This window comes from Prionailurus viverrinus, chromosome B1 (genome assembly GCF_022837055.1).
Source record: "Prionailurus viverrinus isolate Anna chromosome B1, UM_Priviv_1.0, whole genome shotgun sequence".
Lineage (NCBI taxonomy): Eukaryota > Metazoa > Chordata > Mammalia > Carnivora > Felidae > Prionailurus > Prionailurus viverrinus.
This window is the reverse complement of record NC_062564.1, coordinates 17,289,526-17,361,614: the sequence shown is the minus strand read 5'-3', so window position 1 is coordinate 17,361,614 and position 72,089 is coordinate 17,289,526. Positions and strand designations below refer to the sequence as shown.

General features: G+C 41.5%; 1 protein-coding gene across 1 annotated transcript; it reads left to right on the top strand.

Annotated features, from left to right (window-relative positions):
- The first annotated feature begins 15,801 nt into the window (after nt 1–15,801).
- On the top strand, nt 15,802–55,141 carry MTNR1A (melatonin receptor 1A). The gene is made up of 2 exons (XM_047855610.1): nt 15,802–16,068; nt 53,981–55,141. Exons 1-2 carry the CDS (start codon nt 15,843–15,845, stop codon nt 54,847–54,849), a joined length of 1,095 nt encoding a protein of 364 aa, XP_047711566.1. The 5' UTR covers nt 15,802–15,842; the 3' UTR covers nt 54,850–55,141.
- Nucleotides 55,142–72,089: the final 16,948 nt, after the last annotated feature.

Here is a 72,089-nt window from a genome sequence, read left to right as displayed (position 1 = left end):
AAGCGTGACCCTGGAAGAAGCCATGTTCTCAAATGATGCTAGACAGAAAACGTGTAATATTTGGACCAAATAGATCTTAGAGCTACGAGTGCAGGGTCTGTAGGAGGCAGGACACATAGGAACTCAGTGATTCTGAACCAGAGCTGTTATAAGAGACTCTTAAAAACTGAGAACAAACCGAGGGCTGATGGGGGGAGGGGGTGGGTGATGGGTATTGAAGAGGGCATCTTTGGGGATGAGCACTGGGTGTTGTATGGAAACCAATCTGACAATAAGTTTCATATATTAAAATAAAAAAAATACATCCTATACAATTAAAATAAAAACTAAACCAGAGCTGTTAGCCAGTTGCCTCAGGGGTAAAAAGAAATTCTCAGGGCACCTGGGTGATTCAGTCCTTTAGCGTCTGACTCTTGATTTCAGCTCAGGTTGTGAGATCGAGCCCCATCGGGCTTCGAGCTAGGCATGGAGCCTGCTTACGATTCTCTTTCTCCCTCTCCCCCCGACCCCCCATCTCTCTGCCTTCTCTCTCTCAAAAATAAATTCTCAAAATGTCTAACGATGATTGCTTCAGTTCATTTCAGTTCATTATTCAAAACCTAACAGTTTTCGGATAAGGGGACGGTACAGGAAGAGGCACAAATCGTCCACCCAGAGGGAGGGTCAACCTCCTCGTGCCTGTTAGGGCACAGCTCCACTTTCTTGCCAACTTGGGAATATTAGCCCACCTGCAAATGAGGACTGCAAAGGTTTTTCAGAGATGCTCTTGTGACTTCCGTTTTTAAATATTTACTTCAAATGAGTATTTTTCTCTCCTTTCAAGGGTAATTCTACTTTAAATAGATGCTTTAAGTTAGGGTGGAACAAAATAAAATTTCGTGCATAATTTCAATTAAGCCAAATGTTTACAATGCACAAAGGTTGAGGGCACCTGGGTGGCTCAGTGGATGAGAGCATCCGATTCTTGGTTTTGGCTCAGGTCCTGGTTTCACAGTTCATGGGATCGAGCCCCCTGTCAGGCTCTTCACCGACAGCACTGAGCCTGCTTGGGATTCTCTCCCTCTCTGCCCCTTCCCCACTCACGCTCTCTGGGTCTCTCTCAAACTTCTTTAAGAAACGCACAAAGTTTCTCCAACTAAAAAGCTCCTACCGGATTGAAATTGTTTTTAAGAATCATCTAAAAGGTTGCGTTTTCACTTCTAATGGGGAACTTCACAAATTTGAAAAATACCCTCAGGTCAGTGAAAACCATGGTCTTACCTTTAATTTCTGGGCCATAGTTTCGAGTCACGCCGTGGTTCTGGAGATGGCCTCGCGATGAATGACAGACCTAGGTTGGTTCTCTACTAGATTAACCACAGCAACGAACACTGGGGTCAGCGAGCCGTGCTTTGTCGTGTGACGTTTGGCTCCGTAATCCTTGGCAACCATCACGTCTGGGAGCGTCTCTTACCGGTGCCGTTGATGTCAGAGAAACAGACATTTGTCCATGACGACAAAGGGGGCAAGCGGTAAAGCCCCATTTGACCTTGGGGGGGGTCTGACACCAGAGTTTATCCTCATCACCAAGACCACTGGCCGCCACACCCGGCAGATGCCTGGCTTCCTCAGGTGGGGCCTCCGTGACTGCGCTGGCCGATAGTCCCCACCCCTGCCTAGAGAGCTGTTGGACCTTCAGGTGGAGTTGAACTCCGCTGACCGGAGGGCTCTTTTTTAAAGCCGTGGGCCCTCAGGGTACACTTGTAAATTCCCGTGCCTTCAGGCATCAGTGGGAGGTGGAGACTGCTGGCTTTTGACCCACAGACCTCAGGCGGAAAGTGTTCCCTGTCACTTACTAGCTGTATGACCTTAACCAACTGCTTAACTGAAAAGGAGGTGTGGCTAATAAGTACCCCCCAGGAATTACATGGAATGCACACTAACCGTCTGGACGAGGGTTCGTAGGAGAGCTCATTCCATGCCAAACATTCTGCAATTGGTAACTCCTCGAATCCGTCCAGGGACCCCCCCCTTATTATCGCCCCACTTTCCAGATCAGGAAACCCAGGCGTAACCTAACGTTCCGAATGTCACGCCAAAGATCAGGGTTGAGACTGAAATTCAAAGCCCTGACTCTGGTCTCCAAGCTGCTTCCCACAGACCTCCTTTCTGAACAGCGTGTCTGAGACGAACCAAATGGCAGACGGCAAAGCTCGGAACAAAGACGTTCACCAAATGCTTTCATTGCTGTTACTGTTTCCTCCCTCGCCGCCATCCCCGTTTTCAAATTGGCGTTTAACAGATGCCTTTTAAAACGTATCGTAGGCAAGTTTTCATTTTCTTGGTGCTACGATTCCAAGAAGCTTCCTGATCAGGTTGTCGTCACTGGACCAAGCTCCTTCAATCCAGGGCAGCTTTGGTCTTCGGATCTTGGTTGTTTTTGCTAAATGTGTTCCACACGGGAGGATGTGTGACGTGGGTGCAGCCGAGTCACAAGGTGCCGCTTCTGCTGTTCCTTTACCCAAAAGTTGTTTCTGAGAATCCACTCCAGTCCGCCAATGCCAGAAGCATCAGGTGTGGATGATGAACAAGATCAAGTCCCCAAGTCCCCCCCCCCCTCCCCCCCCCCCCCCCCCCCCCCGTCTTAGGAATGAGAGGAGAATGTTCAGGGTCAAGTTTACAGCTTCCTGTGTCTTGTTTTCCCACTTGCTGCATGTCACAAAAATATCGCGTTCACCTGGGGTCCAAATAGTAGTGCTTCCGGGGTCGGGTGCGTCTCTTCACTCACCACCCCTCGTCTCCATTCATCCATCTTTCCATCCAGCCGTTCGCTCATTCCTTCGTTTGTTCGTTCATTCACTCGGTTCAATTGATTTTCTCAGTTGCATTAATATTCGTTCAGTCCACCCTTTGCTGGCCCCTGGGCTCATAAAAGTGAGCAGAACTTGCTTGTGAGCAATCATGTGACCTTTGGGAAAAAACTTCCAGTGTGGTCGAGGCTTGTGTGCCGATGCAGCAACATATTATTTAATAAAAACTGAACTATGAGGTGCTGCGCTCTTTGTCCCAACTCCGAAAACGCTCTAGAACAGGTCCGTGGCTGAAAGAAGAGTTAACACGCGTGGGGTCACGGGAAAGCAAAATCAGAAACGCTTCCTAGTTACTTACGAGTTGTCTATACGTTAACTTGAAAATCCAGAGGCGTGATCTCTGTCCTGTTCGTCTGTAGAACCTCAGCAGTGACAGTAACTGGGGGCCCAGGGGATCGGTTGTCGGTCATGAGCAGTGAAGGACGTCGCAGCCAACACGGCTTCTCCCCGGCGGGTCGCTGATGCGCCAGTGCCTGGCGACAGGAACCGTGAGCGGCACGGCGGCCGGAGCCGGGTGGATGCGCCCCGACCCCGGCTGCAGATGTGAACGCGGCCACAGAGGTGGAAAGGGGAGCAACGGACCTGGGACACCGGGCTGTGTCACTGTGCCGTCACGAGTCACCCATGAAAGCATCTGCGTGCAGGGAGCTCCGCTGACCGAGTGCCCTTCCCCGGCAGGCGGCCCACGCCGCTCGCGGCCATTGCCAATGCTGTTTTGGTTCGTGCGCCGAACCCTCGTGGACACGATCGTGCTTTCTGGGTTATGCGTGTTCTGACTTCCTGACATTTCTCACACGTGCTCCGCAAATACTCGCTCGGAGGGTTCCGACTTAGACCAAGGAGGCGGAGGCCCCTAGGGCGGTGTTTACGCTGAGGTCCTGGCCCTGCCGAGAGAAGCTCCCATTCAGGGCCACCCCGAGTGCGCGCTGAGCCCATCACCACCTCCACAAAGACAACATTGTGTTCACCGGCAGGAAAATTCCTAATGACCACTGGCTACGGGGAATTTTGCTTGTGTCTGCTCGTTTACACCCATTTTATCTTCATTTTATTTGAGGATAGCGGGCAATATTCAAATATTTCCCCTTGACCGGAGCACCTTCTCCCTAGAGGACAACAAGTAACTAACAGGTGTTTTAAGGTCCTTAGCTCTTAGGTTCAGTAACTTTTTCAAAGCGTGGCAAGTAAGTTTGAGAGAAACAAACGGAGGCAGTTTCTCACCTTAGCTTGCAGAACAAATCCCTCTCCACCACTGTGCGCTGACAGACCCAGTTGCTGCTCTTCCGCATCAACCTCATTGCCTTCCCGGCACGTCTGATAATGGGCTCCCGCTCTTGTTCCAGGGGCACCTCACCCGTCTCTTCTGCCTAAGTCCTTACATATTCCTGCAATTTGGAGAAAAGTAGCCTCGATTTTTTATTTTTATTTTTTAAGTTGTATCTATATACTTCATCTACTAGAAATATTATAATACACACCTTGGAACTTGATCATGAATTCACCGGGATTTTTCTATGTCTTGCCCACCAAAGACCCCAGAAACAGCCTACGGTCCCCAGCCTGTATCCCCTGGGGTCAGCAGGTGAGGCCTCTGAGTCAGAAGTCAGATTTCCAGCAGAAATCACGGGGTCAAAAAACAAAAACAAGAACGCGGTGGTTATTTTATAACCACTACCGTGATAAATGTAATAGTCACGTTACTACTTTTGTCACGCATATTTATACACGCCGCCATGAAACTTTCGACTATTCCTAATATTTCTTATATATAATGAATATAATAAATATATGATAAACTATGTGCTTCTTGCCAGCAAAATTTCACCTGTGTTAGTATGAAAATGAGAACTTGCAAATTACACAAGTGGCAAAAAAATTATTTAATGGTATACTTAGCTCATGAAATTAGGATACACGTACATTTAGTGCAAGTATATATACACCCTAAATAAAATGTGAACTCTTCTGTTGTTTTACATCTTCCAGAACACCTGACCGTAATGGCCTTCTTATAGCAGGCAAGCAGATAAAATCCATATGAACTAATCTATTGAAACGCAACACAAAAATTCTTTGAGTGAAAAAATAACACTTCCTCCTTCTCGCCATTGACCGGAGAAATACAGAGAAAACGTCTCATGACTTGAGGGTGACAAATGCATTAAAAACCCATTAGTCTGACAAATAGCCATTTTTTTCTGATAAATTAGAAGTTTCCAAATGTGACGAAAGGCATAATTTCGTGGAAATTATGTTATCTTAAGGCCACCAGGCAATCACTGATTCACTGACTCTCTCATTTCATTCAACAAATAACTGGCGGTGGCTTCTGATCACCAGACACCGCGTGCGGTCCCGGGGTGCCACCAAGAACAAGCCACCAGCCTAGCTCCTCGGTCCTGCGGTGGGATTCCAGCAAGAAACCAGGTACGGTAGGGCTTGTGGTAACAGGACAGAGGAGACGCAGTGAACGGCGGGAGTGCAAAGGAGGAAAGCATAACCGACACGTGGGGACTAGCCTCACGGGAGGATCAGAGCGAGTCCCGAAGAGGGTGTAGAAGGGATGTTCCATTCAGAAGGCACACGTGGGAAACAGGGCGGAGGGGGTAACACGATGAGGAACTAGAGAAAGTTCATGGGCTGGAGAGTGGACCAGGTGTACTGGCTGAAAGGATGGTTAGGAAGGTCAAGGCCGGGAAGGCCAAGCGAGGGAAGCCTCGGAAAAAGTGGCTGGATTCCAAGGAGCGGTGGGCGTGATTGAAGGGTGGCCACTCCAGTCTGAGTTAGACCCTGACTCTGGGGCTGCTGTGAGTGTTCTCCTCATGGGTGTGGTTTCGGACACTGCTCGCTTTCTGACGACGGGGCAGTCAGGGTCTGAGGATCCCTGCTCTGGCTCATTCCTTTCAGAGATTTCTCATTCTGTGCCTATTCGTGGTTCCCCAGCTTCCCTTGCCTCATCCCCAGCCAGAAAGACTGGGGGGTTTTCCATATGCACCCCCACTATGTGGGAGAGAGACGGCCATCTGTGCCATTAGATTTATCTGTTCATTGCGTGAGTTCATGAGAGACCCAATTATAGGAGGTTTAGGTTTTCTTTTTTTATTAAAATGTTTATTTTTGAGAGAGCGTGTGCACACAAGTGGCGGGGGGCGGGGTGGTAGGCAGAGAGCGAGAGGGAGACAGAGAGCGAGTGGGGAAGGGGCAGAGGGAGAGAGGGAGACACAGAATCCGAAGCGGGCTTCGGGCTCTGAGCTGTCAGCACAGAGCCCGACGCGGGGCTCGAACCCACGAACCACGAGATCATGACCTCAACCGAATTCGGATACTTAGCTGACTGAGCCACTAAGGTGCCCTGAGGGTTAGGTTTTAAATACCACAAACAATGCTGGGACAAACAACCCCATGTCCATTCACATCTGAACATGTGTCCAATTATTTTCTAACAGTGCCATTACTGGGTCAAAGGGTATGCAGTTTTAAGACTTATAGGTAGTGCACAGGAATGCTTTTCCTCACATTTTAGTATTGTTTTGATCACACTTAGTACTAGTGATTTCTCGTACTGTTTTCAAAAGTGATAGCTGGAATGGTAACTGCCCATACTTCGGATTTTTGTTTTCTAAAACAGAGGTTGCAGGGCGCCTGGGTGGCTCAGTCGGTTAAGCGTCCGACTTCGACTCAGGTCACGATTTCACAGCCCGTGAGTTCGAGCCCCACGTCGGGCTCTGGGCTGATGGCTCGGAGCCTGGACCCTGCTTCCGATTCGGTGTCTCCCTCTCTCTCTCTGCCCCTCCCCCGTTCTTGCTCTGTCTCTCTCTGTCTCAAAAATAAATAAACGTTAAAAAAAAATTTAATAAAAAAAAAACAGAGGTTGCATATATATTTTTAGTTTTTAATTCTTTAATTATGTTCTTTAAATATATGTCTATCATTTTTCTTTTTTGAAAAAATTCTGTATATAATCAAGGCCATTAATACTTAGATATGTTGCAAACCATTTCCATGGTCTATCTAGCTTTTACTTATTTATGGCATTTTTTAAAATACAAGAACTTTTAACCTTCGTGCAGACAAATCTGTCATGACTGAGAAACACTACCGTAGCTCAGTAACGAGGGTCGATGCTTTGGAATCAAAGAGGGGAAAGTACAAATCCTGCTTCTGCCCCTTATTAGCTGCGTGCCTTTGGTGCTCCACTTGACCTTTCCGAGCCATTCGTGTATGTTTCTCATACATAAAATACTAGAAATGCCCCAGCTTTTAGGACCCCTAGCAGATTGTGGAAGGTAACGCACGGAGGATACTTTTACGAGAGCCCCCCGCATTGGGCTCTGTGCCAACAGCTCAGAGACCGGAGCCTGCTTCGGATTCTATGTTTCCCTCTCTCCCTGCCCCAACCCTGCTCATGATCTATCTGTCTCTCTCTCACTCTCTCTCTCAAAAATGAATAAATGTTTAAAAAATTAAAAACAAAAGAATTGATATGCTAAGAAAGGAGAAAATAGAGTCATATAAAACGTTCAACTAAAACAAAAGAGTGGATCACAAAGGTAGGAACATAGGAGAAATGCAAAAAATGGAAAACTATATTGAACGTGGTAGATATTAATCCGACTATATCAATAATCACCTTGAACATATACGGTCTAAATATGCCACTTAAAAGAGATTGCCAGAAGGGATCAAAAAATAATACCCAATTAATTTTAAGTTGTCTAAAACAATGCTCACATTAAATGTAAGGACAGAGATAGATCAAAATTAAAGGGAGGAAGAAAGATGTATCACGCTAACACTAATCAAAAGGGAACGGGAGTAGTTACATTAATTTTAGACAGAGTTGACTTCAGAGTTTGGAGGGATAGGGAGGGGCATTACATAACAATAGAGGGCTCATTTGTCCACGTATGCCCCTAACAACACAACCTCAAAATACATGAGGCATAAACTCATCAAACTAGAGAAATAGATGCATCTACTATTATAGGCAGATACTTTAACATGTTTTCTATCCGAAAGGGACAGATCCAGCAGGCAGAAAATCAGGACATGTTTGAAGTTCAGAGCATGATGAGTCAACGGGATGTAATTAACATCTATAGACATCCAACAAGAGCACGTTACATATTCTTCTCAAGGTCACAGGGAATGTTTACCTAGACAGACCACATTCTGGGTCATAAGACCACATTCTGGGTCATTAAATACACCTCAAGAAATTGAAAAGAATAGGAATCATGCAATATCTGTTTTCAGACCAGACATCAATGACAGAAAGATAGCTGGAAAATCTCCAAATACTTGGAGATTAAACAGATAAATAACACAGAAGCCAAAAAAGAAATCTCAAGAGCAATTGCAAAATAATTTTAAATGAAAACAAAAATACTTATCAAAATTCGTGGACTACATTGAAAGCAGTGCTTAGAGGGAAATTTATATGTGGGATAAATCCCACGTAGACAAGCCTGGTCCAACACGAGAAAATCAACATAATCTGACACTTCAATAAGCTAAAAAAGAAAAATCACACGGTCGTATCAGTAGATGCAGAAAAAGAATCTGACAAAATCCAATACCCATTAATGATAACAACAGTCTGTAAACTGTGAATAGAGGGAACTTGCTCTACTTGATAAAGAACATTTACCAAAAAGCTACAGCGAACGTTATACCTAAAGGTACGAAAGCAGAAGTTTTTCCACTATGATCACAAACAATACAAGGATGCGACCTCTTATTACTTCTTTTCATCATCCTACTGGAAATTCTAGTTAATTCAATTCAGACAAGAAAAGGAAATAAAAGGCATACGCATTGGGAAGGAAGACATGAAACTGTACAGATGACCCCATCGTCTATGTAGAAAACCCAAAAGAACACACACGAATGCCTGGAGCTAATAAGCAGTTATGGCAAGGTGGCAGAATATGAGGTTAATGTACAAAGTCAATTGCTTCCCTGTATACCAGTAGTGAACAAGCGAAGTTTGAAATAGCAACCCGCCCCATATAAACCCAGGAAACCTGGTTTATTTGATTGGAAGTCTAATACAGCAGGAGATTTAATCCCAAATGGAAGGGCCCTGCCAGGTCATATTGTGTACTCCCCCTGCAGTAAGATTAGGACATTCCTCATGGACTCCTCCATCAAGAATTCAACCTGTACCTCCCTCACAGGAAACCAATGAGCAAACTAATGTGCCTTTTTATTCCTGTGGTGAACCTGTGGTGTAGCCAGATTCTCGCACAGGGAGACAGGACGCCGAGGCTTTTTGTCCAGGAAGCAACTTTACTTGTGCCGGCATGGACTCAGTGGGCTAAGACACCCCCCCCCCCCCCAAAAAGGCTGAGCCCCGAGCAGAGCGGGGTGGAGCCTTTTAGGAAATTTCTACTTCTCTGTCTCCCATATTTGGTGATACATATAGCCTGATTGGACACAGTCCAAGCAAGTTACAGTGTCGGGTCAGAGCTGTGCATACGTGTCTAGGAGTTGACTGGGCCATGTTGCACGTCGCCTTCCTTTGTACTGAGAAGAATTCCACCAGATTCCTTAGGGAGGGGCTCCCCCACAGTGCAAGACCTTGAATTTCTCTTCAAATGACAATAAAGAACATGAGGAGGGGCGCCTGGGTGGCTCAGTTGGTTAAGTTGGTTAAGACTTCAGCTCAGGTCATGATCTCGCGGTTTGTGAGTTCGAGCCCCGCGTCGGACTCTGCGCTGACCACTCGGAGCCTGGAGCCTGCTTCTGATTCTGTGTCTTCCTCTCTCTCTCTGCCCCTCCCCCACTCACACTCTGTCTCAAAAATAAACGTTAAAAAAAACCACATTCATAAAGGACATGAGGAAAATTCTGATTAACTCTGAAAGATTGTCTATTTAGGCTTCTCTTTCTCATCATATTAACTTTATTTGGTTGTCTTTTCTGGTGTCCCCCTGCCTGTTGCCAAGACTCCTTCACCTCCATAACTTCTAGCTGACAGATGATCCTTTCTACTCAAGGAGGTTCACATATGTTGTCTACCTTTGACTGGCTGCCTCTGCCTGTGGTAACTCATACATATATATATAAATATATATATATAAAGTCCCCAATTGACCAATGTTGACCCATAGGTAGGGACATCTCTATGCCCCTATCTAGCAAGAAGAAGTTACAGAAGAGAAGACCTTCCACCCTCAGCAACCTTAAAGATTTAAGGGTCAAAATTGTTCAGGGGGAAATGACGTGGGAAACAAAGGCAGAAGGAAATGGCAGAGAAAATTAAATTTCCTTATAACCTGCAGCTCATTGACAAATACTTGAGGCAGGCAGAGTAAAACGTTTCTCCAGGAACTCCCTACTGTCTTAACATCAATGCTTTGCTAGAGGGAAAAACAACCTTAGCTTGACAAGAGCAAGGCCTCCAGTCTTCTTTAGCACCTGAAAATCCCTTTGGAAACTTCCCCTTGCCTTTACCTCCCACAACTCCCAAGTATATAATCAGTCTCTCCTCATGGTCCCAGGGTAGCTCTTCCTGCCCATAGGTCCCGTCCCCATGCTTTAATAAAACCACCTTTTTGCACCAAAACAACGACAACAAAAAACAAAGCCAACAAACAAAAACAAAACAAACATTACCATTCCATGATCACCCCTTAAAATGAAATACTTAGGTATAAATCTAACAAAATATGTACAAGATCTACATGAGAAAAATTGTAAAATTCTGATGAAAGCTCTCGAGGAGAACTCAAAAAATGGGAGACATAGCCTGTGTTCATACATTAGAAAACGTAATGTGGTCAAGATGTCAGTTTCCCACCTTTATCTCTAGATGAAATGCAATGTGAATCAAATTCCCAGGAAGCTTTTTTGGGTCTGTGGACACACCGATTCTAACATTTATATGGAGAGGCACAAAGAACAGCCAGCTGAGTATTAATAGAGAAGAACGAAGTCGGAAGAATGACACTACCTGCATTCAAGACTTACTATAGAGCTACGGTAATCAAGAGAGTATGGGATTGTGAAAGAGTAGACATAGATCAATGGAACAGAATAGAGATCCCACAAACAGACCCACAAATAGAGTCAACTGACCCTGAAAAAGAGCAAAGGCAGTACAGTTGATGGAAGTTTTGGGGTGATGGTGGGGTGGTTCGGAGCTGATGGCCAAGAAAGAATTCTTGAAGACGTCTTTGGTGCAAAAAGGTGATTTTATTAAAGCACGGGGACAGCTCTTCATGGGCAGGAAGAGGTGCACTGGGCTTGTGAAGACTGACTGGTTACATACTGTGGAATTGGGGAGGTAAAGACAAGAGCGAAGCCTCCAGAGGGACTTGGATATGCTAAAGAGGACTCTTAAGACACCTGAGGCCTTGCTTTTGTCAAGCTAAGGTTGCTTTCCCTCTAGAAAGACATTAACATCGGGACAGAAGGGGGTTCATGGAGAAACATTCTACTCTGGATTTGCCTCAAGTATTTGTCATGAGGCTGCAGGTTACAAGGAAATTTAATTTTACCCGCCATTTCCTTCTTGCCTTTGTTCCCCACATCACTATGGAGGGGAGGCTGATACTAGGGGCCCCAGGACACGGAGTCTGCAGGTTTTTAGAGGTTAGGCCTTTTCATCAGATGGCCTTTTTCTTGTCATTTACTGAGATATTTGTAAATATCTCTATCAGTTTAACCATTTGTTTTATGTCCTTTCCTGTGTCCTTGGGCAGCCAGGAGTGCCTGACGAATGTCACACATATCCCGCCTGTGGGGTGGGTAATGCCAGCTTGGGCTTGGCCCTCAGCTTGCCTCATGGCCCCTCATCATAGTGTCTTTTCAACAAACGGTCCGGAAACAACTGGACATCCATGTGCACATATACACGCAGACTTTCTGCCTTTCACAAAATTAACTCGGACGGGTCACAGACCAAATGTGAAATGCAAAACTCTAAAACTTCTGGAACACAATACTGAGAACACCTAACGATCTCGGATGTGGAGAAGACTTTTTGGATACAACACCAAAGACATAATCCATAAAAGAAACAAGTGGTCAGCTAGACTTCGTTAGAATTACAAACTTCTGCTTTGTGAACAACCGCATGAAGAGATAAGCCACAGGATGGAAGAAAATATTTACTTTTAATTCTGTTGCCTTTGGGGATGTGTCAAGTAAGAGATTGCTACGGCAAGGGAATTAAAAGCAAAAATGAACTACTGGGACCTTATGAAGATAAAAAGCTTCTGCACAGCAAAGAAAACAACCAACAAAACTAAAAGGCAACCAAGAGGATGGGAAAAGATATTTGCAAATGACATAGCGGACAAAGGGCTAGTATCCAAAATCTATAAAGAGCTCACCAAACTCCACACCCGAAAAACAAATAACCCAGTGAAGAAATGGGCAGAAAACATGAATAGACACTTCTCTAAAGAAGACATCCGGATGGCCAACAGGCACATGAAAAGGTGCTCAACGTCCCTCCTCATCAGGGAAATACAAATCAAAACCACACTCAGATATCACCTCACGCCAGTCAGAGTGGCCAAAATGCACAAATCAGGAGACTATAGATGCTGGCAAGGATGTGGAGCAACGGGAACCCTCTTGCACTGTTGGTGGGAATGCAAACTGGTGCAGCCTCTTTGGAAAACAGTGTGGAGGTTCCTCAAAAAATTAAAAATAGATCTACCCTATGACCCAGCAATAGCACTGCTAGGAATTTACCCAAGGGATACAGGAGTACTGATGCATAGGGGCACTTGTACCCCAATGTTTATAGCAGCACTCTCAACAATAGCCAAATTATGGAAAGAGCCTAAATGTCCATCAACTGATGAATGGATAAAGAAATTGTGGTTTATATACACAATGGAATATTACGTGGCAATGAGAAAAAATGAAATATGGCCTTTTGTAGCAACGTGGATGGAACTGGAGAGTGTGATGCTAAGTGAAATAAGCCATACAGAGAAAGACAGATACCATACGTTTTCACTCTTATGTGGATCCTGAGAAACTTAACAGAAACCCATGGGGGAGGGGAAGGAAAAAAAAAAAAAAGAGGTTAGAGTGGGAGAGAGCCAAAGCATAAGAGACTGTTAAAAACTGAGAACAAATTGAGGGTTGATGGGGGGTGGGAGGGAGGGGAGGGTGGGTGATGGGTATTGAGGAGGGCACCTTTTGGGATGAGCACTGGGTGCTGTATGGAAACCAATTTGACAATAAATTTCATATATTGGAAAAAAAATAAAAAAATAAAAAAGTCAAAAAAAAAAAGAAAAAAAATATTTACAAAAGACACATCAGATAAAGGGCTGTTATCTAAAATACAAGAAGAATACTGAAAACAGTGAGGGGCACCTGGGGGGCTCAGTAAGTTGAGCATCTGACTCTTGATTTTGGCTCAGGTCATGATCTCTTGGTTCGTGGGATCAAGCCCCACATTGGGCTCCATGCTGACAGTGTAAAGCCTGCTTGGGATTCTCTCTCGCTCTATCTCTGCTCCTATCCTGCTTTCTCTCTCTCAAAATAAATCAACTTAAAAAAAAAAAAAGATTTTGTTAAAAAAAAAAAAAAACAGGAAAACAATAATGCAATTTAAAAAACGGGCAAAAGACCTGAACAGACACCTCACCAAAGAAGACATTCAGATGAGGAAGCATATGAAAAGACTTCAACATCCTATGTCTCTAGGGAACTGCAATTAAAACGAGGAGATAACACTACAGACGTGCTAGGATGGTCCAAATCTGCAACACTGACGATACCAAATGCTGATGAGGATTTGGAGCAACAGGAACTCTCGCTCATTGCTGGCGGGGGCGGGGGGGGGGGGGGAATGTAAAATGGTCCAGCCACTTGGAAGACAATTTGGTGGACTGTTATAAAACTAAACATACTCTTAAGATACATACACTCCAGCAACGGTGCTCCTTGGCATTTACCCAAAGGAGCTAAAAACCTATGTCCACCCAAAAATCTGCACGTGGATGTTTATAGCAGCTTTATTCCCAACAGCCACAACTTGGGAAGCAATGGAGATGCCCTTTGTTAGGCGAATGGATACGTAAACTGTGGGACATCCAGACAATGGAATAGTATTCTGCACTAAAAAGGATGAGCTACTAAGCAATGAAAAGGCATTGAAGAAACCCAAAAGCAGATTACTGAGTGAACGAAGCCAACCAACCTGGCCAGGTGACACAACGTACGATACGAACTACGGGACATTCTCAAAGCGGCAAAACCTAAAGACACTAAAAAGCTCAGTGGTTTTGAGGGAAGAGAACAGGGAGCGAAAAAGAGGCCGAGCGCAGAGGATTCGTAGGCAGTGGACGCATAACAATGGTAGATGCGTGTCATTATCCAATTGTCCAAACCCACAAAACGTACACCACCGAGAATGAACCCTACTGTCAACTGTGACTTCGGACAACGATGAGTCAGTGTGGGCTCACAGATTGCAATAAATGTACCACGGTGATGTGGGCTGTAGCCAGTAGGGACGCTGTGCATCTGAGACGATGGGGGTATCTGGGAAATCTCTGTACTTTCAATTCTGCTGTATGTCGAAAACTGTTCTAAAAACTAACAGTTATTGGGATGCCTGTGGGGCTCAGCTGGTAGAGCATCTGACTCTTGATCTCAGGGTCGTGCGTTCAAGCCCCACATTTGACAAGGAGCCTACTTAAAAATTTAAATTAATTAAAAACCTCTATTACTCAACTTATTTAATGTACCTATTAATTTCTAAGTTCCTTCCTTAATGCTGCCCTTCCTGCATGTCACTTCTGTAGCTCACAAATGCCCCATAGCACACACACCTTGCCATCTGGAGGGTAAGGGCTGTGTTTTGAGCCAAGTCTGTGAATTACTTCCCGAACAAGTACATTCATGAATGCCATGGAATTGATTGGAACCTAGGACTTTGCAGATTGCCTGGACACCTTCAATGACCAAGTGAAGTTATTTGCTTTTAAGTCTTATTTATTTTTGCGAGAGACAGAGAGAGCCAGCGAGCACGCACAAACGGGGGAGGGCAGAGAGACAGGCGACAGAGAATCCCTAGCAGGCTTGGAGCTGTCATCACAGAGCCAGATGTGGGGCTTGAATTCACAAACCATGAGATCGTTGACCCGAGCGGATGTCGAGTCCACGCTTAACCAACTGAGCCACCCAGGCGCCCCAATGAAGCTCTTTTTAAAAGCTCGAGGGTGAGTATGTGCCAAACCTAATCTTGGACGTCTACAGGGAGAGAGCACACGGCTAGGATCGGTACCACTCCTGGAAGAAGTCAGCTGGAGAAAAAGCGGCTGCCGGAGCAAGACTGCGGCTACTCTGAAACCATTCAGTCCGCTGACGCTTGAAATCGAAACGAAATGTGCACAGTTGCTTTGAATCAGCCCTCCCGGTGGAATCTTCCCGCCATTTCAAGGGGCCATTTCCAGTGTCCGGATTCTCCACCGGGGGCAGCAACCAGAGGCACGCACAGAGGCTGAGGCTGAGAACTTGGAATTTTTAAATCGGAAACGTTATTTTTATTTTTAATTGAAGGAGACAGAGTTGACCTACTGAACCCTTACAGCGTTCAAGAAAGATCAAAATAAAAGTAGCTTTGTGGGGGGGAAGATTATGAAAATGCTGGCTTGCCTTTGCAGTACGGAGGGCGGAGGAGCTGGGGAAAATTTCTGTTCCATGAATGGTGCAACACTTGAGAAAGTTCCTTGACTTTTCCCACCTGTGGCTTCGCGGGGCGCGCTGCCAGGCTGGAGCTCGGGCGGCCCGGCGCAGGCAGCCCGCACGGGGGCGCTGTGGCCACGGGCTGAGCCCCGGGGGACCGAGGAGCCTCCGGGCGGCTGCCCTGTGTCCCCGGGCTGCAGGTGGCGGGGAAGCGGCGGAGCGGGCAGGGCGGCCGCGGGGGAGCGCTCGGGATGGGGCGTAGACGCGGGCAGGGCCCGGAGGAGCCCTGAGCCGCGGGCCGGGTGGCGCCGCGCTCTGAGGGCAGGCGCGATGGCAGGGTCGTGGGGCGCCCCGGGCGGGACCCTTAAGGGCAACGGCAGCGCGCTGCTCAACGCCTCGCAGCGGGCGCCCGGCGGCGGGGAGGGGGCGCGGCCGCGACCCTCCTGGCTGGCCTGCACGCTCGCCTTCACCCTCATCTTCACCATCGTGGTGGACGTCCTGGGCAACCTCCTGGTCATCCTGTCCGTGTATCGGAACAAGAAGCTGAGAAACGCAGGTAGGGGCTCCGCGGGGTGGGGGGGGGGGGGGTCGCCCCCCAACCTTCACCCGACGGCCGCCTCCCCTCCTTCCTGGCCTCTTTGCGGAACGCAGCCCCCGGCCCCAGCTGTCCATTAGCTTTTTCTAAAAAAGTGCGTTTTTCTTACAAACTGGGGGCTTAATTTTTCCCAAAGGGACAGAAGCCTGTCACTTTACTTTTCCTTTAACCTGCATGTGTAAGTTTTCTCTTTTCTCTCTCTCTCCCCTCCTCTCCAAGAAAACAGGGAGTCCGAAGTCCTCAAGGGGGTAGAAAACTCAACCAGAGTCAGATCCTCTTAATTTTAGGGGAAACCCCCACCATACGGTTTTCAGTTTCTGAGGTTTTACTGGATTGAGAGATTGCAGAAAGTTCCTCAAGAAGTGCTTGACAATCAGATCAATGAGCTTACCAATTGTTCCTCCCAACTTTGTTACAATAGGAGAAAATATAGAAGCTGGTGAAATGATAGTGCCATTATTTTGGTTTTGTTGTCAGGAGTAGTTTTCAGTTTTGGGCACGCAATTTACAAAGACTCATGAAGGCTCCTAAATGAGGTTATTACTCCTCCAAGTTAGAATGTAAACTTGTTGCCATTTTAAAAGAAATTGTTACAGAAAAGAATATATTTACATATAATCTACCACCTAAAGCTAATTTTGTGTTTGAGTTTAATTTGCTTTATCGTCCAAGCAATGAACTGAAATTGGTTTATCTTGGGTGGGAGACCAGGACAGGGGGTGTTCAGATCTTTAAGTGATGAGGTACTTAGCTCTTTAGATGGAGGCTGACTTTCTGGAGGTGGGGGTGGGGAGGGGAAAGAACCTTGCACTTACATGTTTGTCAAAAAGCAGTATTTTTTGTTCTAATAAGGTAGTAGGTCACACTCTAATTTTCTTTAGCTGCCCTCCGGGAGGGCCCCCTTTGTCTCTATAATGCTTGCGACAGGGAATGGTTTAAGCTCAGTCAGGGTAAGCATCCGACCCTTGATCTCAGCTCAGGTCATGATCTCCTGGTTTGTGAGTTCGAGCCCCACGTGGGGCTCTTTGCTGGCAGCACAGAACCTGCTTCAGATCCTCTGTCCCTCTTGCTTTCTACCTCCCACCCCCCGCCCTGCTCACATTCTCTGAAAAAAAAAAATCTTTTTTAGAAAAAGAATTAACTTGATTATCACCTGCTAACACAAAGTGAATTTGAGTTAGTCCACTGAATAACCTCATTTCACATACGATTGGGCTTAAACTAGAGGAATTCTGCCTTCAAGAAGAGGCTCTTGGAAGAAAACATAGGCAGGAAGCTCCTTGGCATCGGTCTTGGTGATGATTTTTTGAATCTGACACCAAAAGGAGGAGGAACAAAAGCACAAATAAAGAGCTGGGATTACATCAGACTAAAAAGCTTCTGCACAGGAAAGGAAACTATCAACAAAATGAAAAGGCAACCTGCTGACTGGGAGAGACTATTGGCAATCCATGTTAGATAAGGGGCTAATACTTAAAATATTATATACGATATATATATAATTATATACGATACATATAATATATATGGAATATATATACAGAATGTATAATACGATATATATAATATATACGGAAATCATACACCTCAGCAGCAAAAAAGTAATCTGATTTAAAAACAGGCACAAGGTCTGAATAGACAGTTTTTTCAAAGATGACATCCAGATGGTCAACAAACACGCGAAAGGATGCTCAGCGTAACCCATCAGGGAAATGCAAATCAAAACCATAATGAGGTATCGCTCCACCCCCATCAGATGGCTATTATCAAAAAGAAGGAATAACAAGGGCTGGTGAGGATGTGGAGGAAAGGGAACCCTGTGCACTGTTGTAAATTGTTAGGATGCAAATCGGGGCAGCCACTGTGGAACAGTATCGAGGTTCCTCAAAAAATTAAAAATAGGGGCACCTGGGTGGCTCAGTTGCCTCAGCGTTCCACTTCAGCTCAGGTCAAGATCTCACAGTTCATGCGTTTGAGCCCCACCTCTGCCTGGTAGTGCAGAGCCTGCTTGGGATTCTCGCTCTCTCCTCTCTCTCTGCCCCTCCCCCACTCACACTTCCTCTCACTCTCAAAATAAATAAAGAAACCTTAAAAAATTAAACATAGAACCAGATGATCCAGCAGTTCCGTGCCAAGCAAAAACAAAAATGCTAACTCAAAAAGATATCTGCACCCCCATGTTCGCTGGGGGATTATTTGCAATAGCCGAGATATGGAAACAACTTTTGTGTCCATCAACAATGAATGGAGAAAGATGTACTATATATATACATACATATATGAACACATATATATACATACACACATATGCATACATATGTACAGAAGTTACACACACACACGGATGAAATCTTGCCATTTGTGACAACATGGATAGACCTTCAGTGCATTATGCTACCTGAAATAAGTCAGAGAAAAGACCAGTACCATAAGAGAGACCAGTCTCTCTTAAATGTGAAATCTAAAAACACAAATAAGGGCACCTGGGTGGCTCAGTTGGTTAAGTGTCCAGCTTCGGCTCAGGTCACGATCTCACAGCTCATGGGTTCGAGCCCCGCATGGAGCTCTGTGCTGACAGCTCAGAGCTTGGAGCCTGCTTCAGATTCTGTGTCTCCTTCTCTCTCTGCCTCTCCTCTGCTCACACACTGTCACGTTCTCTCTCAAAAATAAACATTAAAAATTTTTTAAAAGGGCTTATTAGAAAAAATCTTAAAAAAAAAAAATTGCCTGTCATCCCCAGGAGCAAAGCAGTGGGGGAAGCCTGCTTTCTCATCGTGGCTGATTTCTTGCCAGTCTCCACTGTTCCCTCTATTTCTGGGATCTGGGGGTGCTGGCTCTGCTTATAATAGGTTAATCTGCTTCGCAGCCTCCTCATTGTGTTAGTGATTGCTTTAATTTCTTGGATTAGGATTTGATAACTGGACTTTTGCTCTGACCCCGTTCAATGCATTCCTGTCTCCTTGCAAAAACAGACACAAAAGAGGCTCCTTCCCTCCCAGCAATAAAAGCAGTTTTCTGTGGGCCAGACACAGTTCTGAAAGCCACGTAAACCGAATCCTTGGGGAAGCGCTGTAGTAGGGTGCTACCCTTAGCCTCGTCACAGGGGAGGAACTGAGGGCACAGATTGGTCGTGTGCACTCTAGGCACACGGTGGAGCAGGGTATCGAACCCACAGAGCTTGTCCCCAGAGCTCATTCTGCCTTGCTGATAGCAACTATTATATCATTGGGAAGTTTGGGTCTTGCAAGAACTTCCATTTAAAAAAAACATTCACATGCCTGAAACAATTCAGCTTCTTCTGTTTTGTGAAAAATAGTTGTACAAAGGGTGCCTTCCACACGACTTTGTATTTTGTATTCAATAGCAAGTTTTCAATACGGCCGCCCAGGGCACACTACATTTCTGTGGCTAGCCGGGAGACCCGTTGTGAGCTTTCATTTGCAAAGCTTTAGACCTGTCATATTTTTATAATTGGGATTTTGTTTCTTCACTTGTACCACTGCTGCAATTCAAACCATTTGAGGCTTTCTAGAATGGTTGATAATTTTGAAACAGAGAGAGAGAGAGAGAGAGCTGATTCCAGCGAGTTATAGGATGCTTATCAAGAGTTCTCATGATTGTTCGATCCTTCCATTTCAGTTAAATTATTGTGTTGGTATTAATGAGATAAGACTCAAAGAAGAGAACAGAAGAAATGAGGTAAGGAAATAAGAAAACTAAGGCATCTGCAGCTTTGACGTTTCCTTTGGAAATCTGGTATAATGGCGGGCTTAATTTACGCCCCTCCCTCGCCTAAGAGGGTATGTTGACAGGTGACTTCCCCGAGAAGAAATGTAAAATGTTTCACAGCCGTATCTCAGGGGCACGGGTCAGTCGGAGCAGACACAGGCTCCAAAAGCCCACCAGGCTCTTAGCTGCTGGGGTGCAGCTCTCTCCTGTCCAAACTGTGAGACTAGAATTGGTACCACCGCGTTCCATCTTCTGAGTCAATTTCACAGCCTAGTAATGGGAAGAGTCCTGCCCTGGGACGCTAGGATTAATATCGTTGCTCTCTACTTTGTGATCTGAGACATCAGGTAAGTTATCCAAGCCTCACTGTCCCCATTTGTCAACTACAGAAGGCCTCTCACGTCTTAGCCTCACACAATTGTTGCAGTTACCTAGTGAGACCACGCGTATGGGAAAGGACACATTGCATGTGGAAAATGATGCGTACTTTGAAAAGGACGAAGTAGGTAATGTTATGTGTTCTTTTTTTCTAGGTATAGCTAACAAGGGTGTATTAAAAACTGTTAAGTGTTTTTTGTTAAAAATTGCTAAAAACCATGCACTCTAAACTTACAATTTGTATACTTTCCTCCATGTATATTATGCTTAAAAAAAACTTTTACTAAAAAAAAATAAAGCAAAAGTCTAGTATCTTGCCTATTGAAAATTCAGTGATCTGGCAATGTAACCTATCTAGAATAGAGCCAGTAAATGGAAAGAAGCAAATACCAGACACCCCCTGATTGCTGATTTGTTCTTAGAATTTTTTCCTAAGTCTATTTATTTTGAGACGGGGGGGGGGGGGGCAGAGAGTGAAGGAGAGAGAGAATCCCAAGCAGGCCCCATGCCATGAGCCCAGAGCCTGATGCAGGGCTTGAACTCACAAACCATGAGATCACGATCTGAGCTGAAATTAAGAGTCAGACATTTGACTGACTGAGCCACCCAGGCGCCCCTGATTTGTTCTTACAGCACTGTAGAGCGCTGAGGCTCGTTGTCCAGAGTATAAGCCATAAATTAGGAGGATGACTGACACATTTAAAGGAACAACACATGCGGCCAACAGCACGGGTTGAAACTGACTCATTAACAACAGGTCTGAAAAACTGAAAAGCACAATCCCTGGAGGGAATGTTGTGAAGAAGAACTCTGCTCACCATTAATTCCTCCTGAAACAGCAGGTGTATTCTGTTTAAGAAGACAGCACCATACTATTTTAGAAAGATACCTGTCTATAGGAGTTTATTATTATTTTTAAATCTGGTACGCAGTGGGGTAAACTGTCAGTATTATAAAAAGAAACAAATTAAAAACTTCCCTAGAATGACTGTAAGACTAGATCATCATCAGCACTGTGTTCTCTGCTCGAGTGTAACTCCTGTTAGGTACAAGACTGAACGCACTGGTTTCTTTCAGGCCTGTATTGTCTCTATCCTTCTTGCGTTTCTACTCAGAGAAGCTGCAAACCTTGGATGCCCCAGGGCTGTTTTTAAGATTCTTACAGTTTTAGGCAGGCATGCCTACTTAAAAAATACTATTTTGGGGGCGCCTGGGTGGCGCAGTCGGTTAAGCGTCCGACTTCAGCTCAGGTCACGATCTCGCGGTCCGTGAGTTCGAGCCCCGCGTCGGGCTTTGGGCTGGTGGCTCAGAGCCTGGAGCCTGCTTCTGATTCTGTATCTCCCTCTCTCTCTGCCCCTCCCCCGTTCATGCTCTGTCTCTCTCTGTCTCAAAAATAAATAAAACGTTAAAAAAAAATTTAAAAAAAATACTATTTTGAGGGGCGCCTGGGTGGCTCAGTCAGTTAAGTGTCTTACTTCGGCTCAGGTCATGATCTCACAGCTTGTGAGTTCAAGCCCCGCATCGGGCTCTGTGCTGACAGCTTAGAGCCTGGAGCCTGCTTCAGATTCTGTCTCTTTCTCTCTCTGCCCCTCCCCACCTAAAATAAACACTAAATTTTTTAAAAACCCCACTATTTTGAAGTCGAGGCATAACGCAGACAATAAAGTGCACAAAACATAAATACGCAGCTTAATATATTTTTCCTTATGTATACACACATGACCGTCACTTTTGGAAATGAAATAAGGGTGTTGAGAGATGGCAGTATTATTATTATTCACAGCTTGAACTAGAACTTACGCCAAGTCTAAGTACTGGAAACCGCCAACATGAATATTTTCTCTTTCACCATCCACAAACAATTGGTTGCCTGTATTGAACTTGACTCTTTGTTTCTATCCTTTGCTCAGATAAGGAAAGCTGAGGCTCACTGCCTCCCCCAGTGCCCTTGGCCACCCTCACCATCAGTTCACCAGTATTCCTGGCTAGGTCCCATCGAATGTGTTCATAGCTACCTTGATTGAGCCCTTGACCACTCTGTTCACCATTCCCCTGGCTGTCATTTTCTCTTTGCTCTCTTTCCTTCTCTTCCTTCGCTTTCTCTTTTCTTCTCCACCACGGTTTCTGACTCTGTTCTTCAATATCTTTTAATCACCATCATTAGGTTTGATCTCTTCAAAGAGGTCACATGTGCATCTGTTTCCTAATTGTGCCATGCATCAGAAAAAAAGATAGTCCTGAACTTACAAATGTATTATATTCTAGAAGTTCTCTTACAAATGCCTTAAAAGAAAAGTTCATCTATATTTTGGCTTCTGTGCTACCCTGCAAAATAATTCAAAGCAGTAATATGTCTGAAATAAAACTCAGAATATCTGGGTCACCTGCCATTCATGAGCTCCTGAGGGCAATCTTCCTTGTTCTAAGTTCTGACTCGCTTGGGATCCTGTGAGAATGGGGACAGGTGGTATGGAAGGGGCATGTGGAAGCTTCCCTTATTAACTCAAATGTCAGGAGAAAGTTCAGGGGCAAGGCATGATGATAGAGGTGGATTTGTCATCACATATGGGGTGCAAACAAGCATATGCATGTGCTTATAGTCAAGCACTCCTGTGTTGGGGACAAACCTGTCACCGGATCCTACAGGGAAGTGTGGGAGGAGCCTGTAAAGAGAACTGATCTAGAACCTGGACTCCAGGTCCTCTTTACTGAATGGATCTGCGATTACAGATAAATCACCATCTCCCCGGACTGTTTTCACATCAGCAAAATGATGGGGTGGGACAAAATCTGAGTCTTTGTGCTTCTAGGATCCTTTTTTGCATGGTGATTAAACTCACTGTGAAGTTGGACATTCTAATGTTATGAGATTGACTAGCAATAAGAATTGTGGGTGCAGGGCTCCTGGGTGGCTCAGTTGGTTGAGCGTTTGACTTCGGCTCAGGTTATGATCTCACGGTTCATGAGTTCGAGCCCCACATGGGGCTGGCTGCTCTCAGCATGGAGCCCGCTTTGGATCCTCTGTCCCCCTCTCTCTCTGCCCCTCCCATGCTCGCTCTCTCAAAAATAATAAACATTACAAAAAATTAAAAAAAGAATTGTGAATGCAATGTTATATACACATACAGTGATAACAGGCATCACAGACCTAGGATATGGTGTTATGATGAAAGTATGTCTCACTTGTCCTAAACTATCTGGGTGATTCGTGTCCCATCTGCTAAAAAATATCTCAGCAGAACATCTAGTTTCCCTGTTTTCTTTCCCAAGAAATGCTCCCAAGGTTTAGACATTTCCCAAGTAGTTCTCCCTTCTTGGCAGAGAACGAAGTAACCGACTACACAGAGACAATAGGTTGGATCCCTGGGATTTATGCAGGTTCTTGTGAGCTTGGGTGGGATGCACTGGGGACACTTATGATGAACTGAACCACGGTGTATGGGTGTGAACAGTCCCCCTGGGGGAGCTTTCTGGCCTCTGGTTGGACCACCTGGACTGGCTCTTCTAGGCCTGTAGTGACCCCTTCAAAAATGTAACCACTTAGGAGGAACAGGCTAGGTTGGCAGCCAGCCAACCTTGTTGGTGACAACACACATCTAAAGAACTGGGGGGTTCACATGCGTGAGCATGTCACTCTTAGGTGTTCAAAGATGGAAGGAAGATAGAAGGAAGATAGATAGGTGTTCAAAGATAGAAGGAAGCCCTTCACCGTGTTACAGAATAAAGAATCAGACAATCTCTCCTGCAAAATCAGTTTGGGATGTCTCTACTGCGGTCCTGAAGGCGGCTAGTTTCATAGTTTACTGGTGATTTAAAAACCAGTGTTCTGTGGGATCTTTAAAGCCAAAAACATCAAACAAAATATCTGTTTATGAACCAAATGCCCCAATCCCACAATAAAAATAAAAACCATACATTTGGGGGCACCTGGGTGGCTCAGTTAAGTGTCCGACTTCGGCTCAGGTCACGGTCTTGCAGTTCATGGGTTCGAGCCCGACGTCAGGCTCTGTGCTGACGGCCAAGATTCTGCTTTGGATTCTGACTCTCTCCCTGCCCCTCCTCTGCTCACGCGTGCTCTCTTTCTCAATAAACATTAAAACAAACAAAAGCCAATACATTTTGGACAGTATTATTGAGTCAGTTTCTCCTTTCAGAAATCTTTTTTTCATAAAGGTTCATTTTGCCTGTTACAGTCTCTTCTTCCTTAAAGTGATGCTGTCCTATGATTCATTTAATATCCAGAGAATTCAGATATAAAGTAAATAGAATTCTAACAAAGGTCTGACTTCTGGGACATGCGCAATTAGAACAGATCCAGAGTATTCCTCAAAACTCAGCTCCGGTGTCTTAATTGAAAATCTAAACCTTTTGTGATAAAAGTAAAACCTCTTTTATATTGTTCTCATCCATAACTGATTTTGCAAAAACTGCTGGTCACCTTATGATGAACATTTCCATTTAAAACAGGAGTATTTTCCAGCGCCCTTATCAAGCTAAGCCCTATTATTAAAGGCATTTAGATTTTCAATCCTACAATTTTATTTTGCAAATTTATTAATTCAGGCGTGAAACGTTTTTCAAGCTTGAGAAAAGGAAAGTAGGCAACTTGTGAGATTGTTGTGTGCGGTGCACTTTTCACAGACAGCTATTTTGATCTGATTTCTGCAGATGAGGTATAAAAATAACCTCTTATTTAGGAGGCCTAGTGCTTTGTACTTGTGCACATAGAGCAATTCTCAATTTTCAAAGCACTTCCCCACATTTTATTTGTTCTTATATAGACCTCCTCAGGTAGATTAAAAAAAAAAACCCAACAACCCTGAAACTCCAAATTCACAGATGAAGGATCAGTATTTCTTACTCCAGCATACAACCCAGTGCGAAACAGTGGAAGGGGCACAGGAATGAAAATCTGAAGACCCAGGCTGAGTCCTTTATATCTGCGATACCTTTATTTGTAATATGTGTTGGGTCTAGTTATTCAATCTGTCTAAGCCTTAGTTCCCCATCTTGTGTCACAGGGATGCTAGGAGAATAGATTTAGATTCGGCCCACCCATCCACCCACCTATCGCCTTGAAATTATAAAATACTACAGAAATAATGCTATCGTGTTATTAGTAGTATGTATTCTACAATTAGTGCTTTTTATGTTATTTTTTTAATGCTCATTTTTTTTTAAGTGGACAATATGAATGATAAGTGAAATCAGTCAGAAACTAAACATTTAGGATTGAATTCTCTTTGGCAACATTATGGAAATTGCATAAATTCTCTTAGGTGTCCATTTTCCCTTTCATAATAAACATTATCCCCCTGCAGCAGCATGTAGCACTGAGATTCTGATTGTTGCAATATCCAACCTTTGAGAGGCTGATTATTTCAATATCCAAGCCATTCTCTAATTTAAAATGAATCACCTCTGCAAGCTACAATAACTTTCTCAGACAAGTATTTACCATTCAAAAACTTATGACCTAAATGTATGTACAGACGTGGAAAATGATTTCAAGCTAACAAAGTCAATGTTTAACACAATTCACTATCTGATAGAATTCTTCTCTGTACTGTTGACATTCTCTTCCTACAGCTCTTCATGATATTTAAAATTATTGATTCAAGGCAATATTCTATTTGTAAAGACATTTTATTGATTTTTTTTCTCTTGCATGCTTGGCTACTGTTTAAATTTTTCTGTTTTTTTTTTCTGGTTTGTGTAGTATTTTATTATTGAACCCCAATTTTATCCAAATTTGCCAAAGTAATCCTCAGAATTGCCTGGAAACCGGATTAAGACTCCTAAATATGTCATTGAGTTTTCGTCTACAGGATTAAATTTGGATCTGATCTTTGGTTCCTCCACCTATTCATTGCATAAGAAAGTAGCAACTTTCAGCATTAATCGTGGATATGATGGAGGTTATTTTTGCTAGCTTTCACAATCATTTTTCCCTTGGCTATTCTGAAAGGTAACCAAAGATAAAATGTCCTAAATTAAACCTCCTGCATTTAGTTCTTACCAACATTTGATGGTTCTGTTTTTTAAAATACCTGATTTGAAAAGTATCTGAATTGAAAACAATTCCATTTACAATTGCACCATAAAGAATAAATGCTTAGGAATAAACTTAGCCAAGGAGATGAAAGATCTGTACTTTGAAAACAATAAAATACTGCTGAAAGAAAGTGAAGATGACACAAACAAGTGGAAAGATATACCATGCTCATGGATTGGAAGAATTCATATTGTGAGGATGTCTGCCCTACGCAAAGCAATTTACAGATTCGATGCGATCGTTATCAAAATGCCATATTATTATTCCACATAGAATAAACAATCCTACAATTTGTATAGAATCACAAAAGACCCGGAATAGCCAAAGCAATCTTGAGAAAGAAGAACAAAGCTGGAGGCATCGCAATCCTAGATTTCAAGATATACTACAAAGCTGTAGGAGTCTAAACAATATGGTATTGGCATAAAAATAGACACAAAGATAAATGGAACAGAACAGAGAGTCCAGGAATAAACCCACAGTTATACGATCAATTAATTTATGACAAAGGAGGCAAGAATATACAGTGGAGAAAAGACAGTCTCTTCAAATAAATGGTGCTGTGAAACTGGATACCTACGTGCCAAAGAATAAAATTGGACCAGTTTCTTATACCATACACAAAAATAAACTCTAAATGGACTAAAGACCTAAATGTGAAACCATAAAAATCCTAGAGAGAACACAGGCAGTCATTTCTCTGACACTGGTCATAGCAGCATTTTTCTAGATATGTCTCCTCAGGTGAAGGAAACAAAGGCAAAAATAAACTATTAGGAGTACATCAAAATAAAAACAGTTTTTGCACAGTGAAGGAAATCATCAACAGAACTAAAAGTCAACCTACTGAATGGAAGTTACTTGCAGACGATACCTCCGAAAAGCAATTAATATCCAAAACATATAAAGAACTTATACAACTCAATATAAAAAAAACAATCTGAATAAAAAGTGGACTGAAGACATAAACAGAAATTATTCCAAGAGGACATACAGATGGCCAACAGACACATAAGAAGATGCTCAATATCGCCAATAATCAGGAGTATGCAAATCAAAACCACAATGAAGTATCATCTCACATCTGTTAGGATGGCTATAATCAAGAAGAAGAAACAACAAGCGTTGGCAAGGACATAAAGAAAAGAAATCCCTCATGTGCTGTTGGTGGGAAAGGAAATTGGTGCAGCCACTGTGAAAAACAGTATGGAGGTTCCTCCAAACATTAAAAATAGAAATACCCCATGATTCAATAATACCACTACTGGTTATTTATCCAAAGAAAACAAAAACACCAACCTGTAAAGATCTATGTCCCATATTCATTGTAGCATTATTTATAACAGCTGAGATATGGAGACAACTGAAGTGTCCATCGATAGCTGTGTGGATAAAGAATTTGACACACACACACAAACACAATGGAATATTAATCATAAAAAAGAATGAGATCTTGCCATTTGCCACAACATAAGTCGGCCTAGGCGGTATTATGCTAAGTGAAGTGAGTTAAAGAAAGACAAATACCATTCAGTTTTACTTATATGTGGAATCACCCAACACACACACACACACACACACACACACACACACACACACAGAAAAGACCCATAAACACAGAGAATTGGTGGTTGTCAGAGAGGAGGGAGATAGGAGATGGGCAAATTGGTTAAGGGGAATGGGAAGTTTAGGATTCCAGTTATGGGGTGAATAAATCACACGAATGACAGGTATAGCAAAGGGAACGTATTCAATGGTATTTCACTAGTGTATGGTGACTGATGGTAGCTACATCTGTGGGGAGCAGAGCATCACAGATACAGATGTTGACTCACTATGTTGTGTGCCAGAAACTAATGCAACATTGTAGGTCAATTATACGTCAATTAAAAAAAAATACCCGTTTGGAAAAATATCTGCTTTGGACGTCGTTTTAAATCTCCATAGAGTCTCTGGACATTGTTCTAATTCTTTATTAGTATCTTTAAAAAATGATAATTGGAATATTTGAGGTGAATAGCGCGATCTAAGATGGCTTGAGTTTCCTCCCTTAAGCGGTTTTAAGTTGCCTCGCTGAGCGAAATGCCCTATTTTCTAGCATAAGAAATATGCACGCTCTCAGGATGTTTCTAGGCTACCAGAGGCAATTAACAGATTGTTTTTAAAGAAGCAGTTGTTCATGCTTAGAACTCCGCATGGTAACACCAGTGTCACCCACCCCTGCCTTTGTAAAGATGCTTCCTTAATCAGCATCCTAAGTTCTTCACCTTTCAAATAGGTTGGCTAACCAAGTTTACATGACACCTGGGGGCTGTATGTGACATGCAAGAAATTTCAGTGAAATTCAATGATACTGCAAGTGCGGAATAAACTTCTGGATTTTCGATTGAGATGTCCTAAGATTTATTCTTCTACAGAGCTATCCACTTTCGGCAATCACACTGAAGGCATTCGTCTTAGAAAAAAGGGACAAGAAAAAGAACAACAAACAAATCTACTTGGCGCTGAATATTATTCAGGCTACTTAGGTTGAATTTGAGTTGTGGCACTTCTGGCTTAAAAGGATGCTTGCCTGCTCTGACAGTGAGCGCTTTTGGAATTTACTGGATTGAATATTCATTTAAGTCAATACTTACTGCCTACCTACAGTTTAAGACAGAATATAAATTGTCAGCAAATACTTGTTGGTTTGTCAAAATACAAGATGACATGCTAAGCTTGGATCCTACTTCCAAAGAGGTTGCTTTCATTCGGGCACTTAAAATTCTTTTATTTTCAAATAAAAATTAAGACCTGGCATACAGAGGTATAAGACTAGAAACATGTTTATATAGCAGAAAAATTTTTCAAGAGGAATTTGCAAGTTGGCTGGTTAGATGGCAGCTGAAGCCTGAAGTAGTCATGAGATGTTTTAAAAGATCCTGCCTAGGGGCAGCTGGGTGACAGTTGGTTAAGGCTGACTTCAGCTCCGGTCACGAGTTCGAGCCTCACACGGGCTGTTGGCTGTCAGCGTGGAGCCCACTTTGGATTCTCTGTTCCTCTCCCTCTCTCCCCCTCCTTCCTGTATTCATTCTTTCTCTCTTTCTCTCTCTCTCAAAAAACAAAAAAAAAAAGATCCTGCTTGACTGACAGATGCTAACTCCACTCACCATGGTGAGCATTTTGTGATGTACATGAAAGTCGAATCACTGTGTTGTTTGTAAACGTGGAACTAATATAATATTGTAGGTCAGCTCTATTCCAATGAAAAATCTTAAAAAATTTAAAATAATTTAAATTATTCATGGTGTAGCTAAAATTCAAATTAAAAATAAATAAATAAAAGCTATTACCTCAGGATGAAAAAATAGGTAATAAATAGGGAAACATGAAAGTGAGTTCACACAAGGGGCAGAATTAAGGAGAGAACCTCCGAGTAATTGTCAGTAATGGAGACACAGCCTAGCAATTTGCGAATAATACACTCGCTCATATCTTCTGGAGAAAGTAATACAGCCTGAAAAAACACCTGTTGGAGAAGGTTTGAGAACTTGCCTGCTAACTTAAATTTTAAAACCTTTTCTGACATAGTTATTAAAGGGAAGATGATAATATTACAACCAATAACTAGTTATTTCCTCTTTTCTAATTTTCTTAACATACTTAGAAATACAAAACTCTCTTATAATCTTGAAAGGGGTAACGGGCTTTGTTTCTAGCTTTTTACTTTACTTATTTTTATTTAGTTAACACACAGTACAATATTGGTTTCAGGAGTAGAATTTAATGATTCATCACTTACAACAACTAGTGCTCATCACAACAAGTGCCCTCCATTTAAATGTCTTTTTTTTAAATTTATTTTTGAGAGAGAAAGCGAGAGCGAGGGAGGGGTAGAGAGAGAGGGGGACAGAGGAATGAAGCGGGCTCTGAGCTGACAGCAGCGAGCCCGATATGGGGCTCAAACTCGTGAACCATGTGATCATGACCGGAGCCAAGGATGGACATTCAACTGACTGAGCTACCCAGGTGCCCCAACAAGTGCCCTCCTTAATACTCATCACCCATCTAGCCCATCCCCCACCCACCTCCATCAACCCTCAGTTTGTTCTCTATCATTAAGATTCTCTCGTGGTTTGTTTCTTCTCTTTTTCCCCCTCCTTCCCACATGTTGATCTGTTTTGTTTCTTAAATTCCACTTATGAGTGAAAGCATACAGTATGTATTTCTCTCATTGACTTATTTTGCTTAGCGTAATACTCTCTACTCCATGTCACCACAAATGGCAAGATTTCATTCTTTTTGACGGCTGAGTAATATTCCATTGTGTGTGTGTGTGTGTGTGTGTGTGTGTGTGTGTGTGTGCGCGCGCGCGTGCGCGTGCAGGTATTAAATCTTTACCATGTAAGTTTTTTAAAAGCTTGTTTACAAAACAGGTTAGAGATAGAGATAGAGGGAGGTTACACATATATAAAGTTGTTTTATATTTAATACTTTATATGTGAAACATTCCTTATCTGTGGAAAGTTAGTTCTTTATAGACTCAATTATTTTTGGTAGTATGTTCCCTCTGAAGAATGTGGGCTGTGGAACCAGATAACCTGGAGTAAAATCCTGGCCCTGCCATCCAATGGGTGTGACCTTGGGAAATTTATTTGTTTAATTTCCTCACTTATTAATTCAGGACAGTACTAATGCTGTAAGGATTACAGGATTGCTAAACTTAAAGTTCATTGTGTTTTAAATGTAACATCCTGGGAAACACAATAAATTCTTTGTTATTTAGTACTTGGGTAGAATTAAGACAGGTGAATGTATTTTTGTTTCTAAGGCAGAGTACAATACTTAACACTACTTTAGGTACTTAAGTTCTTTTTTGTTTCTTAAAATATTTTATTTTTATGTAATCTCTACACCCAACGTGGGGCTTGAACTCACAACCCTGAGATCATGAGTCACATGATCTACTGACTGAGCCAGCCAGGTGCCCCTAAGTATTTAAATTCTAAGAACATAAAAAGGAGAGTCACATTTTGAATTTCTAAAATGAACGTTATGAGAATCTTAATTCATACTTTTGTAGTACTAGCTTTTATTTCATTTCTCCTCCCATTTTAGCGTATAAATAGGATGATACTATGATTGTTCCTGTTTAAATAATGACAGTAATTCTTGTTTGGAATTTAGCAATTTAGAGCTCTTGTCTAATTAGAAATATTACTAAGCGCCATTGATTTCCTTTTATAAGCTGAGATTTCACAGAATTCTTCAAGATAAAGAAAATAAAGACTACAATCTCAGAGTGAACACAAGCTTTTTTTTTTTGATTGCCTGTTAATGTGGTTAAAATATGTTTTTAAAGTTGTTTGTGTTTAAAGTTTTATTCTTGATTTTGTAATATAAATAATGGTGTAGACATCAGTAATTTGGTTAAGTTTTTAATTCCAGTTAACATACAGCGTTATGTTAACTTCAGGTGTACAATATAGTGTATTCAACACTTCCATACATGACCCAGGACTCCACACGGCAAGTGAACTACCTAATCCCCATCACCTACTTAACCAATCCCCCAACCCCCTCTCCCTCTGGTAACCATCAGTTTGTTCTCTATAATTAAGAGTCTGTTTCTCAGTTTACCTCTCTCTCTCTCATGTTTTTTCCCTTTGCTCATTTGTTTTGTGTCTTAAATTCCACATGTGTGAAATCATACGGTATTTGTCTTTCTCTGCCTGACTTTATTTCATTTACTATTATACCTTCTAGCCCCTTCCATGTTGCAAATGGCAAGATTTCATTACTTTTTTCCATGGCTAATATTCCATTATATATATTATATTATTATATATTATATTAATATATATTAATATATAATATATATAATATATATTATATATTATAATATATATTATATTATATATTATATAATATATATTATAATATATATTATATAATATATATATATATGCATATGCCACTTCTTTATCCATGTATCAGTGCCCATTGATGGGCACTTGCACTATTTCCAGACTTCGTTTATTGTAAATAATGTTGCTATTAACATAGGGGTGCATGCATCCCTTTGAATCAGTGTTTTTGTATTTGGGGGGTAAATATCCAGTGGTGCAATTGTTATAGTTTTAACTTTTTAAGGAATCTCCACACTGTTTTGCACAGTGGCGGCACCAGTTTGCAGTCCCACCAAGAGTGCACGTGTTCCTTTTTCTCCACAGCCTCAATGACACCTGTTGTTTCTTGGTTGTTGATCTTAGCCATTCTGACAGGGATGAGGTGGTGGCTCGTTGTACTTTTGATTTCCATTTCCCCGATGGTAAGATATGATGGGCATCTTTTCATGTTGGCCATCTGAGAGGTCTTCTTTGGAGAAACGTCTGTTCATGTCTTCTGCTCATCTTTTAATTGGATTATTAGACTTTGGGTGTTGAGTTCTTTATATATTTTGGATACTAACCCTTTATCAGAGATGTCATTTGCCAAGTATCTTCTCCCATTCTGTAGGTTGCCTTTTAGTTTTGTTGATGGTTTCCTTTGCTGTGCAAAGCTTTTTATTTTGATGGAGTTCCAATAGTTTATTTTTGCTTCTACGTCCCCTGCCTCAGAAGACACGACTAGAAAAATGTTATTATGGCTGAAGTCAAAGAGGTTATTGCCTGTGTTCTAGGATTTTTATGGTTTCAAGTCTCACATTTAGGGCTTTAATCCATTTTGAATTTATTTTTGTGTATAATAAAGTGGTCCAGTTTCGTTCATTTGCTTGTTGCTGTCCAGTTTTCCCCACGCTATTTGTTTGGAGAATGTCCTTCTCCCATTGGATATTCTTTCCTGCTTTATTGAAAATTAATCAACCATTGGGGCGCCTGGGTGGCTCAGTCGGTTAAGCGACCGACTTCAGCTCAGGTCATGATCTCACAGTCCGTGAATTCGAGCCCCGCGTCGGGCTCTGTGCTGATAGCTCAGAGCCTGGAGCCTGCTTCAGATTCTGTGTCTCCCTCTCTCTCTGACCCTCCCTCGTTCATGCTCTGTCTCTGTCTCAAAAATAAATAAGCATTAAAAAAAAATTAAAAAAAAATTAATCAACCATATAATTGTGGATTAATTTCTGGGCTTTTTATACTGTTCTATTGATCTATGTGTCTATTTTTGTGCTAGCACCCTAAAGTTTTTATTACTCCAGCTTTATAATATAACCTATAATCTAGAAATTTGATGCATCTAGCTTTTTCTTTTTCAAGATTGCTTTGGCTATTCAGGGTCTTTTGCGGCTCCATACAAATTTTAGGCTTCTTTGTTCCAGCTATGTGAAAAATGCTGCTAGTGTTTTGATAGGGATTGCGTTAAATGTGCAGATTGCTTTGGATAGTATAGACATTTTAACAGTATTCGTTCTTCCCATCTGTGAGCATGGAATGTCTACCTATTTCTCTCTGTTATCTTCAGTCTTTTTGATCAGTGTTTTAGAGTTTTCAGAGTACAGGTCTTTCACAACTTTGGTTAGATGTATTCCCCAGGTATCATTGTTTTGGGTGAAATTGTACATGGAATTGTTTTCTTAATTTCTCTTTCTGCTGCTTCATTCTGAATATACAGAAATGCAACCAGTTTCCTTACAATGCTTTTGTATGTAGCAGTTTTTTATTGGAGTCTTTAGGTTTTCTATACAGAGCGTCATGTCATTTGGAAATAGGGAAAGTTTTACTTCCTTCTTAACAGTTTTGATTCCTTTTATTTATTTTTGTTGTCTGATTGCTGTGGCTAAGATATCTAATACCATGCTGAATAAAAGTGGTGAGAGTATATAGCCCTGTCTTGTTCCTGACCATAGAGGAAAAGCTCTCAGTTTTTCCCCATTCAGAATGAGTTAGTTGTGGGTTCTTCATAGCCGGACTTTAATTATCTTGAGGTATGTTCCCTCTAAACCTATTTTGTTGAGTTTGTTTTTTTTTTTTAATCATGAATCGATGTTTTACTTTGTCAAATGCTTTTTTTTTCGACATCGATTGAAAGGCTCATGTGGTTTTTACCCTTTCTCCTATTGATGTGATGTGTCTTGTTTGATTTGCAAATGTTGAACCACACTTCCAGCCCTAAAGTAAATTCCACTTGATCATGGTGAATGATTTTTTCAATGTATTTTGGATTTGGTTTGCTAGTATTTTACTGAGAAGTTTTGAATCAATGTTCACCATAGATATTGGCCTGTAATTCTCTCTTTTATTGGTGTCTTCATCTGGTCTTGGTTCAAGGTAAGGCTGGCCTCATAGAATGAATTTGTAAGTTTTCCTTCTTTTCTATTTTTTGAAGTAGTTTAAAAAAATAGGTATCAATTCCTCTTTAAATGTTTGGCAGAATTCACCTGTGAAGTCATCTGCTCCTGGACTTTTGTTTGTGGGGAGTTTTTTGATTACTGACTCAATTTCTTCACTGGTTATCAGTCTTTTCAAATTTTCTATTTCCTCCTGTTTCCGTTTTGTGAGTTTTCACATTCCTAGGAATTTGTTCATTTCTTGCATGTTGTCCAATTTGTTCGGATACAGTTTTTCATAATGTTCTCTTATGATTTTATTTCCGTGGTGTTATTTCCCTTTTCTCATATGTGATTTTATTTGAATATTTGAGTACTTCCTCTTTTTTTTTCTTGAGAAGTCTGGCTAGAGGTTTATGAATTTTACTGATTTTTTTCAAAGAACCACCTTTTGGTTTCATTGATTTTTTTTTTTTTTTAGTTTCTATATCATTGATTTCCGCTCTAACCTTTATTATTTCCTTCTGTCTACTGTTTTTAGGTTTTGCTCATTTCTAACTCCTTTTTTCTAGCTCCTTTAGGTTTAAGGTTAGGTTGTGTATTTGAGATTTTTCTTGCTGCTTGTGGTGAGTTTGTATTGCTATAAACTTCTTAGAACCACAAATGTTCTATCCCAGAGGTTTTGGACTGTTGTGTTTTTATTTTCATTTGTTTTTAGGTACTTCATTATTTGGCTTTGATTTCCTGGTTGACCCACTCATTGTTTAGTAGCATGTTATTTAACCTCCATGTATTTGTGGTCTACTCAGACTGTTTTCTTATAGTTAACTACTAGTTTCATAGCTTTGTGGTCAGAAGAGAGGCATAGTATGACTTTGATCTTCTTGAATTTGGTGAGGCTGGTTTTGTGCCCTGACATGTGATCCATTCTGGAGAATGCTCCATGTGCACCTGTGCACTTGGAATGTGTATTCTGTTTTAGGATGGAATATTCTGAAATTATCTGTTAAATCCATCTGTTCCAGCGTGCCATTCAAACCCATTGTTTCCTTGTTGATGCTCCGTGTACATACTCTGTCCATTGATGTAAGTGGGGTGTTAAAGTCCCTAACTACCATTGTATTACTATCGATTAGTTCCTGTACGTTTGTCATTAACTGTTTTATGTATTCAGGTGCTTCTATGTTGGGTGTATAAATATTTATAATTGTGGGGCATCTGGGTGGCTCAGTCAGTTAAGCATTTGACTCTTGAGTTTCATTCACATTATGATCTCACAAGTTTGTGAGATTGTGCCCCATGTTGGGCTCTGTGCCTACAGTGCAGAGCCTGCTTGGGATCCTCTCTCTTCCTCTTTCTATGCCCCTCCCCCACTTACGCTCTCTCTCAAAAATAAACATTAAAAAATAAATATTTACAATTGTTTAATATTCTTGTTGAAGATTATTATATTATATTATATTATATTATATTATATTATATTATATTATAGTGTTATTTTCTATTACAGTCTTTGTTTTAAAGCCCATTTTGTCTAATGTAAGTATTGCTACTCCGGCTTTCTTTTGACCTCCATTTGTGTGATAGATATTTCTCCATCCTCTCACTTTCAATCTCAGGAGACTTTAGGTCTAAAATGATTCTTTTATTTTTTAAATAAAAATTTTTTAATGTTTTATTATTTTTGAGACAGAGAGAGACAGAGCATGAACGGGGGAGGGGCAGAGAGAGAGGGAGACACAGAATTGGAAGCAGGTTCCAGGCTCTGAGCCATCAGCCCAGAGCCCGACGTGGGGCTCGAACTCACGGACCGCGAGATCGTGACCTGAGCCGAAGTCAGACGCTTAACTGACTGAGCCACCCAGGTGCCCCTAAAATGATTCTTTTATAGGAAGCACATAAATATTGGCTTTTTTTTTTATCCATTCTGTCACTCTGTCTTTTGATGGGAGTGGTTAGTCCATTTAAATTCAACGTAATTATTGATAGACATGTATTTATTGCCATTGTATTACTTGTTTTTAGTTGTTTCTGAAGATTTTCTCTGATCCTTTCCTGTATTTCTTTCATGTTTTGTGGATTTTGTTTAGTTACATATTTGGATTCCTTTCTCTTTATTCTTTGCATATTTATTAGTGGATTTTAATATACGGTTACCATTAAGTTTGTATACAACCTCTTTTGCATATAACAGTCTATATTAAGCCAATGGTCATTTAAGTTTGAACCTTTTATTTTCTCCTTTCCTCCCCACATTTAGGTGTATGTTTTTGTTGGTGCCTTGACTGATTTTTTACATAAATATTCATTTTTACTGCTTTGATGTTTCCTACCTTTATATTGCCACATTGGGCCTCTCCATTCCATTCAAAAAGTCCTCTTTACTGTTTCCTGCAGGGCTAGTTTAGTGGTCATGAACTCCTTTAGTCTTTGCCTGGGAAACTCTTTCTCTCTCCTTCTAAACTATAGCCTTCCTGGGTAGAGTATTCTTGGCTGCAGATTTTTCCCATTCAGCATTTTGCATGTATCACGGTACTCCCTTCAGACTTGCTAAGTTTCTGTTGAAAAATCTCCAGCTAGCCTTATGGGTTTTCTGGTTAGTTAACGGCTTCCTTTGTCTTTCTGCTTTTAAAACTTATTATCATTCTATTTTGTAAATTTAATTATAATATGCCTTGGTGCCTGCTTCTGTTGATTTTGATGGGAGTTCTCTGTGCCTGCTGAATCTGGATGTGTCCAGATTAGGGAAGTTTCCTTCCCTGGATTAGGGGAGTTTACAGGTACTGTTTCTTCAAATAAATGCTCTGCCTCATCTTTCTCTCTCTCTTCTTCTGGGACTCCTAAAACATGAATGTTATTATGTTTCATGGAGTCACTGAGTTTTCCAAGTCTGTACTTAGTTTGTGTAATTCTTTTTCTCTCTTCCATTTAGCTTGATTACTTTCCATTACTGTGTCTTCTAGGTCATTAACTTGTTTTTCTGCTTCTTCCATCCTGCTATTCATTCCATCAGGCATGTTTCTCATTGCATTTATTAAGTCCTTTATCCCTGCTATGCTATTCCTTATCTCTGTGTTAAGGGTCTCACTCACGTCTTCCCCTCTTTTCTCAAGTCCTCCCCCATACATGCTCTTTCTCTCACAAAGATAAATAAATAAATAGAAAGAAAACCAAAGGTGGAGGCATCACAATCCTAGACTTTAGCCTGTACTACAAAGCTATAATCATCAAGACAGTATGGTATTGGCACAAAAACAGACACATAGACCAATGGAATAGGATAGAGACTCCAGAATCGGACCCACAAATGTTTGGCCAACTAGTCTTTGACAGAGCAGGAAAGAGTATCCAATGGAAAAAAGATAGTTCTTTATCAAATGGTGCTGGGAGAACCGGACAGCAACATGCAGAAGAATGAACCTGGACCACTTTTTTACACCACACACAAAAATAAATTGAAAATGGATGAGACCTAAATGTGAGACGGGAAACCATCAACACCCTAGAGGAGAAAACAGGCAACAACCTCTTTGACCTCAGATGCAGCAACTTCTTACTCAACATGCCTCCAAAGGCAAGGAAAAAAAGAAAAAAAAGAACTATTGGGACTTCATCAAGCTAGAAAGCTTCTGCACAGCAAAGGAAACACTCAACAAAACTAAAAGGCAACTGACAGAATGGGGGAAGATATTTACAAATGACATATCAGATAAAGGGTTAGTATCTAAAATCTATTAAGAACTTACCAAATTCAACACCTGAAAAACAAATGATCCAGTGAAGAAATGGGCAGAAGACATGAACAGACATTTTTCTAAAGAAGACATCCAGATGGCTAACAGACACATGAAAAGATGCTCAACATCACTCATTGTCAGGGGAATGCAAATCAAAACCACAATGAGATACCACCTCACACCTGTCAGAAGGGCTAAAATTAAAAATTCAGCAAACAGATGTTGGCAAGGATGTGGAGAAAGGGAAACCCTCTTGCACTGTTGGTGGGAATGCAAACTGATGCAGCCACTCTGGAAACCAGGGTGGAGTTTCCTCAAAAAATTAAAAATAGAATTGCTCTACGACCCAGCAATAACACTACTAGGAATTTATCCAAAGGATACAAGAGTGCTGATTCATAGGGACACATGTATCCCTGTTTATAGCAGGGCTATCAACAATAGCCAAATCATGGAAAGAGCCCAGATGTCTATCAACAGATGAATGGATAAAGAAGTGGTTATATATATATATATATATATATATATATATGTTATATATATGTGTAATATATATATTATATATATGTTATATATATGTGTAATATATATATTTTATATATATATACACACACACACACACACACACACACACACACACACACAATGGGAGTACTTCTCATCAATGAAAAAGGATGAAATCTTGCCATTTGCAACAACGTGGATGGAACTGGAGGGTATTATGCTAAGTGCAATAAGTCAGTCAGAGAAAGACAGATATCATACGTTTGTACTCATATGTGGAATTGAGAAACTTAACAGAAGTCCGTGGGGGAAGGGAAGGGGAAAAAATAGTTACTAACAGGGAAACGAACCATAAGAGACTCTTACATACAGAGAACAAACTGAGGGTTGATGGAGGAGAGAGGGGTAAATGGGTGATGGGCATGGAGGAGGGCACTTGTTGGGATGAGCACTGGGTGTTGTACGTAAGTGACGAATCACGGGAATCTACTCCCGAAGCCAAGAGCACACTGTATACACTGCATGTTAGCTAACTTGACAATATTATATTAAAAAAAAATATTCACAATTGTTCTTTTCATTGAAGATTATGTTATAATTATATAGTGTTCTTCTTTTTCTCTTCTTACAGTCTTTGTTTTAAAACCTGTTTTGTCTAATGTAAGTAGTGCTCCTCCGGTAAATATCCTTATGATCAGTGCTTTAAATTCTCTATCAGGCATCTTCCTTATATTTGTTTCACTTAGATCTCAGGTTGTGCCCTTGTCCTGTTCATTCATTTGGGATAAACTTCTCTGTTTCCTCATTTTGTCTGCCTCTCCGTGCCTATTTCTCTGTTAAAAAAAAAAAAAAAAGGCAGCTGTGTCTTCTGTTTCAAAAGTAGTGACTTTATGAAGAAGAGGTCCTCGAGTGCCCTGCAGTGCAGCGTCCCCTGTTCACCAGAACCTGGCACTTCAGGAGAGTGTTCCGTGTGTGTTGCTTATGCCCTGCTGCTGCGTCTGAGTCACTTTTCCTTTCCGTGCAGTCGTCCGCATGGACTCTTTGCCAGTTGCTGGTTTTGTCTGCTTTGTGCGGTATTAGCGGGACCCAGGCAGGCCAGCTCTGAGGGTGCCTGTCTGCAGGGACCTCGAGAACGGGGCACTGGTGGTAGCAAAATCCACGTTGGGCCACTAGTCTTAGGCCAGATCTTCTGCAGCGCTGTGGTGGCTGGGGGCTGTTTGTCGAGCACACGGCTGGGCCCGGGGCAGGGAGGCAGCTGTGCACCCAGCATCTGGGCAGGGGGTGCCGCCAGGCACGCAGCAGTGGCCGGGTGGGGCACGGGCACAGCTTTCGCCAAATTTGCCCTGAGGCCTGTGCTGAGGTACACGTGTGTGTGCAACCCTGCCCCCTTCAGGTGGCCCCATGTTTATGCCGGGAAGCGGCATGAACACACTCCCAAACCATTACCAACAGACCTGTCTCCTCTTTGCCTCCCAGCCTTGCGTAAACGGCTGTGTGTATGTTGCCTCTCCACACAGGCTGTGTCTCTTTAAGGGCAGCCACTTGGCCATCCCTGGTGCCTGGGTGGCCCAGTGCTGAGTCAGCTGACTCTTAAAGCTCCAGGCTCCAAGTCCCACTGGTTTGACAAACTCAAGTCAGCCTGCCCTTTGGCTCTTATAGTCAAACCGTATGGGGATTAGTTTTCCCCGTGTGAGCTCCCTGGTGCGAGGGCCCGTTTGTCCGCCCTCTCCATGCAGGTGGCTCCCTCCCTCCCGCAGCCAGCCCCTCTCCACCTTTCTGCCCTTCCCAACCTTTCGGATGCAGCTTCCTCTCTATATGTAGTTGCGGAGTCTGCCCTTCCAGTCTGCAGGTCGCTCTCCAGGTCACTAACTTGGATGCGGATGATGTCTAGCTGTCAACGTGGGACAGGCTGAGCTCAGGGCCTTTCTACTCCGCCATCTTCCCAGGCTCCCCGCTGACATCGGTAGTTTGTGTTTAGCTTGTACATGAAAGGCCGAATCAATGGGACTGTAATGTGGATATTTACATATTACAAACATCTCCCTAAACCACCCTTCTGGGAAAAGAGTAATGAGATCTAGAAAATGAGGAGAGTTCTCGGCAGGATTTCACACTTTTAAAAATTGAAAACTGGACTACAGCTGGAGGGTTATGTCACTTTATGATATGCGGAAGTTTTCTTAGTCTCTTTTACTACATATATTACTGTATGGTAACAGAACAGTCAAGACACTCCATCGATCAACTCAAGTTTACAGTGTTAAAGAGTCACCACCAAGGTAAGGAGTAGGACCGGGAAAACAGTGAGATGCAGACACAGCGTCAAAGAGCCAGGGAGGCAAATGGGGTCAAGGAAGCAAGACAGCAAAAATCTAAGGTGTGATCAGGTATCACATGCATTGTATGTTACACTCTTCGCACAGGGTAGTATATGGACGGTCTACGTGGACAGGGTATTAGATGTCAGGACCATGAGGAGGAGGAGGGCTGAGTGAAGGCTCATTAAGAATGCCCCTGATGACTGGAGAGAAGTTTCAGCAACGCAGTGTGGGTAGAATCCAGATGTTGCAGGAAGGTGAGTTGAAAGCAGGTGGGAAGACAAGAGAGGGAGAGGAGGGGGCTCCCCTTTGAGGGGAGAGGAAAGGGCTGGTAGCCAGAAGGATAAAAGGAGGCTTATGTGTCCAGGAAGAGCCCTGCAAGACGGCAGGGATTGGGAGAGGAGTCCTTGCCGGGAGAGAGGCCACCTCAGCCAGGGCTTTCTGACCGGGGAGGAACTTTCTGTGAAGCACAACACGTGGTTTTCATCACGGTGGAAGAGAAGGAATAAATATTTATCCAAAGCCAAATGTGCTCTATGCGCTCTCTCAACTCCTCACTGTGGTCATTGTTACCCTGATTTATTACATATTAGGAGCCCGAGGCTCCGGGAAGCTGTTACTTACCCGAGGGTGGTTAGCAGGTGTCATAGCCAGGATCTGAATGCAGATGTTTTTGTTTCTAAACTTATGGTCCACGCTGCCTCCAATAATCTGAAAAGACAAGTCTCTCAAATATAGTCCTTGGAAATCTAAGAATGTAAGGCACTGCCTGTGAGCTTTGATATGCAAAATAGATAGCTTCTTCTTTAAGCCGGACTTCTTAGATCTGAGTCTATGGGATTTGCTGCGTAAAACAAATGAAAAATGTTTTCAAGAGCAGCCAACGTATATTTTTTCGCTCTTTAAACTGGTCTTTATCTCTTTGATGTTAGGCACAATTCAGGCACAGCCAGGGTTTTATATTTTTAATTATGAACAATAACTCAGGGGGTCTCTAATCTTGCTTTCCAAGTCCAACTCCAGGCTAATACTGGCCTGTTGAGAAAACCAACATCCTGGCAAATAAGAGCCAAAAAAAAAAAAAAAAAAAAAAAAAGGAACTAATTTCTACCTTTGCATGAGTGAGGTTTAGCGACTTCAGGGTACCGTTGTTCACCCAGAAAACTGTTCCCGATCATGTGCTACGTGCCAGGCACTGTGCAGTCACAGTCCTGGACCTCAAGAGGTCTTTAGAGGGAGACAGACTTCTATGGAAATGATTGGGGCATGTGCTGGTTTGATGTTGGAAACGTGTACACATAACAAGGATGAAAGGATTGAAAAGCAGTACCAGGGCACCTGGGTGGCTCAGTCCGTTAAGCATCTGACTCTTGATTTCGGCTCAGGTCATGATCTCATGGTTAGTGATCTGGAGCCCTACGTCGGGCTCCGTGCTGGCGGTGTGGAGCCTGCTTGGGATTCTCTGTCTCTCCCTCTTTCTCCACCTCTTCCCTGCTCAGGAGGACGCATGTTCTCTGTCTCTCAAAATAAATAAACTTAAAAAAAATAAGCAATACCAAAAAGCATTTAAACTCTGGACCCTCTACCCAATATGGCTGGTTGGTTTGTTTCTGTAAGATAGCATAGTAAGTAGTTTTTCTTTCTTTTTTTTTTTATCTTAGAAGTGGGCGACTTGTGTAGAAAACTACCTAACTGCATCACAGAGCTGAACGTCTGTCTATCTCAGGTTGCCTAGAAACAGAACCTGAGAGGGAGCTGGCATGTTCGCTGCTCCTGCTTTGTTGAGGGAGTGCTCTCGGGAGAGACCTGTGGTGGGTGAGGGACTCTGACTAGGGCAGGGAGAGGCAAGCAAGGAAAGGATCTTAGGTCCAGCGGAGACTTGGCCTGATCTGAGAAGTTGAGGCCTCCGGGTGTAAATCCAACCACAGAGTTGTAGCCATTGAACGTGAAGGGGCTGGCCTTTTGTACTCCATTGTCAATTGGTCATCCATTGTCTACTCAACTGAGGGCAATTCTCTGGAGAAGGGTGTAGCTGCAACTAAATGGAAGCACCCAACCTTCATGAAAATTCCAGGGATAAGTGCACCTACCAGCCTGGCAGAGGGACTTGAAAAAGGGACTTGGAAAATATATCGGCGACATCTACTCCAAGGCCTGTGACATACAGAAGAGGTAACAAACAACCCAGAGACCAGCCTGCCATAGGACATAGTAATGGGCTCCCCCCGCCAGCATTTTGAAGAGGGTCCACATAAGCAAATGAATTCTCCGCAGGTTACACCATTGCACAGATTTAATTGTTACCAAATTAGGACCAAGATAGCTAGAGTAGCAACATGTTGATGAGGACAAACTCAAGGCCCAAACTTTATACAGTGTTAGGGAGAGAGATTTCTTGCCTGTCAGGTGACTCAAACTTTCCTTCTCAAAGTTCCCCACATTGGCATTCCAGCCTCAGTTGGGATGCTTGGTTTTCCTTTGGCTTTAATCACAGGGTGTAGCAAAACCAAGGCACTGCAGGGAGCTCCTGCATTGCAGACACACACACATCACTGCTCCTACTGTGTGGTAACAACCCAGTTTTCCCTTGAAAATCAGGATTAATCACCCCCTTCGGGACGGTCTATTGATTCCCTGGGAGGAGGAGCCCAAAGCAGCCAGGTGGCAGTCTCAACTTCCAGTTTGGGGAAACCAATGTTATGTCTCTTGGTGGAGCATTCTTCTCTTGGGAGCTAAGACTTGAGAACAGAACCTACAGTTGTGAGGGCAGGAAGCAAATGTTTTGCTAGGGTATCACTAGGATAATTAGATGAAGAAAAAGGACCATTTCCACCCTTGATTTTCTGATCCATGAATCCAGTCACTGATTTAGAACACACACTACACCCTGGGGGACACCCTAGGCTCATCCAGCTGGTGCTGGAACTAAACCTTCACAAGGCATTCTACCGCAATGCCTTGCTTCATTTGCTGTAAATTGAGTTCCTCCATCAGAAGCAGTATTTTTACCATAAACAAAGACAAAGGCATCTTGTAAGTCTATGAATGTCAGCTTGGTGGAAGAATTAAGGGTACGAAAGGCAAATCCAGATCCAGAATATGCTTCTATTCCACTGTGAACAAAGTACTTCCCCTCTGATGATGGCAGTGGTCCAATGTAATCAATCTACCGCTATTGTCTGGCTGATATTCTTGGGGAATGGTGCCATATCAGTGTTGGTCTCTGCTGTTGACAGGTTGCTGACACACCAGGTCAGCAGTGGCTATAACCAGGTCATTTTAATGAGTAGTACTCTGTGTTGCTGGGCCCATTAATAACTTCTGTTTCCGGTGCATAACTTTGTGAGCCTAGTGGTCAGGGACAGTGGTGGCTGAACGAAGATCAATGTACACAGGCTGTGTCATTAAGATCCTCTTCTAGACAAAAGAAAGCCAGAATAGCCATACTTATATCAGACAATCTAGATTTTAACATAAAGACTGTAATAAGAGATGAAGAAGGGCATTATACTATAACTAAGGGGTCTATCCCTTAATCATAATTAAGGGGTCTATCCACCGATAAGACCTAACAATTGTAAACATTTATGCGCCAAATGTGAAAGCTCTCAAATATATAAATCAATTAATCACAAACAAAAAGAAACTCATTGATAATAATACCATATCAGTAGGAGACTTCAACACCCACTTACAGCAATAGACAGATCGTCTAAACAGAAAATCAACAAGGAAACAACGGCTTTGAATGACACACTGGACCAGATGGACTTAACAGATACATTCAGAACATTTCATCCTAAAGCAGCAAAACATACATTCTTCTCCAGTGCACATGGAACGTTGTCCAGATTAGATCACATACTCGGACACAAATCAGCTGTCATCAAGTACAAAAAGATAGAGATCATACCGTGCATATTTTCAGACCACAATGTTATGACACTCAAAATCAACCACAAGAAAAAATTTGGAAAGATAACAAATAGTTGGAGACTAAAGAACATCCTACTAAAGAATGAATGGGCTAACCAAGAAGTTAAAGAGGAAATTAAAAAGTACATGGAAGCCAACGAAAATGATAACACCATAGCCCAAAACCTTTGGGATACAGCAAAGGCAGTCATAAGAGCAGAGTATGTAGCAATCCAGGCCTACCTAAAGAAGGAAGAAAGGTCTCAGATACACAACCTAACCTTACACCTTAAAGAACTGGAAAAAGAACAGCAAATAAAACCCAAAACCAGCCGAAGTCAGGAAATAATAGAGATTAGAGCAGAAATCAATGCTATTGAAACCAAAAAAAAAAAAAAAAAATCACCCAAAAATCAGATCAATGAAACCAGGAGGTGGTTCTTTGAAAGAATTAACAATTGATAAACGACTAGCCAGTATGATCAAAAAGAAAAAGGAGAGGACCCAAATAAATAAAATCAAGAATGAAAGAGGAGAGATCACAACCACAACAGCAGAAATACAAACAATAATAAAAGAATATTATGAGAAATTATACGCTAATAAAATGGGCAATCTGGAAGAAATGGACAAATTCCTAGAAACATATAAACTACCAAAACTGAAACAGGAAGAAATAGAAAATTTGAACAGACCCATAACTAGTAAAGAAATGGAATTAGTAATCAAAAATCTGCCAAAAAACAAGAGTCTAGGGCCAGATGGCTTTCCAGGGGAATTCTATCAAACATTTAAGGAAGAGTTAACACCTATTCTCTTGAAGTTGTTCCAAAAAATAGAAACAGAAGGAAAACTTCCAAACTCTTTCTATGAAGCCAACATTACCTTGATTCCAAAACAAGATGAAGACCCCACTAAAAAGGAGAACTATAGACCAATTTTCCTGATGAATATGGACGCAAAAATCCTCAACAAAATATTAGACAACTGGATCCAACAATACATTAAAAGAATTATTCAAAAATTATCCCACAAGCAAGTGGGATTTATACCTGGATGCAGGGCTGGTTCAGTGTCCACAAAACAATCAATGTGATTCATCACATCAATAAAAGAAAGGACAAGAACCACATGATCCTCTCAACAGATGCACAGAAAGCATTTGACAAAATATAGCATCCTTTCTTGATAAAAACCCTCAAGAAAGAAGGGATAGAAGGATCATACCTCAAGATCATAAAAGCCATATATCAAAGACCCACTGCTAATATCATCCTCAATGGAGAAAAACTGAGAGCTTTCCCCCTAAGGTCAGGAACAAGATAGGGATGTCCACTCTCGCCACTGTTATTCAACGTAGTATTGGAAGTCTTGGCCTCTGCAATCAGACAACACAAAGAAATAAAAGGCACCCAAAGTACTCTTCACAGATGACATGATCTCTATATGGGAAACCTAGAAGATTGCACCAAAAAAACCTGCTAGAACTGATCCATGAATTCAGCAAAGTTGCAGGATACAACATCAATACACAGAAATCAGTTGCATTCCTATATGCCAATAATGAAGCAACAAAAAGTGAAATCAAGGAATCGATCTCATTTTCAATTGCACCAAAAACCATAAAATACCTAGGAATAAATCTGACCAAAGAGGTGAAAAATCTAAAATTGAAAACTATAGAAATCTTATGAAAGAAATTGAAGAAGACACAAAAAACGGAAAAATATTCTCTGCTTCTGGATAGGAAGAACAAGTATTGTTACAATGTCAATACTACCCAAAGCAGTCTACATATTCAATGCAATACCTATCAAAATAACACCAGCATTCTTCACAGAGCTAGAACAAACAATCCTAAAATTTGTCTGGAACCAGAAAAGACTGCTAATAGCCAAAGCAATCTTGATAAAGAAAACCAAAGCTGGAGTCATCACAATTCCAGACTTCAAGCTGTATTACAAAGCTGTAATCATCAAGACAGTATGGTACTGGCACAAAAACAGACACTCAGATCAATGGAACAGAATAGAGAACCCAGAAATGGATGCACAAACGTATGGCCAACTAATCTGTGACAAAGCAGGAAAGAATATTCAATGGAATAAACGCAGTCTCTTCAGCAAGTGGTGCTGGGAAAATTGGACAGGGACATGCAGAAGAATGAACCTGGACACTTTCTTACACCATACACAAAAATAAACTCAAAATGGATGCAAGATCTAAATGTAAGACAGGAAGCCATCAAAATCCTAGAGGAAAAAACAGGCAAAAACCTCTTTGACCTTGGCCACACCAACTTCGTACTCAACATGTCTCCAGAGGCAAGGGAAACAAAAGCAAAAATGAACTACTGGGACCTCATCAAAATAAAAAGCTTCTACACAGCGAAGGAAACAATCAGCAAAACTAAAAGGCAACCAACAGAATGGGAGAAGATATTTGCAAATGACATATTAGATAAAGGGTTTGTATGCCAAATCTATAGAGAATTTATCAATCTCAATACCCAAAAAACAAATAATCCAGGGAAGAAATGGGCAAAAGGCATGAATAGACACTTCTCCAAAGAAGACATCTGCATGGCCAACCAAGCCATGAAAAAATGCTCCACATCACTCATCATCAGGGAAATACAAATTAAAGCCACAATGAGATACCACCTCATACCTGTCAGAATGGCTAACATGAACAACTCAGGCAACCACAGATGTTGGCAAGGATGCGGAGAAAGAGGATCTCTTTTGCCCTGCTGGTGGGAATGCAAGCTGGTGCAGCCATTCTGGAAAACAATATGGAGGTTCCTCAAAACATTAAAAGTAGATTCACCCTATGACCCAGCAATTGCACTAGTAGGTATTCATCCAAGGGATACAGGTGTGCTGTTTTGAAGGGGCACTTGCACCCCAATGTTTATAGCAGCCCTATCGACAACAGCCAAGGCATGGAAAGAGCCCAAATGTTCATTGACGAATGAATGGATAAAGAAGGTGTGGTATACGTATACAATGGAGTATTACTCAGCAATGAAAAAGAATGAAATCTTGCCATTTGCAACCACATGGATGGAACTAGAGGGTATTATGCTAAGTGAAATTAGTAAGTCAGAGAAAGACAAATATCTTATGACTTCACTCATTTGAGGACTTGAAGAGACAAAACAGATGAACATAAGGGAAGGGAAAGAAAAATAATATAAAAACAGGGAAGGGGACAAAACATGAGAGACTCTTAAATACGGAGAACAAAGAGAGGGTTCCTGGAGGGATTGTGGGAGGCGGGATGGGCTTGGGTAAGGGGCATTAAGGAATCTACTCCTGAAATCATTGTTGCACTATATGCTAACTAACTTGGATATAAATTTAAAAAATAAATTAAAAAAAAAAAGATCCTATTCTGGCTAAAAACAAAAGAAAAACCCCCCAAAACAAAACAAAAAAAAAAAAACCAAACAAAACACCCCAGATCCTCTTCTACTGAGATTGCTTTCTGGTGAGTTTTGTTTGGGACACATACAAAATATCTTCATACTCCTTGCCCATTCTGAAAGGCCTGTGTTCCTACTCTTTCTCCGGCTTCCTGTGTTACCAGTTTTCTAAACCTGTTCCTTCCAGTCCTTGACCATCTCGCTATACCATTAGCCACTGTCTATGAATCAGGGTAAGTGTGTGCCTGGGGCCGTCTCTGTTTCCAGGCAAAATCAACAAGCAGTTTGAAGTTCTGTTCTAAGTTCTGTTCACTGGGTATAGTTGGCCTGTAGTGCTGCAACATCCAATTTGGGACAGGAGTAGCATGTCATGAGAAACCATCAGTAAAGCATGACCAGAAGTTTTTTCCTTCCTTATTAACTGACCACAGGGGACTCCTCATGAGGCCATAGGTGGAGGCTGTGAAAAAGGGGGCAATGTGGTAGGAATGTGGGCCACGGGCATCTGTGACACTTGCTCATGAAATTTCCTTGTGCCCTCAATACATGCTTGAGCCAGATTTTGTCTATACCACTTCTGTTCTATACGGTGCAGGCCAACTTGATTGATTTTAGCGGGTCAGACAATACGTAGTCCCTAAGAGATTTTTCAGATCACACGGTCACTTGGTCATCTGTGGTCAAGTTTTCAGACTCTGCTAATGCTGAGTAGCAAGCCAATGACTGTTTCTCTAAAGGGGAATTCTAGTCTGCAAAGGAAGGCATAGATTTGTCACAAAATGTTGAGTCTATGGTTATAAGTCACTCCTATGTGCCTGGTAAGGGAGCCTTACATCTCCAGATCTACTACAAACAATTCAAACAGCATTGGATCATATGAGTCCAATGGTAGAATAGCTTTCAGAGACTTTTCTTATTCTCGGCTCAACTCGGAACTGCCTGCTTTTTGGGTTACTCAGTAAATGGATTGGTGTAGCATGTCAAAATTAGGGGTGTGTGTGTGTGTGTGTGTGTATTTAGTGGTAGGAGGGTGATGCACCAACTCGTTTTTCACCTTGGAAGATGAACGCAGGTGATATTTTAAATAACTCTTTTGCCACTGTATGCCATGAACTACCAGGGTCCTTCTTGCTCCCGGAAACAAGGTTTTTAATGCCTTTACATCTAATGCCATTAGAGAATTAAATCCAGGCCACTAAAGAACCAACACAGAGAAACCCTCCTTAAAGTTTCTCGGTCTACTTCTAGAACCAAATTTTATATCAGTCAGGGTTCAATCGATTTGAGAAACAAAATGAGTAGAGCAATTATGGGAGCTGATTAAACAATTCAGTTGAAGCTGTTGCTTCTATGTCTGGTGCCGGGGCCTTGTATTAGCCAGGGTTCGTCAGAGAAACGGAGCCAACAGAATATATATATTCTAGTAGTATATTCAATGTATTCTATTCAGAGAATAATATGTTCTCTATATAGCAGTAGGACATAGGATATATACAATAAATAACAGAATAGTCTATTAGTATGCTAGTATATATTCTATTTAGAATAGTATATTCTATTAGTTTATTAGTATATCTATTTTATTAATATATTATATATCCTATAACATTATATTGGCTTCCTGTATTTATTATCAAGAACTGGCTCGCTTGACTGTGGAGGCTGAGAAGTCCCTCAGTCTACTATCTATAAGCTGGAGACCCAGGAGAGCTGCTGTAGTTCTGGTCTGAATCCCAAGACCCGAGAGCACCTGTACTGTCATCCCATTCTACAGACTGAGAAGACTGATGTTCCAGCCTAAGGAGGCAGGCAGAGAGACTGGGTTTCCCTTTCCTTCAACTTTTCTGTGTTAGTCAGGCCCTTACTGGATTGGCTGACACCGGAGGACCTCTGCTTTACCTGGTCTGTTCATTCAAATGCTAATTTCCTCTGGAACCACCCTTCCAGACACACCCACAAGTGATGTTGAACCAGCTCCCTGAGCATCCCCTGACCCTGGTCGGTGCTGACACATCAAATTAACCATCACGAGCCTAGAGTCTATAGATAAGGCACCTGAGAAGAAAAGATGGATGTCAAGAGGGAAAGCAAGGGCAAATGAGATCGTTGGAGGAAGGGCTGGAACCCAGGAGGACAGACTGAACTCTTGTCAGTCTCCCTTTCTCCAAGCCAGGCTGGAGCTCCGAGAAGGAGCAGGCGACGCTGTGGGCCCCCTGCATCGGCGACCCTCACTGCAGGCCGGGGACAGGAGTGAGAGGGCCAGAGCCCCCACAGTGCCTGGGGGCCGTACGCCCGCCTGGAAGCGCACAGAGGACTCGACTGCTGCTTCGCTTCCACCTTTTACCCCTCATGCAATGGTCTCTGCCGGGGAACAGAAAACCCTGAAGCTCTGCATGCAAATGCCCTTTCAGCTGAGTCCATATAAGATAGACCCACCTCTGCATTTTGTGTCAAGACACAACTCTGCGCCAGGCCCTGTCGTAGGGGGAGAGAGATGCGTAAGATGGGCGCCGCCCTCATGGACTCAACAGCTTGAGCTGTGGGAAGATGGTAAGAAGGCAAGTACTTATAAATAGAAAGGCGATGACCTTGCTCTGGCCATTCCCAGAGGGAAGTCCCCGGACTCGTGCTGAAGGAGGCAGTTCAGACAAGGCAACTCTTCAGCTGTCTGCTATCTGATCTTAGTCACATCCGTGCCACATTTCACTTACAATTTGAGGTTTTACTCACCAGAATGATTGTTTGCTCAGCACTTCATAGTTTGCCTGTGTCTTTAATCATCGTGAGGCTGTTTGCGGTATCTTCTTGTTCCCGGTACAGAGACCCGTAACTGCCTTCCCCTCATTCTGGTTCTAAGATGCTTTTTTAGAATTATGCCTAAAGAGGCTCTAAGCCAGGGCCTGCCTGGCCAGAGGGCCCATTGCCCAACCCTCACCTACTTCTAGCCACAGGAACTCTCTTAGGGAAATGCACCGAGCGACATTAACAAATAAACAGCGCCGTGGCAATCTTGCATTCATGGTATGACTTCTTCCGATTGAATTCCCCGTTTCTCAGCTTTCCTCACCTCTAAAAAGTAGGGATTATCCTGCATGATCACTAGTGTTCCTCCCCATCTTAACATCCTCTGAGTCTACAAGTTCCTCTGGGGCAAGGGCTGGACATAAATCCAACAGGAGAGGAATTGCGAGCCGTTCACAGGACTTACTTGAAATTTCAGAATGCGTTGTTGTGCTGGTTGTACAGAGGGTTGGGTGTCTGCAAAAATGGAGAGATGGCGGTCTATCTGGACGCATACAGGGCTGAGATGAAATAGGTGATCTTATAATGTGGATGATCAAGTTAATTACTCTTACCTTATTCTCCTCCCCAACACACACACCCTCTGCGCACACATTGCAGATGTGATAAAGCTTCCAGCTGAGACACTACTAGCCACATCTACAAAGAGCCTATGGCTTAATTGTTTTTTTCTCCCAACTCTGGTAAAATGGGATTAGTTCAAAGAAAACTAAACAAATGATTTAATTAATGTAACGACTTAAACAAAGAAGCCTAATTGCTGCAAACTACATGGGGCAGACGATGGATGCTATGAAACAAACCTGTGACACGGTTTATGATCTCAGTTTTAGGCTCTTGAAAAATAAATCTATTTATGTCCATTTGTCATTATGACGTTTTAGGTAAAAATGTACTGCTTCGATGACAAGTTGTAGCTGAATTTCACATATTGTACGTATTTTTAAAGTATTACCCACTTTGAGTTAAAAATTCATTAAAGCATGCCCACGTTGGAATTTAAATATTTCACTGGCGATTGGAATTGTTCTGCGGGGAGACATAAATTTGTTCTGATTGCTTTAATTTGGCCTCGTGTAGCCAGCTTTTGAAGAAGTTGTATTTACAACAATTTATCTGCAATTCCTACTCAAATGGCAAATCCATGACTTTTTTTTTTTTTTTTTTTAATTTTAGCCACAACTATCTTACTTCACTTCTTTGCAATTTTTGGAGGACTGTGAAATAAAACTAACCAGACAGGAACTTCCCCTACAAAGGGTATTTTATTTCAGGTATTGGGAGATGACAATTTAATATCTGCCATCAAGCATTTGAACAGAAGTCCCAAGCGGGTACTATTCTAGATGCATTGACGAGGTGGACACACTTTTAGGCTACTACAGTATGGAAATATAGCAAAGTTAAGTGCACAAGTATAATGAAATGCAAAACGTAAGGTCACTCTGCCTGGAATGTTCCTCCCCACTCTTTCATGCTCACTCCATTCCTTTGTACACATTGTACTTCTTTCTATCTTATTTTTCTAAGCTTAAGGATCATAGGATCACTGTCTGTACATTTCTGTTTCTCCACCACCTAGTAAATGCATTCGGTAAGGTTTTATTGACTGAAATTTATCATGAGTTAATCCAAATTAAATGTTGTATAAAAGTGTGATTTAGAAGCCTTCAAAAGAGGAAGGTTTTCCACATAGTTGGGCAAGTAAGCAAAGGCTTTGGGCATTTCTATCGAAAATGGGTTTGGCAAAATGGGTACCATTTTAAAAACGGGAGAGAGGAGCCATTCAAGGCAGAAAGAAGAGTAAGAAACAAAGACAAAATGAGCCACCAATGTAAAGAACATCCTTGCAGAGTATCTTCTAAAATTTGACGAGAGTTCCTTGTTTTTGGCCTTGAAAATGTGTTGCGTTATTAACATAGAAAATATTTAGGGTTTAATTTTTAGACCTTAAGTTCTTTATGAAATCTACAAGTATTTCTACCTTCTCCTTTGGATTGAGGTGAGTGTTGTAGAATACCAACATTTGTGGAGCGCTTATCACGTGACAGATTCTGCTTGGTACTTGACATAGACTGTCTCAATTCGCGCTCATCATCCCCTTATGAAGAAGGTACTATCGTTATCCCCATCTTAGAGAAGAGGAAGTCGACATCTGGTGAGATGATGATACTTGCCTCAGGGAGACAGCTAGCAAGGGGTGAAGTCAATATTCTAACCCAGACAGTTGACGAAAGAACCCTTTTCCTCTTCACTGTTACACTATGGCCAAGGATTTATTGCTCCCCAAGAACAGGAGTTAGAGGCAGCCTTTGAGGGTGGCTGGAGAGTTAGAGGGACAGAAAGCTCAGAACTTAGAGAAGTCACACGTCACTTGGGAAAATGTGGGACATGAGGTTTCTCAGGCCATGTAGAATATTCCAGAACAACATATGTAACACGAGTATACTGAACTCGAGATTTTTTTTTTTTTTAATTATAAGAGAAACCAAATGGTCTGAAGAACATCAGTTTCTGACATGGAATATGCCTCGTTTTAGGGACGTGGGAATTTGTGAACAGCAGAACTGACTTGACCAGGGCCATGGTGGGCTTACTTCCGGGTGTAGATGGCCTCCATTTCATTTATCATGCGGCAGCAGCTGCGATGCCCGGTTAGCTGAGTTGTAAGAAGAGCCCTTTGAGCAAAAAGAACTGTGAAAGAAAACCCCTGCAATCCGCACAAGATCGGTAACAACCTGTATTTTCTAAACCTTTCCCTTTTAGGAAATCTATTCGTGGTGAGCCTGGCGGTTGCGGACCTGGTGGTAGCCGTGTATCCATACCCCTTGGTGCTGATATCTATATTTAACAACGGGTGGAATCTGGGCCATCTGCACTGCCAAATTAGCGGCTTCCTGATGGGCTTGAGTGTCATTGGCTCAATATTCAATATCACTGGAATTGCCATCAACCGCTATTGCTACATCTGCCACAGCCTCAAGTACGACAAGTTGTACAGTAACAGGAATTCCCTCTGCTGCGTGTTCCTGATATGGATGCTGACCCTCGTGGCCATCGTGCCCAACCTGCGTACCGGCACCCTGCAGTACGACCCGAGGATCTACTCCTGCACGTTTACACAGTCTGTCAGCTCAGCATACACAATCGCGGTAGTGGTCTTTCATTTCCTCGTTCCTATGACCGTAGTCATCTTCTGCTACCTGAGAATATGGGTCCTGGTTCTTCGGGTCAGGCGGAGGGTGAAACCTGACAGTAAACCCAAAATGAAACCACAGGACTTCAGGAACTTTGTCACCATGTTTGTGGTTTTTGTACTTTTTGCCATTTGCTGGGCTCCTCTCAACTTTATTGGTCTTGCCGTGGCTTCAGACCCCGCCAGCATGGTACCCAGGATCCCAGAGTGGCTGTTTGTGGCGAGTTACTATATGGCATATTTCAACAGCTGCCTCAATGCCATTATATATGGGCTCCTGAACCAAAATTTCAGGAAGGAATACAGAAGAATTATAGTCTCCCTGTGTACAGCCAGAATGTTCTCTGTGTGTCGTTCTCATGATGCTGCAGATAGGGTTAAATGCAAACCCTCTCCGTTAGTGACCAACAAGAACCTAGTAAAAGTGGACTGTGTTTAAAACACAAAGCATTGCTGACAAGGTGTACACACTTCTCAAGGTCTTACTCATTTTCGTGGTTGCCTCCCTCTTGACAGATGCCTAGAAGCACAGGGTAGTCGAGAAAACTTGCACTCTTAGGAGGTTGTCTCTAGTTTATGAGCTCTGTGGGATCAGCCTTTTGAATCGGTCTCTAATTCTGCTTATGAAGAGAAATACAGAACCTAAGAGTTATATGTTAATTGGAGAATATGGTTCAGGGACAGAGGCGTGGGCGGGCAATGATTTTAAATAAAAATGCTCAATGTATTCACGTGGAGAAACAGTGTGCAAACTTTTATGGCAAATGAGCGTCATAAAGCATTTGCTTTTTTCCTCCACTTTTTGAAGATTTCTTGTGGGAAAACAAATGATGTGTCGTAGTCATAAACGAGCAAATGGAACAACAAGAGAGAAGTGGGATGACTGATTCATTACACGGCGACAGGCTGAAAATAAATCAGGGAATAACAACACATCAGCAACAAACCACAGCAAAGTTTTCACTTGGCACTGGTAGCATTGGGTGACTATAGTCATGATTCTAAATGCGGTCTCTTTCTCTCAAGTGTTGCATGTTCAACTAGATAAAGAATGAACTATATGATGGAGCTCTTGTCCAGATCTCAATAACCACAGTATTTGAAAGCAATAGCGAAATACAAAATTCTATTGGATTTTATTAGACATTGGCTTCTTATTTTGTCACTGAAGATTATTCATGTCACTGACAAATTGTTTTGAATTGATCTCTGTTAATTTATGAAGTCACTTAATGAGTTTAGTTAAAATGTACCAAGAATCAAAGAGCTATAGATCCTTAGGTATAGTGCTGACTGTGTTCTAGATTGATAATCTCTTTCGGCAAGTAAATATCTGAACCAGATTGCTTTCCTTGTATAAATATTTCAAAACAATATTCTTTAATAATTCATTTCAGTATTTGATTGCTCTAATAATCCTGAAAGTCTAGGAGAAGAAAAAACTCACAGGTAAACTATGGTTTCATGAACTATGGCTCTCATTCACTCCAAAAAGCTATTTAGGACCACCTTGAGGTTTGTTACTGGAGTGCTTTGCAGGAAATTAGAGACATGTTTTCTAGTGTTATAAAGTTCTGCAACAAAACTGTCACACAGGAGGAGTTGGTGGTTTGCAACTATATACATAAGACACAAAGCGATCTGGTATATTTGCTAATCTCTGTCTAGATAATCAGAATCTCCTTGGAAAGTTCTATCAATGGTTTTAAAAGGTTCTTCTGTTAACTGTTTTTATCAAGGATATTTGAGAAACATTAAGTCATGGTTTGTGGTGGGGTTATGGAGTCAAGTGTATGTGTATATGTGTGTGTGTGTAAGTTATGTCTAGGACTTTACCCATCGAGTCACTTATGTGTAAATGTTCTAGTCAGAACCAACACTAAATAGTAGAGATGAGTTTTAAATCCATGTTCCAAATTTCATATAATTGAACCTTAAAAATATTAACCATGGCAGCTAAACTCTTTTTTTAAGTTTATGACACTTTTATCTTGATGCTGGGGATGAATTACTACGTTGCTAACTGTATGTTCCTTTGCTCTTTATAGAATTCTGTTTCTTAACTTATACAATAGCAAAAATGCTGACTAGAAACTGTGCCCTTTAAAAATTGTCTGTCAGGTAGAGTATCTCACCTGAAGATGAGGTGTGTAACTTTAAAGTCTTGAAATGTTTTTCTTCACTACATAGGAACACTAGCTCGTTCAAACACTGACAATAAGAAAGCAACTCATCAAGATCAAGGGCAAAGTCTCAGATTTCCTCTAATGGCATCTCCTTGTAGAAGTCTTTTAAACATTCAAAATATTATCAGTGGCTTCCTCACTGTAAAATTAATAAGTAGGAAGTCCTTAACTAAATATATTAATATTTGTGTATAGCTTGTGTATAGGCTGGAGGCTTTGTGAGGCTGAAAACAGTACATATGTCGTAACAGGGTAGGGGGGAGATGTCTTTTTCTCAAAAACAGTCAGTGGATTCTGAGACTCTAGATGGGTAAAATCTACACAAGACCATTTGATTTGGAATAAGGATAGCAAAACATCTATCACCGTCTTCTGAAATCAACGGCCAGAATCATGTGCAATTATTAACATTATGTTATTTAAGTTCCTAATACTCAGTTGAAGTGGATAGACCAAAGAATTTGACCATTCTAATTTAAGTAAACCATTTGACTATTACCAGTGGAATGACCACCTCAATTGTATTCTCGTATGAAAAATGTAAATTACGTAGGATTCTTGCTGGCCCCTAGAGAACGTCACTTTTAAACATGTTATTTTATTTCTTATACCTGTTTGCAACAGATGAGTTTGGGACATACTGACTACACATTGTTATATAAGCTACATGATCACACAAAATGTGATTGTATTTGGTTACAACTAATAGATACTGCAGATGGGGGGGAGGGAGGAATAATTTCAGTTTGTCTACTCTGTTGTAGATTTCATTACCAAATATTTATGTAGGAACCATCTCCATGTATAAAGAGGAATTTTTTTTTTTTCTGACAAAGTAGCAGAACTACCTGACTTTAAAAATTCTGACAAGTAATACCGGAGGATGACCAATCTTAGAGATTAAATCGATAATTGTTCATTAAGTGAACACATTTCTGCCTGAATGTTGTGTAATGAATAATAATTTTGACCATTTTTTGGACTGTATATGATACATCATCAAATATTTCACTGTGAATAAGCAGACACATTTGGAATTAGATACATTTCAAGTCAGTTTAAATCACTAAATTATTTTTGCAAATAGCCTGAGCATAAGCAGCCTTTTCTTTTTTTTTTAAATATGAAATTTCTTGTCAAATTGGTTTCCATACAACACCTCGTGCTCATCCCAACAGGTGCCCTCCTCAATACCCATCACCCACCCTCCCCTCCCTCCCACCCCCACCAACCTTCAATTTGTTCTGTTTTTATTTTTTTTTTTAATTTTTTTTAACGTTTTATTTATTTTTGAGACAGAGAGAGAGACAGAGCATGAACGGGGGCGGGGTAGAGAGAGAGGGAGACACAGAATTGGAAGCAGGCTCCAGGCTCTGAGCCATCAGCCCAGAGCCCAATGCGGGGCTCAAACTCATGGACCGCGTGATCGTGACCTGAGCTGAAGTCGGCCGCTTAACCGACTGAGCCACCCAGGCGCCCCAGTTTGTTCTGTTTTTAAAAGTCTCTTATGCTTTGGCTCTCTCCCTCTCTAACCTCTTTTTTTTTCTTCCCCTCCCCCATGGGCTTCTGTTAAGTTTCTCAGGATCCACATAAGAGTGAAAACATATGAATAGACACTTCTCTAAAGAAGACATCCAGATGGCCAACAGCCACATGAAAAGATGCTCAACGTCCCTCCTCATCAGGGAAATACAAATCAAAACCACACTGAGAAACCACCTCACGTCCATCAGAGTGGCTACAATGAACAAATCAGGAGACTATACATGCTGGAGAGGATGTAGAGAAACAGGAACCCTCCTGCACTGTTGGTGGGAATGCAAACTGGTGCAGCCGCTCTGGAAAACAATGCGGAGGTTCCTCAAAAAATCAAAAATAGACCTACCCTATGACCCAGAAACAGCACTGCTAGGAATTTACCCAAGGGATACAGGAGGCTTTTCTTTTTAAAAACAATTTTTATAATTTGTTTCCCACTTTTTACTTTTATCTAAAGAATCTCCTTTAAAAAATTATCTCGTATATCAGGAACATGACAGGGATGTCCACTCTCACTGCTGTTGTTTAACATAGTGCTGGAAGTTCTAGCATCAGCAATCAGACAACAAAAGGAAATCAAAGGCATCAAAATTGGCAAAGATGAGGTCAAGTTTTCACTTTTTGCAGATGACATGATACTATACATGGAAAATCCGATAGACTCCACCAAAAGTCTGCTAGAACTGATACATGAATTCAGCAAAGTTGCAGGATACAAAATCAATGTACAGAAATCAGTTGCATTCTTATACACTAACAATGAAGCAACAGAAAGACAAATAAAGAAACTGATCCCATTCACAATTGCATCAAGAAGCATAAAATACCTAGGAATAAATCTAACCAAAGATGTAAAAGATCTGTATGCTGAAAACTATAGAAAGCTTATGAAGGAAATGGAAGAAAATATAAAGAAATGGAAAGACATTCCATGCTCATGGATTGGAAGAATAAATAGTAAAAATGTCAATACTACCCAAAGCTATCTACACATTCAATGCAATCCCAATCAAAATTGCACCAGCATTCTTCTCGAAGCTAAAACAAGCAATCCTAAAATTCATATGGAACCACAAAAGGCCCCGAATAGCCAGAGAATTTTGAAGAAGAAGACCAAAGCAGGAGGCATCACAATCCCAGACTTTAGCCTTTACTACAAAGCTATCATCATCAAGACAGCATGGTATTGGCACAAAAACAGACACATAGACCAATGGAATACAATAGAAACCTCAGAACTAGACCCACAAAAGTATTGCCAACTAATCTTTGACAAAACAGGAAAGAATATCCAATGGAAAAAAGACAGTCTCTTTAACAAAGGGTGCTGGGAGTACTGGACAGCAACATGCAGAAGATTGAAACTAGACCACTTTCTCACACCATTCACAAAAATAAACTCAAAATGGATAAAGGACCTGAATGTGAGACAGGAAACCATCAAAACCCTAGAGCAGAAAGCAGGAAAAGACCTCTCTGACCTCAGCCATAGCAATGTCTTACTTGACACATCCCCAAAGGCAAGGGAATTAAAAGCAAAAATGAACTACTGGGACCTTATGAAGATAAAAAGCTTCTGCACAGCAAAGGAAACAACCAACAAAACTAAAAGGCAACCAAAGGAATGGGAAAAGATATTTGCAAATGACATATCAGACAAAGGGCTAGTAGCCAAAATCTATAAAGAGCTCCCCAAACTCCACACCCAAAAAACAAATAACCCAGTGAAGAAATGGGCAGAAAACATGAATAGACACTTCTCTAAAGAAGACATCCGGATGGCCAACAGGCACATGAAAAGGTGCTCAACGTCACTCCTTATCAGGGAAATACAAATCAAAACCACACTCAGATATCACCTCACGCCAGTCAGAGTGGCCAAAATGAACAAATCAGGAGACTATAGATGCTGGCGAGGATGTGGAGAAACGGGAACCCTCTTGCACTGTTGGTGGGAATGCAAACTGGTGCAGCCATTCTGGAAAACAGTGTGGATGTTCCTCAGAAAATTAAAAATAGACCTACCCTATGACCCAGCAGTAGCACTGCTAGGAATTTACCCAAGGGATACAGGAGTACTGATGCAATGGGGCACTTGGACCCCAATGTTTATAGCAGCACTCTCACAATAGCCAAATTATGGAAAGAGCCTAAATGTCCATCAACGGATGAATGGATAAAGAAATTGTGGTTTATATACACAATGGAGTACTACGTGGCAATGAGGAAGAATGAAATATGGCCCTTTGTAGCAACGTGGATGGAACTGGAGAGTGTGATGCTAAGTGAAATAAGCCATACAGAGAAAAACAGATACCATATGTTTTCACTCTTATGGGGACCCTGAGAAACTTAACAGAAACCCATGGGGGAGGGGAAGAAAAAAAAAGAGGTTAGAGTGGGAGAGAGCCAAAGCATAAGAGACTCTTAAAAACTGAACACAAACTGAGGGTTGATAGGGGGGGTAGGAGGGAGGGGAGGGTGGGTGATGGGTATCGAGGAGGGCACCTTTTGGGATGAGCACTGGGTGTTGTATAGAAACCAATCTGACAATAAATTTCATACACTGGAAAAAAAAGAATTTAGAAAAACAAATTGTCTCGTACAGTACAAACAGTGCGATGTTCTACACAATGGTAACATCAGCTTTCCTATATTGATCACAACTTTTGCAAAACTCCTAAAACTGTGTATTGGTGAAAATTTAGAGGAGACGTGGTATTGGTTTTAATCCTATTCAATATTTATGTTGTTAAGTATTTTAGCAGAGGTCTACAGAACAACCAAAGATTGAATGTAAGCTGGATTTGTAAAATACAGGACAAAGCCAAAATGGAGAAAAACGTACTCAAAATCTCCGTGGACATATAATGTAACAGTAACAAACAGGGTAAGAATTCAGTAACAAATTGAGTGGGTACCAAGAGATTATCTGGTAATTAGAATGTTTAGAGGAGTATGAACTTAGCTGGGTCAAATTCTTGAAATGTTGGGGCAAATCCCAATTGGGGTCAGCTCATGCTGGTCTACCACTGGAACGATAATGGAGTCACATTTGCAATCACCCTGTTTAAGGTGACAGAGAGGAATTTAATTTCAACTATGGACCATCATACGACATATAGGAATATATCATGATGTTAGAATCATAAGCTTTATTCATATTTTGTATTTACCGCCTCTAGAACAGAAACGTTTTAAATTCATAAAAGCAATTACTTTGCTTTTTTTTTTTTTACCATTAAAGAGTTTAACATCAGCAAACGCTTTTGAGTATGAGTGTGTACATGTGCATATTGTGTGTTTTAGCCAACAGATTCATCTTTAAAGTTGATGATTTTCAAGAATAAGAATAGCATCCGCAGCTTAAAAAAAAAAATAAAGGGTTATTTAGATGTTGTGCTTTGTTATTTGTAACAATGCTCTCACCCTAGGAAACCATTTATTACAACGACACATTTCTGTTTTGATTACGGGAGGTCAATGATGAAGATGCCTGTTTCAAAACCAATTGATTATTGTTGCTTTTAGACGTTGCCTACCGAATCTGTCTTTTCTGGTGGTAATCAGGTACTCTCATTTCTGATCCAACCATTACTTTCCAGTGAGTGATACAAATGTATCTGGTTTGTTAACATAGAGTGGAAAAATAGTTTTCTTGGGAATGGAAAAATGAATTGTACTTTGATTCCATAATGAGTTCAACAAGTCTCTAGTAAGTCCTGTGTGTTTTTGCCAAGGGGCTATGTGACCACGGGCTCTGTGACCGCCGAGCTAGCGAATAAACGTGGAGACGATTCAAAATAGCTGAATACGAGCCAAATCACCACACCATGCCGAGCCGCATACCCCTGGCTGCACTGGTGTTCAGCCGCCGGCCGCTGCAGCACTTCAGGGGATAAGGCATAGGACAAGTGTCCCAGCACTCAGTTTGCTCTGCTCCCAAGTTCCCCAGTGGTATGCCCCCCAAGGGCTGGTGCCACGAATGCCACAGGGAGCAAGCACAGCCCGCGACAGGCAGAGAGTCAACGCAGATGACTTCACCGAAAAGATAAGTGACCCAGACACAAGAGCAGGGCGTAAGCGACACGCACAGCACACTCTCCTGAAGGGCCAGGTTCCGGGGAACAGGAGACAGTGCAGGGCAGGGAAGTGACTTAATTATGCCACTACTTTCAAGAGCAGAAGACACAGGTGCATTTCTTAACACGGACAAATAGACACGGAGAGGCAGACCAAATGAGGAAACGGAGACATTTATCCGAAATCAATGAACAGGATGAGGCCACGGCCAGAGATCTAAGCAAAACAGAGATAAGTAACAGACCTGATAAACACGGACTTTAAAGCAACGATCATAAGGATACCTACCGGACTTGGGAAAAGAGTGGGAGACATGAGTGAGACGTTTAAAACAGAGAAAGAGTAACGCAGTCGAGATAAAGGATACACGAAATGAAACGGGCAACGCACTTGACAGAACGAACGGCAGGGGGAAAGAAGTAGAAGAGTGATCAGTGGCCTGGACGACACAGTAATGGAAAGTAATCACGCTGAACAGAAGAGAAAAACTTTTTTTTTTAAAGTTTATGTATCTTCTGAGAGAGCGAGCGAGCGAGCACACAAGCAGGGGAGGGTCAGAGAGAAAGAGGGAGAGAGAATCCCCAGCAGGCTCTGTGCTGAGAGTGGGGCTTGATCTCACAAATCGTGACATCATGGCCTGAGCCAAAATCAAGAGTCAGATGCTTAACAGACTGAGCCACCCAAGAGCCCCAAAAGAGAGAAAAAAAAATTACGCAAAACAAGAATAGACTTAGAGGGGCGCCTGGGTGGCTCAGTCGGTTAAGCGTCCGACTTCGGCTCAGGTCATGATCTCACAGTTTGTGAGTTCGAGCCCCGCGTTGGGCTCTGAGCCGACAGCTCGGAGCCTGGAGCCTGCTTCCGATTCTGTGTCTCCCTCTCTCTCCCTGCCCCTCTCCCGTTCACGCTCTGTTTCTGTCTCTCAAAAATAAATAAATGTTTAAAAAAATTGAAAAAAAAAAAAGAACAGACTTAGGGAACTCAGTGACTCCATCAAATGTAGTAACTTTCATGTCATAGGAGTCTCAGACGAAGAGAGAGAATGAGGGGCAGAAAAGTGATTTGAAGAAAAAGTAGCTCTAAACTTCCCTAATCTGGGGAAGGAAATAGACATCCAGATCCAGGAGGCACAGAGAACTCCCACCAAAATCAACAAAAGCAGATATTCGTATTATACATATGACATATTACACATCAAGACATATTATAAATAAAATTACATAATATAGTGATAAAAGAGAAAATTTCAAAAGTTGCAAGACAAAAGAAGTCCTTACCTTAAAAGGGAAAACCCGTAAGGCTAGCTGGAGGTTTTTCAACAGAAACTTAGCAAGTCTGAAGGGAGTGGCATGATATACTCAAAGGGCTGAATGGGAAAAATCGGCGGCCAAGAATATTCTATCCAGGAAGGCTATCATTCAGAATAGGAGGAAGGATAAAGAGTTTCCCAGACGAAGACTAAACCTGTGGCCACTAAACCAGCCCTGCAAGAAATCTTAAAGGAGATTCTTTGATTGGAAAGGAGAGATCAAAAGTGACAGTATAAATACAGAAAACACAAAAGCAGTAAAAGTGAATATTTCTGTAAAAAAAAAATCAGTCAAGGAACTCACAAAAAAGGATATAAAATATAACAATATACATCTATAGTGTGGGGAGGAGAGGAGAAAAGAATGGGTTTAAACTTCATGCAGAAGTGTTATACACAACCTAATGGTAACCGTATATCAAAACCACTAATAAACATGCATAAAGAAAAAAAATCCATATATATAATTAAAGAAAATTTGGCAAACATGAGAGAAAGAGAAGAAAGGATCAGAGAAAATCTTTAGAAACAACCAGAAAACAAGTAATACAATGGCAATACACATCTATCAGTGATAATTTTGAATATAAAGGGACTAAATGCTCCAATCAAAACAGAGGGTGGCAATTTGATTAAAAAACAAGACCCATCTATATACTGCCTACAAGAGACCTATTTTAGACCTAAAGATACCTGCATATTCCAAGTCAGGGAATGGGGAAATAACATGCAAATGGATATCAAGAGAAAGCCAGAGTAGCAATACGTGTATTGGACAAAATAGACCTTAAAACAAAGACTGTGAGCAGAGATAAAGACAGATACTCTGTAACAATAAAGGGAACAATCCAAAAAAAAAAAAAAGATAGAATTGCAAATATGCACCTGACATAGGAGCACCCCAATACATACAACAGTTAATAAAAAAAAAACATAAAGAAACTAATCGATAATAACCCAATAACAGTAGGGGACTTTAACACCCAATTACATCAATGGACAGATCATCTAAGTAAAACCTCAGTAAGGAAACAATGACTTTGAATGACACACTGGTCCAGATGGATTTAACAGATACGTCCAGAACACTCCATCCTGAAACAGCAGAATACACGTTCTTCCTGAGGGCACACGTAACATTCTCCAGAATAGATCACACATTAGCCTGCAAAACAAACGTCAGCAAATTGATTAAGAGCAAAGTCACACCATGCATCTTGTCTGACCACAATGCTACGGGATGAGACATAAACTACAAGAAGAAAATCTGTCAAGACCACAAATACGTGGAGGTGGAATAACATGGTACTCAGCAATAAATGGCTCAACCAGGAAATCAAAGAAGGAATTAAGAGGTACGTGGAAAAAAGTGAAAATGAAGACACAACAGTTCGAAATCTTTGGGGGTGCAGCAACAGTGGTTCTAAGAGGGAAGTTTATAGCAATAATACAAGCTGACCTCAAGAAGAAAAATCTCAAATATACAACCTAAGGCTTGCGCCTAAAGAAGCCAGAAAAAGAAAAAAGAAGCAAACCTAAAATCAGCAGGGGAATGAAATAATCAAGATTAGAGTAGAAATAAATGATACATAACCTAGAAAAATGATAGAAAAGGTAAATGAAACAACAAGCTGGTGTTTTGGGGGGAAAAATCAATAAAATCGATAAACTTCTAGCCAGAATTATCAAGAAAAAAGAGAAAGGACTCAAATAAATAAAATCACAAATGAGAAAGGAGAAGTAACAACCAGCACCAAAGAAATCAAATGATAAGAGAAAATTATGAAAAAGTACATGCCAACAACTTGGGCGATCTACAAGAAATGGGATAAATTCCTAGAAACATATCAACTCCCCAAACTGAAACAGGAGGAACTAGAAACTTTGAAGAGACTGACAACCAACAACAAAGGTTAGTGAGTAATCCAAAAACCCCCAAAACACAGAAGTCCAGGACAGATGGCTTCACAGGGACATTCTACCAAATATTTAAGAAGAGTTCAGACCTCCTCCTCCTCCTCCTCCTCTTCCCCCTCTTTCTTTTTATTTATTTTAAATTTACTCATTTATTTTCAGAGGGAGAGTGTGAGCAGGGAGGGGGCAGACAGAGAGGAAGAGAGAGCATCCCAAGCAGGCTCTGCACTATCAGTGCTCAAACTCATGAACCATGAGACCATGACCTGAGCTGAAACCAAGAGTCGGACACTTGACCGACTGAGCGACCTACGTGCCCCCGGGCCTATTCTTCTAAAACTATTCCAAAAATATAAAAGGAAGGGATACTTCCAAATTCATTCTATGAGGCCAGCGTTATCTTGATACCAAAATCAGATAAAGACACCACTAAAAGGACAACTACAGGCCAATATCCCTGAAGAAAACAGATGCGAAAACCCTCAACAAAATACTAGCAAACTGAATCCGATAATACATTTAAAAAGTCATTCACTGCAATCAAGTGGGGTTTCTTCCTGGGTTTCAAGGGTGGTTCAATATTCACAAACCAAACATGTGATGTATCACATCAACAGGAGAAAGGTTAAGAAACATATGAGCGTTTCAATAAATGCAGAAAAAGCATGTGACAAAGTAAGACATCCATTCATGATTAAAACCCTCAACAAAGTAGGTTCGCAGAACATAATAAAGTCTGTCTATGAAAAACCCACAGCTAACATCATTCTTAATGAGGAAAAACGGAGAGTTTTCCCTTTATGGCCAGGAATAAGACAAAGATGTCCCCTCTCACCACTTTTATTCAACGTAGTACCAGAAGTCCTAGCCACAGCAATCAGACAACGAAAAGAAATAAAAGAAATCAAAATTGGTAAGGAAGAAGTAAGACGTTCACTATTTAAAGATAGCATGATACCCTATATGGAAAAACTCTAAAGACTGCCAAAACACTGGCAGAATTGGTCAAACGAATTCACATAAGTTTCAGGGTACAAAATCCATGTACAGAAATCTGTCGCATGTCTAGACACAAAAATGGAGCTGCGGAAAGAAATTAATAAAGTAACCCCATTTACAGTTGCACCCAAAATAGTAAGATACCTAGGAATAAACCTATTCAAAGAGGTGAAAGATCTCTGCTCGGAAAACGATAACATGCTGATGAAAGAAACTGAAGATGACACGGTGAAATGGAAACACATTCCATGCTCGTGGATTGGAAGAATACTGTTAACATGTCTACCCGATCCAAAGCAGTCTGCACGTTTATTTTTTTTTTTTCAACGTTTTTAATTTATTTTTGGGACAGAGAGAGACAGAGCATGAACGGGGGAGGGGCAGAGAGAGAGGGAGACACAGAATCGGAAACAGGCTCCAGGCTCCAAGCCATCAGCCCAGAGCCCGACGCGGGGCTCGAACTCCCAGACCGCGAGATCGTGACCTGGCTGAAGTCGGACGCTTAACCGACTGCGCCACCCAGGCGCCCCAGCAGTCCGCACGTTTAATATAATCCCTCCCAAAATAACAACAGCATTTTTCAGCGAACTTGAAGAAACAATCCTAAAATGTGCACGGAACCACAAATGACCCCCAATAGCCAAAGCAACCCCGAAAAAGAAAAGGAAAGCTGGAGGCATCACAGGTCTAGACATATAGATCAAGAGAACAGAACAGAAAATCCAGGAGAAAAACCCTGCAATTATATGGTCAATTAACCTTTGACAAAGCAGGACAGAATATCCAATGGGAAAAGGAGAGTCTCTTCAAAAAACGGTGCCGAGCAAACTGGAAAGCAACATACAAAGCAAAGAAACTGTACCACGTACTTACAACATACACAAAAATACCCTCAAAATAGATTAAAGACCTAACTAAAACTGAGACCAGAAACCATAAAAAAAAAAATCCTAAAAGAGAACAAAGGCAGTAACCTCTTTGATATCAGCTATAACAACTTTTTTCTAGATGTGTCTCCTGAGGCAAGGGAAATAAAAGCAAAAATAAACTATAGGGACTACATCAAACCAAAAAGCTTCTACATAGCAAAGGAAATGATCAACAAAAGTCAATGACAGCCCACAGAATGGGAGACGATATTTGCAAATGGCACAGCTGATAAAGAGTTAGTATCCAAAACACATAAAGAACTTACAAAACCCAAATAATCCAATTTAAAAATGCGCCGAATACATGAATAGACATTTCTCCAAAGAAGACATCCAGATGGTCAAGAGACACATGAAAATATGCTCATCATCTCTTACCATCAGGGAAATGCAAATTTAAAGTACAATAAGCTATCACCTCACACCCGTCAGAATGGCTAACATCAGCAACAGAAGAAATGACAGGTATTTTGAGGATGTGGAGAAAAAGAAACACTTGTGCCCTGTGGGTGGGAATGCAAAGTGGTATAGCCACTAAGGAAAAGAGGGAGGTGGTTCCTCCAAAAGTTAAAAATAGAACTACCTTATGCACTATCCAGCAATTGCACTCCTGGTTATTTACCCAAAGAATGTATTAACACTAACTCAAAGGGATACATGCACCCCTATATTTATAGCAGCATTTACAATAGCCAAGATTTGGAAGAAGCCCGAGTGTCCATTGCCTAATGAATGAAGAAGAATGGTGTGTGTGTGTGTGTGTGTGTGTGTGTGTGTGTGTGTGTGTTATATTCCATTATATATAATGGAATATCACTCAGCCATAAAATGGAATGAAATCTTGCCATTATAGAGAGTATAATGCTAAGTAAAGTAAGTCCAACAGAGAAAGACAAATAACATATGATTTCACTCATATGTGACATTTAAGAAACAAAACAAACAAGCAAAAGGAAAATAAAAACAAAGAGGCAACCAGGAAACAGACTTTTAATTATAGGGAACAGACTGATGGTTACCAGGGGGGAGGTCCCGGGGGGATGGGTGAAATAGAGGATGGAGATTAAGGAGTATATCTGTTGTGAGGAACACAGGGTAATGTACAGAAGTGGTGAATCCCTACGTAGTCACCTGAAACTAATGTAAGACTGTATGTTAACTAACCGGAATTAAAATTAAAAGTTTAATGGGTGCCTGCGTGGCTCAGTTGGTTAAGTGTCCAACTTCAGCTCAGGACATGATCTCATGGTTCATGAGTTGGAGCCCCGTGTTGGGCTCTGGGCTGACCGCTCGGAGCCTGGAGCCTGCTTCGGATTCTGTGTCTCCCTCTCTCTCTGTCCCTCTTCCACTTGTGCTCTCTCTCTCTCTCTCTCTCTCTCAAAAGCGAATAAACACTAAAAACATTTTTTAAAAGAAACAATGAAATAATAACTTTAAAAAAAGATGAACAAATGTAAGGTTAAACGTAAGACAGTAATCTGAGAGCTGACATTGTTTTATACTTTTAAATATTTTCTTGTAATTTGGGTATAAATTTGAATAAAACCTACAAAGCCTTTTTCAAAAGGCAGTTTATTTTTATATATTTGAAAATAGAGCCCATGATATAATATACTTGCATTTTTTTTACTTCCGTTTACTCAAGTCTATACTGTGTTACTGCTAAAGATGAATTTTAATATTTATTCTAATAATAGTTGTATATCTGTGTATGTATCTATGTAAAGAAGACTGATTTCTCATCACTGTCTTCAAGGCGATTAGTTCATTTTTCTATTTGGTGGGAATTAAGTAAACGGTGTTTAAGGATGGTGGGTGGTTTGATAATTAAGTTATGCACCTGTTTATGGACAACAGGCTATCTCTCTGCTTGGAGCATTTTTCTTAGCAGAATTTATTCAGTTATTCATATGTGTTCAAATATCATGTATCTTATATATTCTTATCCATCATAGAAGGGAATTTAACATTATTTGCTTCAGTTTGATAGATGCAACCAACAAATTATGTTCTATTCCAAATTTGGTGCACTATTTACAAATGTAGTCCTGTCGAAAGCTTTAAAGAAAAACCAAGAAAAGATTGTTTCTTACTCAGTATGTGCACATGGGCTGGGTTCCCTTACTTCTTGAAATCTTTGGTGTGGGAAAGAGAGCTCATATTCTTGATCTTTGTATGACCATTTCATATAATCATTGAAGGAAGCATAGAGGCCATGTTTAAGCCAATCTCTTCATTTACCGACCATGAAAACAAGATTCATTACAAATTAATGACCTTGCCAATGAGCTAGAAAGAGTTAGTGAAAGCTGACCCTGAGCCCTGAGCACCTGGATTCACTAAACTTTTAGGAAATATTGGGCACCTATTATATTAAACTGTACTACATAGTAGGGATAAAGTGATGAATACAGTTTTGCTCTCCAAAGGGCTCACCACATCACAGGAAAGGCATGGTAACACATAATGACCGTATATTCAGCAGCTAACATCATAAGGAGACAACTAGAAGGAAGTACACAACATCACCTATGGAGTAGTCTTGTCTTCCAAAACTGCATCTCATATACCTAGAAATTATCAGGAAATACAGGGAACAGGTGCACATATGACATCACAGGAAGCATTCGGCAAAATTCAAACTACGTTAAAATCTCCAGAACAACAAATCATTACCTTTTCCAACAACAAATTGAATGAAGAAAAGATATAGGGGGAACCTAAAGATTTTTTAAAAAATGTTTATTTTTCAGAGAGAGAGAGAGAGAGAGAGAGATGGGGAGGGGCAGAGAGAGAGGATCCCAAGCAGGCTCTGAGCTGTCAGCGCAGAGCCCAATGCGGGGCTTGAACTCATGAACCGGGAGATCATGACCTGAGCCAAAGTCAGATGTTCGCCCGACTGAGCCACCCAGGCACCCTGGGAACCTAAAGATTAAAAGAGAATTGAGACCTATCAACCACTTGTAATAAAAGGATTTGTTTGAAACAAACTATGGATTTTTGTTTTAATTTTTTTAAATTTATCTTGAGGGAGGGAGGGAGGAGGGGGGAAGACAGAAAGAGCAGGTCAAGGCCAGAGAGAGGGACAGAGAGAATCTCAAGCAGGGTCCACACTGTCAGTGTAGAGCCTGATGTGTGGCTCGAACTCACAAACTGCAAGATCATGACCTGAGCTAAAGATGGACACTCCATGACCCAGCCACCCAGGTGCCCTGAAATGAACTATAATTTTAAAAATTATTGGGGCGCCTGGGTGGCTTGGTCGGTTAAGCGTCCGACTTCGGCTCAGGTCACGATCTCACGGTCCGTGAGTTCGAGCCCTGCGTCGGGCTCTGTGCTGACAGCTCAGAGCCTGGAGCCTGTTTCAGATTCTGTGTCTCCCTCTCTCTCTGCCCCTCCCCTGTTCGTGCTCTGTCTCTCTCTGTCTCAAAAATAAACGTTAAAAAAAATTAATCAAAAAATTATTTAATGCAAAATTAAAAGGCAAACGCTAAATATTGACAATATTAGAGTATTATTTTTTAAAAGGCATGATAAAAGTGTTTTAAGTTAAAACAAAAGCAGTGCCTTTTAGAGATCCCTAACGGAATATTTACACACAGTGACAGGTCTCTGAAGGCTGATGGGTTTTAGAGTAATCAGAATCAGGTGAGGGGGTGGGAGGGCTCACAGAGGAAACACAATTTTCCATGACTTGTGTATTTCGTAAAGGACTAAGAGGAACACGGGAGTGTATTACCTTTATTCCTTGCTTAAAGAGCGATTTTGTTAACTGTGTCTGAAAATCCTGCTGCTACTTGAAAAGTCATTAAATAAAAAAACATACACTTCCAAAAATATACATATATTTTTATTTCCAATAATTTTGATGGGAAAATTAATGTATTCCACCCACCCCCAAGAGGCCAAGACTGTTCAAGGATTCATATTAATTAAGAGTATTGAATAAATCTAGATTCAAATACAAATATCCATTTATTTACCAATCTTGGAAGTGTCTCAGATTTTTTAGTGTATTATTTATTATTTTTTGTGTGACTCGTGGCTGTACTTCCTGTCATCTCTCAGTGATGACATCATTATAACTTGGTTTGTTAGTTTCTGTGAAAGGTTTTATTTTTTTTAAAGGACCTTCATAATTAAAAAATAAAAGTTCAGCTTCTTTTCAATAGTTTAAAGTTTTTTTTAAATCTTTGTTAGATTTATATGTGGTTATCAGTTCCCATAAGCTAATCTTAATAGGAATTCTTAAAAAAATTTTTTTTTCCATTTATTTATTTTTTGAGAGACATAGAGAGACAGAGCACAAGTTGGGGAGGGGCAGAGAGAGAAGGAGACACAGAATCCGAAGCAGGCTCCAGGCTCTGAGCTGTCAGCACAGAACCCGATGCGGGGCTCGAACTCACCAACTGTGAGATCATGACTTGAGCCGAAGTCAGATGCTTAACTAACTGGGCCACCCAGGCGCCCCAATAGGAATTCTTAATTTAATAGGCTTTAAACTTTTTTTTACCCTCTCCGGAAGTAGGTAAAAATACACCAGTTTTATCAGAAAATGCTTCATATTCACACAACACTCTAGTCTCATTAAACTTATGGGCAAAGCCAGGGATGGTGGAGGTGACTCTTCCCTGCAGAACATAACCGATTTTCCCAGGGGCCAAGCCCTGCGTGATGCTCTTAGTTTGGGTACAAAAACCCACCCTCAAATATAGAACTGGTA

Excerpts from the sequence above, each read along its gene's own strand:
- MTNR1A (XM_047855610.1), top strand. The coding sequence starts at position 15,843 with ATGGCAGGGTCGTGGGGCGCCCCGGGCGGGACCCTTAAGGGCAACGGC. Across the intron at positions 16,069-53,980 it reads CAAGAAGCTGAGAAACGCAG|GAAATCTATTCGTGGTGAGC; the intron begins GTAGGGGCTCCG and ends TTTCCCTTTTAG.